The sequence below is a fragment of the Hyperolius riggenbachi genome, chromosome 1 (assembly GCF_040937935.1).
Source record: "Hyperolius riggenbachi isolate aHypRig1 chromosome 1, aHypRig1.pri, whole genome shotgun sequence".
Taxonomy (NCBI): Eukaryota; Metazoa; Chordata; class Amphibia; order Anura; family Hyperoliidae; genus Hyperolius; species Hyperolius riggenbachi.
In genome coordinates this window covers 529,438,361-529,510,449 of record NC_090646.1, presented here as the reverse complement: position 1 = coordinate 529,510,449, position 72,089 = coordinate 529,438,361, and the positions used below count along the sequence as shown (strand labels likewise).

The 72,089-nt window shown below is 45.4% G+C and overlaps 1 long non-coding RNA gene across 1 annotated transcript; it reads left to right on the top strand.

Annotated features, from left to right (window-relative positions):
• The first annotated feature begins 20,527 nt into the window (after positions 1-20,527).
• On the top strand, positions 20,528-36,170 carry LOC137556507 (uncharacterized). The gene is made up of 2 exons (XR_011029159.1): positions 20,528-21,031; positions 35,867-36,170. It is a non-coding gene; the product is annotated as an uncharacterized lncRNA (long non-coding RNA).
• The last annotated feature ends 35,919 nt before the right edge of the window (positions 36,171-72,089 follow it).

The following is a 72,089-nucleotide window of genomic DNA, read 5'->3' as shown; positions in this document are numbered from 1 at the left end:
TCAAAGAGTTCACTTCCTGAGCGCCATCAGGAAGGAGAAAAAAAAATCGCTGGACAAAAGCGCTTAGAAAAAAATCTTAGAAAAGTGCTTACCAAAGAGCAAATTACTCTGAAAGAGAAGGGAAAATCACTTTCAAATGCATCCACAAAAGCGCTTAGCAGCACTTGCGATTGCACTAGCAATTTATAATGTGAACTAGGCCTATATGAACGGGAGCTGGTGATTCTAGGAGAGGAAAGCAGATGGTCATGTGCAGAGTGGAGGCTTCAGCTGGGCTATTATTTGAAGACTAATGAGGAGATACTGTATATGGGGGAAAGCCAGCTTTGTGAGTTACAATTAAAAGTTTGAAGTCAATCCTCTGGTTAATTAGCAATATGGTAGCCTAGATATTATCATTAAACTTTATTTATAAAGCGCTAACATATTACGCAGCATGGTACACTAGATGGGGAGGCATTACAACATAAGACCATGTTACACAGGGACAATACAATGTTTAAGTATAACCAGGGAGACATGTGACATGATGAGATAAACAGTGCAAAACATATTAATAACCAGGCTGTTCGTCTTTTTTATTTTGTTGTCTGAAAGCATTCATTTTTAGGCATGGAAGTGACAGCTTCTTTCTTGATAGAGGAAGGTCAATTGTTCATGTAATTTAGCTCTGGGACACTTAATAGACTGATATTGAGCAGAGACAATAAAACATTCAATCTACTTTGTAAATGTTTAAAGGGGTTCTCTGTGTGTGTGTGTGGGGGGGGGGGGGGGGGGAAGGGGGGGGGGGAAGGGGGTTGAAGATAAAAACAGACACTTACCTCGGGCTTCTATCAGCCCCCTGTAGCAGTAATGTCCCACGCCGTCCTCCTCCGATCTGCTGTTCCCCGCCGCCGGCACCGGATAATTATTCGTCTAACAAGACGAATAATACGTGTTCCCGTCATCGGAGGCTTACTGCGCAGGCACAGTACGAAGTTTTCTTGTACTGCGCCTGCGCAGTAAGCTTCCGATGACACACACTGGAGCGAGCAGGCGCGCGGACACGGCCGAGCAGCCGCAGTTGGATGGCATGCCGCGCTAGACCGGGGCCGGCGGCGGAGAACAGCGGATTGGAGGAGGGCAGCGTGGGATCTTACTGCTACAGGGGGCTGATAGAAGCCCCAGGTGTCTGTTTTTATCTTCAACATCCCCCCTTTAAATATAAAATAAAACCGTGGAATATAAAAAAAAACATTCTTAGGAGTAGGAGGACAGATCCAGTTGTTTATCTCATCAGTTTATTTTCACCTCGGGTTTACTGGTACACAAAATAATGGTGTTACAATGAACAACAATGCGTAGATTGCAATGTAGGGATAAATATAGAAGAGGAATCACTGAGTCCATACAGTGGCGAAGAAGAGCTTACAGGGAGGTGGGCCCAGCTAAATACGCTTATAATCGCAAATTGGTATTCACTGAAACCTTCCCATCTGTCAGTTAAAAGTACATTTTATCAGCAGCTGAAACTATGTAGCCACCTATCCAACTTGGTTTTACATTTCTGAAAATAATTTACTTTTGTGTGTCAAAGTAGCAAAACCACCATGGTCACGACCCACAAAACTACATTTCAGGGATGTCTGTGAGATGATAAGGGCTTGAGACCTCTGTACCTACTGTGTAAATGGCTGCCTTCTGGCTAAGTGCTCAATTTATATTAGATTTAGATTGTTGCCTAACAGCATGTAATTATATTACAAAACAGAAATGAGCACACGAGGGCAAATAATGACAGGGGAATAGACAGCTTATGAAGGTTATGAAGAACAAATGATTGCTGTGAGCTGGTGGCATGAGGCAGACTGAAGTCCTATCTACATCTGAAAGTCATCATTAAAGACATGAGGTTATGGCAGGTATAATGGGGAACCAGGTTCCTCTGTCCTCATTGATAGTCTTTGTTCATTGCTGGAGGTAAATGCTGTGCTGCAATACTTTGCCTTCCTCTGTCGTCAACAGAGTTTTATTTCAGTGCCTACAAGACAGCTTTGTGTAGCCTATGTTTTTATAGGTACGAGGTTTACTGTTCTGGTAAAGTATCACAAGCTACATAACACAAAATAGCAATCTGAGTCAGTGGATGATTTATACATGCATAATTCCTCATTATCTTTCCGCATCACCTTAATTTATATGACTTACATTGCTATATCTCATTATCCCCTGGCACCTGTGCACTTGTTAAAGAGATATGGGAAAATTATACATAAAAACAATGAGAATTATACGCAATGTTCAAGGAAAAGTACTGCTTGCCTGAATTGTTGCCAAGAGACTAACTTTCCAACGGTAGATCTGGATGCAATTATTCCAAGATCTTGAAACTGTGGTTACAAAGCAACTGAACATTGTAAGCATGATATTATTAGTATCTTAGAGAATACATTCTTTTATTAAAGTTTGCTATAAAACATACACAGTCCTAAGTGATGATTAGAATCAAGAGCAAAAGCTCAGGTCATTGCAGATTAGTCAAACTAAATTTTACACAACTTAAATTCCCAGAATCCTCAGCCACAAGTTACAACATGGTCCACATTTTCATTTTCCACAGCTTTAAAAAGAATACTTTTTTTTCCCTTAAAGTATTAACATTTAAAAAGAAAGAATGCCATAGTTAAAATGCTAAGCAATAAACTAAAAAAAGGATATATATGGATCTGAACAGAAAAGCCAAATGAGAGACAAATCAGGAGTAGAGATGGCGCAAACCTCCGATTTTAGGTTTGCAAACCTCGAATGCGAACTTCCGCAAAAGTGTGCGAACCTGCGAACTTTGCGAACCGCAATAGACTTCAATGGGCAGGCGAACTTTCAAAACTTAAAACACTAATTCTGGCCACAAAAGTGATGGAAAGGATGTTTCAAGGAGTCTAACACCTGGAGGGGGCATGGCGGAGTGGGATACATGCCAAAAGTCCCGGGGAAAATTACAGATTTGACGCAGAGCAGGGTTTTAAGGGCAGAAATCACATTGCATTGCTAAATTGGAGGCATAAATGCTTTCTTGCATGTGTATACATCAATCAGGTAGTGTAATCAGTGTACTGCTTCACACTGACAGACCAAACTCACTGTGTAATGCACCGCAAACAGCTGTTTGTGTAGTGATGGCCATGCTGGACTGGTGTGCATCATGGCAAGAGTGCAGGCGATGACGGTTTTTAAGCCCATATGGTCTGAGGTAGCTCAATGACAGAACAACAGTGACAGTCCAGCTGATCGAATTTGGTCTGTCCACAATGAAGCAACGACCTTATTATCTTGGGTCAGGTGTGCCCCCCAACACACTCATATAGCTGGCGGTCATTGCTTCATTGTGATACACAGTCCCTTCATCGCGGGAAGGTAACGATCATGAAGGGGAATTGACACATGTACATGCCTTTTGTTTTGTTGTTGCAGCTGCAGTGCAGCCAGAAAAATTAGAGAGGCATGTACACGCACCAGAAAAAAAATATTGTTTTTGTTAGCAGCCACTGCTAACAGAGGCCTGAAAATTCAGGAATCCACCTGGCATCCTGGACCCTGTTGGTGGTGGCGGAGAAGGCAGTCAAGCGGCTTGCAGGCAGAGATGCTGTGTGGGGACCGACTTAGTCTTGGGGCAGGCAGTCACATGGCATGCAGGCAGAGATGCTGTGTGTGTGGACTGACTTAGTCTTCGGGCAGGCCTGACCATGCTTTGCAGACCAGGCATCTGTGGTCAGATGGACCGTTGACCCAACGCTGTGTGCCAGAGATGATACCACTTGTCTTTTAGCATCACGGTACAGTTTGGGTATCGCCTTTTATGAGAAATAATTGCGGCCTGGTATCTTCCACTGCGGTGTGTGGCTTTGCTTTTGTGTGCTGCTTTTCCTCAGGTGGTCATTCCATTGCAGTTTGTGCTTTTTCATCATGTGCCTTCGTAAGGAAGTTGTCCCTACGTGGGTCTTGGTCTTTCCACGGCTCAATTTTCGTTGGCAGAGAGTACAGATGGCATTGCTCTCATCTGAGGCAGACACACACAAAAATTTCCACGCCGTTGAGCTGGGATGATGGCACTTTGGTGGTGGCGGCTGACTGAGTGTTAATGGGGTGCCAGAATCAGAGCAGGAGGAGGAAGATATGTGACGGTTCCGTGTGGAAGCTGAGGAAGATGAGGTGTTCTGTGTTATCTGTGTTACATAGTCACCTACATCCTGACAATTTTGGGGGTTGATGGCACGTGCTTTCTGAATACTGTACTTTGGTCCAGGGCCGCACAAAATCACAACAGCACGACCTCGAACAGACCTGCCAGGTGGCCTGCCTCTGCCTGTTTCTCCATATTGGGGGGGGGGGGGTGAAGTGAAAGGTATGCAGTGACTTGACTAATATAATGTGCAGTCACACAGGTGCAGTGAAAGGTATGCAGTGACTGCTGATATGGTATAACAATGTGCAGTCACTCAGTTGCAGGGAAAAGGTATGCAGTGACCACCGGTATGGTATAACAATGTGCAGTCACACAGGTGCAGTGAAAAGGTATGCAGTGACTGGTATTACAATACAATGTGCAGCTGTCACACACACAGGTGTAGTTAACAGGTATGCACGGACTGGTATATAAAACTGTGTGCTGTCTAGTGTTGGGCGAACAGTGTTCGCCACTGTTCGGGTTCTGCAGAACATCACCCTGTTCGGGTGATGTTCGAGTTCGGCCGAACACCTGACGGTGCTCGGCCAAACCGTTCGGCCATATGGCCGAACTAAGAGCGCATGGCCGAACGTTCCCCGAACGTTCGGCTAGCGCTGTGATTGGCCGAACGGGTCACGTGGTTCGGACCCGAACGCGCTCTGATTGGCCGAACTGTCACGTGGTTCGGGTAAATAAATACCCGAACCACGTCATATCTCCGCCATTTGTCTGTGGGTTTAGCTTTGGGTAGGCAGGCAGGGTAGTTCGCGCTCCAGCCACGCTAGCCAGGGTCCCCCCTGTCATTGTGTCACTGCTGGGAACAGTAGTACACCGCTTGCTCAGCCACACTATATAGCATTCTGTTTACTGCCACTCTGTGTACCTCGCTCAGCCACACTATATAGCATTCTGTTTACTGCCACTCTGTGTCTGCTGGGAATAGTAGTACACCGCTTGCTCAGCCACACTATATAGCATTCTGTTTACTGCCACTCTGTGTACCTCGCTCAGCCACACTATATAGCATTCTGTTTACTGCCACTCTGTGTCTGCTGGGAATAGTGGTACACCGCTCGCTCAGCCACACTATATAGCATTCTGTTCACTGTTCTGTGTCTGCTTGGAATAGTGGTACACCGCTCGCTCAGCCACACTATATAGCATTCTGTTTACTGTTCTGTGTCTGCTGGGAATAGTGGTACACCGCTCGCTCAGCCACACTATATAGCATTCTGTTTACTGTTCTGTGTCTGCTGGGAATAGTGGTACACCGCTCGCTCAGCCACACTATATAGCATTCTGTTCACTGTTCTGTGTCTGCTGGGAATAGTGGTACACCGCTCGCTCAGCCACACTATATAGCATTCTGTTCACTGTTCTGTGTCTGCTGGGAATAGTGGTACACCGCTCGCTCAGCCACACTATATAGCATTCTGTTTACTGTTCTGTGTCTGCTGGGAATAGTGGTACACCGCTCGCTCATCCACACTATATAGCATTCTGTTCACTGTTCTGTGTCTGCTGGGAATAGTGGTACACCGCTCGCTCAGCCACACTATATAGCATTCTGTTCACTGTTCTGTGTCTGCTGGGAATAGTGGTACACCGCTCGCTCAGCCACACTATATAGCATTCTGTTCACTGTTCTGTGTCTGCTGGGAATAGTGGTACACCGCTCGCTCAGCCACACTATATAACATTCTGTTTACTGTTCTGTGTCTGCTGGGAATAGTGGTACACCGCTCGCTCAGCCACACTATATAGCATTCTGTTTACTGTTCTGTGTCTGCTGGGAATAGTGGTACACCGCTCGCTCAGCCACACTATATAGCATTCTGTTTACTGTTCTGTGTCTGCTGGGAACAGTAGTACACCGCTCGCTCAGCCAGAGTATATAGCATTGTGTTTACTGCCACTCTGTGTACACCGCTCAGCCAGACTATATACCATTGTTTACTGACACTCTGTGTACACCGCTCAGCCAGACTATATACCATTGTTTACTGACACTCTGTGTACACCGCTCAGCCAGACTATATACCATTGTTTACTGCCACTCTGATTCTGCTGGGAACAGTAGTACACCGCTCGCTCAGCCAGACTATATACCATTGTTTACTGACACTCTGTGTACACCGCTCAGCCAGACTATATACCATTGTTTACTGCCACTCTGATTCTGCTGGGAACAGTAGTACACCGCTCGCTCAGCCAGACTATATACCATTGTTTACTGACACTATATAGCAGACTATATAGCATTGTGTGTACACCGCTCAGCCAGACTATATACCATTGTTTACTGACACTCTGTGTACACCGCTCAGCCAGACTATATACCATTGTTTACTGCCACTCTGATTCTGCTGGGAACAGTAGTACACCGCTCGCTCAGCCAGACTATATACCATTGTTTACTGACACTCTGTGTACACCGCTCAGCCAGACTATATACCATTGTTTACTGCCACTCTGATTCTGCTGGGAACAGTAGTACACCGCTCGCTCAGCCAGACTATATAGCATTGTGTTTACTGCCACTCTGTGTACACCGCTCAGCCACACTATATAGCATTGCGTACTCTGCCAGTCAGTGTGTATATTGCTGGGATCAGTAATACTCCACTCACCGTCAACCACTATATGAGCTCAACATGAGTTCCCCAGAGACCTCCGCTGTGAGCAGCACTCCCAACAACAGCAACAGCCAACGCCCCACGCAAGCTATAACATCCACCCCAGCAGCCAGTGGTCAGCAGCAGCCCTCCCCGGAGGAGAACGTTGTGTCCATCAGTCCGTCGCCAGAGCGATTAATGAGGGCTGCCATTGAGGAGATGATGGGGCCTGATGTGGAGGAGGAGGTCTGGCTCAGGCCAGCATCCCAAGTTAATGTTGAGGACGATGAGGGGTCTGTGTCTGGGGATGTTGGGGTGGCAGAGGTGGTGGGTGGGTCAGACTCAGGAGAAGAGTTGTATGATGAGGATGATGATCGGGACCATCTGTATGTGCCTCAGAGTCCGACCCCGGAAAACATGTTGTATCGTGTGTTTAGGTACTAAAATCTGCGTTCCCTCCCAGTAGTGTTGGGCGAACAGTGTTTGCCACTGTTCGGGTTCTGCAGAACATCACCCTGTTCGGGGTGACTATATAGCAGACTATATAGCATTGTGTTTAATGCCACTCTGTGTACACGGCTCAGCCACACTATATAGCATTGTGTTTACTTCCACTCTGTGTCTGCTGGGAACAGTAGTACACCGCTCACCCGCCACTGTATAGCATTGTGCTCTGTGTCACTGCTGACAATAGTGGTACACCGCTCACCCACCACTGTATAGCATTTCTGTACTGCCACTGTACTGCTGCCAGTCAGCGTGTACTTTAAGGATAAGTGAAATGAGGAAGAAATCCGGTGAAAGAGGGAGGGGCAAGGGAAGAGGTGTTTCCCCTGACGGTTCACGTACAGGCCACAGGGGAGCACCCAAGAAAACCCACTCAATACTGCCCATGTTGTCCAGGACAACAACCCTCACAGATCCAAAAGAACAGGACCAGATAATTACTTGGATGACCTCTCAAGCGTCCAGCAGTGGGTTAAGCAGCACCAGCACATCACGCACGAGGTCCGAGTCCTCAGCCAGTTAAAGTCTGGGCTTTCTTTGAAGACTGCACTGAGGATGTTACCATGGCGATTTGCAAGGTGTGCAAGACCCGCCTGAGCAGGGGGAAAAGTATTAACAACCTCTCCACCACCAGCATGAGCCGCCACATTCTATCCAAACATCCCACTCTGTGGGCAAACGCGGCAGGACAGGGTACCACCAGCAACACTGCCTCCCTTGGGTTCACCAGACTCACCACCAGACCCGCCTCAGCAGCAGCAGTAGCCCAGCCATTGCGTGGTTCACAACATTCACAAACATCAGACGATGCTGACACTGTCACTTTCCGGACTAGTGCTCTTGAGGTCTCCCAGTGTTCATCAAACACAACAACCAACAGCCCTTCGGTGTGCAGCGCTACGGTTGAGTTGTCTGTCTCTGAGATGTTTGAGCACAAGAGGAAATTGCCAGCAAATGACCCCCGGGCCGTGGCAGTAACAGCCAGCCAGCATAGCCAAGCTTCTGGCCTGCGAAATGCTGCCATATCGAGTGGTGGAGACAAACAGCTTCAAGGGCATGATGTCAGTGGCCATCCCACGTTACGTGGTTCCCAGCCGCTACCACTTTGCGCGCTCTGCAGTGCCTGAGTTGCATGAGCACGTGGTCAGCTAAATAACCCGAAGCTTGAAGAATGCCGTTGCCTGCAAGGTTCACCTCACCACTGACACCTGGACGAGTGCGTTCGGCCAGGGTCGATACATCTCCCTTACCGCGCACTGGGTGAACCTTGTGGAGCCTGGCAGCGATTCCTCACCTGCTACGGCGCGGGTGTTGCCCACGCCGCAAACAGCTGGATAACAACAGCAGCACCTACCTCTCTGACTCCTTCTCCTCCAACGCATCTCAAAGCTGTACCTCATCCGGAAATGCTAACCCAGCACCAGCAGCAGTAGGATCGTGGAAGCAGTGCAGCACAGCTGTTGGCATGCGTCAGCAAGCGTTGCTGAAGCTGATCTGCCTTGGGGATAAGCAGCACACAGGGGAGGAAATTTGGAGGGGAATAAAGGAACAGACGGATTTGTGGCTGGCACCGCTGGACCTGAAACCGGGCATGAAGCTAGACACCTGGCACGAACTGGCAATGTACGCAATAGAGGTGCTGGCTTGCCCGGCAGCCAGCGTTATGTCGGAACGCTGTTTCAGTGCTGCCGGAGGCATCATCACAGATCGGCGTATCCGCCTCTCCACAGAAAATGCAGACCGTCTGACTCAAATTAAAATGAATCAATCCTGGATTGGAAACGACTACGCAACACTCCTGGACCCCAACCAAGTAACATGACCGATGAACATCTGGGATGGTTTAGCGTTTCCGGTCCCTGTTTATTGAACCTCTCATCTGTATTACATTTATGACTGCATGGCGGCAAAAAGCATTGCTGCTATATCCGCACGCTTTTTGTCCTCATGCAAGGCCTGGGTTGTTGTGTCTCACAAAGCGTGGCCTTCTCCTCCTGCGCCTCCTCCTGTTCCATCACGTGTGCTGCTGCTGCTGCTGCTGGGTTACCGTTGCCGGTCCCTGTTTATGGAACCTCTTATCTTTATTACATTTATGACTACATGGCGGTACAAAGCATGCTATCCGCACGCTTTTTGTCCTCATGCAAGGCCTGGGTTGTTGTGTCTCACAAAGCGTGGCCTTCTCCTCCTGCGCCTCCTCCTGTTCCATCATGTGTGCTGCTGCTGCTGCTGCTGCTGCTGGGTTACCGTTGCCGGTCCCTGTTTATGGAACCTCTTATCTTTATTACATTTATGACTACATGGCGGTACAAAGCATGCTATCCGCACGCTTTTTGTCCTCATGCAAGGCCTGGGTTGTTGTGTCTCACAAAGCGTGGCCTTCTCCTCCTGCGCCTCCTCCTGTTCCATCACGTGTGCTGCTGCTGGGTTAGCGTTGCCGCGTGGTCCCTGTTTATTGAACCACTTATCTTTATTACATTTATGACTGCATGGTGGTACAAAGCATGCTATCCGCACGCTTCTTGTCCTCATGCAAGGCCTGGGTTGTTGTGTCTCAAAGCGTGGCCTTCTCCTCCTGCGCCACCCTCCTCCTGTTCCATCACGTGTGCTGCTGCTGGGTTAGCATTACCGGTCCCTTTTCCTGGAACCTCTTATATGTATTACATTTATGACTGCATGCCGACAAAAAGCATGTTACCTGTGCAAAGAAAACAGACATTTCCCGCATTTAAAAGACAGTTTTCCCTTTGAAACTTTAAAATCGATTTTCTCAAAAACTATAAGCTCTTTTTGCTAAATTTTTCCTCTTGTACCCACTCCCAAGGTGCACATACCCTGTAAATTTGGGGTATGTAGCATGTAAGGAGGCTTTACAAACCACAAAAGTTCGGGTCCCCATTGACTTCCATTATGTTCGGAGTTCGGGTCGAACACCCGAACATCGCGGCCATGTTCGGCCTGTTCGGCCCGAACCCGAACATCTAGATGTTCGCCCAACACTAGTGCTGTCACACAGGTGCAGTAAAAGGTATGCAGTGAATGGTATTACAATACAATGTGCAGCTGTCACACACACAGGTGTAGTTAACAGGTATGCACGGACTGGTATATAAAACTGCGTGCTGTCACACAGGTGCAGTAAAAGGTATGCAGTGACTGGTATTACAATACAATGTGCAGCTGTCACACACACACAGGTGCAGTGAAAAGGTAGGCACTGAATGTGCTGGGCCTGGCACAGTATAGCAATTAGCAAGGGCCAGCTGTGACAGACAGGGCTGTATATGCAAGTGTCAGTGGGCCACACACAAAAAAAAAACACATTGCAAGAACATTAGCTCTCAAAAGAGCTGTTTTGGGGTGCTTTTTAGCAATAAATATCAGCAAAGAGCAAGCTAACAAGAGCCTAACAAAGCTTTCCCTACCTCTGCAGTAACCTCTCTCCCTTCTCTCACTAATAGCAGCAGCACACAGAGGGCCATATGCAATTCGAGGAGATAAGAAGCTGAAAACATGCGAGCTTCTTATCTCCTCACATCGCTCAGGATTTACCGGCAAATTCAATTGCCAGTTTCACCTGAGCGATGTCCTTGCGTAAAGGAGCATAACTCAGGCGAATACTAGGTATTCGCTGAGCGATGCTCCTGTGTGGCCAGCGATGTGGAGCGAGGCATTAGTGCTGGGGAGCTGTTCTTCAGCACCACACCACTGCAGCCTCGCTCCCCGGGAGATGCGCGCGCATCGTCGCAAGGCTGTTACCCGCCGCCCGTCGCCTCCTGCCGCTCGTCACTGTTGGGAAATTCTGAAAAAACATACCTCCATCGTTCCGGCTCGCCGCATGTCCCACGCCGCTCCTCAAAGCATCTTTGAGTCTCCCGCCGGGGCTCCCCATTCATACACTAGGTGGCCCAATGAGAATCATCCTGATTCTAATTGGACCAATGAGAATCAGGATGATTCTCATTGGGCCACCTAGTGGATGAATGGGGAGCCCCGGCGGGAGACTCAAAGATGCTTTGCCGGGCTCCAATACTCACAGAGACAGAGATGAGCGGAGGAGCGGCGTGGGACATGCGGCGAGCCGGAACGATGGAGGTATGTTTTTTGTTACATTTTAAATAGATAAGGAGTCAAAACTGACTCCTTTACCTATTTAAATCCCTGGCATCTGGGGTTTCCTTAGTAAAGGAGGCTCCCAGATGCCAAAAACAGCCCGCAGACACCGGCGATAGAGCTTTTCGCCTGCTCAGAGCAGGTGAATAGTTAGCACCTATGTTTGGCAGGAAGCATCGCTTCTCGGGAGGTGCAAAATGCAATTGCATAGGGGGAAAGGAACTTGCTGGGCGATTATATCGCCCAAGCGAGTTCTTTTCCGCCCTGGGGGGTGTTAAATGCAATTGCATTAGGCGACCTTGCTGACGCCTATTTTAAGAACTCGCCAGCACTTAGCGCTGGCGACTTTGGTAATTGCATAGGGCCCAGAGTGAGAAAATGCGCGACGATGCTGCCTTTTATAAGAGGGGGGGGGGGGCTCCAGGAGGAAGTGCAGCCTGATTGGCTGCCATGTGTCTACTGACCATGATGTAGAGGGTCAAGTTTAGCCCAATAATGTAGTATAGGGGGCAGGTCAAACTCGCATAAAGTTTGCGTTCGATCGCGAACGCGAACCCGCGATGTTCGGGCGAATAAGTTCGCGTGCAAGCCATTTGGACCATCTATAATCAGGAGCAAAAATGGATGGGTAGATATTGATCCTATTGCTCCAAAGGAAGTGAAGATTAGGCACTATGGTCCTTATTCAATTCACTTTTTCTAGTTTTCTCCTAGTAAATAATGTTTCATCTTCTGTTTAAAGAGTAACTGTCAGGCTGCAGAAGCTAATTTAAACCTCTATTCTCCTGTGTTAAACAGTTTAGAAGGAAGCCAAAAAGGCATTAGTGAAGATAAAAATCTCAGTTACCTTTGATGTGTGCTTATCAGAAAAGCTGTTAGACCTAAGAGGACGCAAGCCGCATACTATACTGTAAAGCATTCTGGGGCCCTCCCCTCGGCTGCTAATGAGACGTTACAGCAGCTTGTAATCATTCCAGCGCGTAGCACTGATAAATCTCCGGGCAGAGTACACTGCAGGAGTCAGCTATTGTTCCTAGCCACATGGCTCATTAATATTCACTGCACACTGTGTTATTCAGTACGAGCTTTTCTGTGATCAGGAAGCAGGCAGGACATGACGACACATTTGACAGAAAAACATGGAACCTGCCATGAGCTGTCAGGAGCATCAATCTCTGCATATACTATATAGAAATTCTGTGAAGTACAAACGTGGACAATGAAATGCATATGTAATGTAAGTACAGCCAATCTTTAGCTACTGATATATGTGTTTATTTTCTCTGAGACCTCATACCTAACAGCTCCTCTTTAAAATAGCTTTTCAGCATGTAGCAAATGAAAAAGTATCCAAAAGTAGATGAAAAAATACTGTCAAAATGGTATCAAGCAAATCAGGCGCATGCAGCCTCTGGACAAATCGGGGTCGCCATAGACTTTGATTGAAAATATGGACAAGCTGGCGTCAAAAGGGAAATTTGGATGCCAGGTGTTGCTAGATAATTAACATCTTTTTAATAATGAAAATTAGCACTTTAAAGGGATACTGTAGGGGGGTCGGGGGGAAATGAGTTAAACTTACCTGGGGCTTCTGATGGTCCCCCGCAGACATCCTGTGCCCATGCTGCCACTCACCGATGCTCCGGCCCCGCCTCCGGTTCACTTCTGGAATTTCAGACTTTAAAGTCTGAAAACCACTGCGCCTGTGTTCCCATGTCCTCGCTCCCGCTGAGGTCACCAGGAGCATACTGTGCAGGCCCAGTACAGTCTGTGCCTGCGCAGTACACTCCTGGTGACAACAGCGTGAGCGAGGACACGGCAATGCAGGCGCAGTGGTTTTCAGACTTTAAAGTCTGAAATTCCAGAAGTGAACCGGAGGCGGGGCCTGAGCACCGGTGAGTGGCTGCGCGGGCACAGGATGTCTGCGGGGGACCATTAGAAGCCCCGGGTAAGTTCAACTCATTTTCCCCCAACCCCCCTACAGTATTACTTTAAATAGTATATCAGTAAATTTACAGATATTCTACTATTGCCTGACTTTCCATGGTACCTGACGCATCAAAATATTCTGTATTTAGTCTTTTCTTGCTTGCTTGTGGCTTAAAGTGTAACTTTCAGGCATAAAATAAAAAATCAATTCTTTATTTTTATCTGGTAAACAAGTAATAAGGATGCTAACCAGGCAATCCAAAAGTTAAAATCACTATTACTTTTCTTGTTGATAAATGATCATTCCCCAGTTTACCTGACTCTTATTTGGTACACACAAAATTTGGTATGCAAAAAGGAAGTTGCAGGGCATGCTGGGTTGTCCTTTTTTGCTTCTCTACTTCCCCCTCAGACTTAACTAATGATTGGCTAAAGCCTCTTTACCTCCTTTCTTTCCCTCCCACACCTCTGTTCCTCTCTGACTGGCCAGTATTTCTCCTGCTGAGACCATGCACTCTCTATAGTGAAGGGCGGGCAATGCATACACAATCAGGCAGAGGAGAGTAAGGGAGGAAATGACATCAGGAGTGGCTTCAAAATAGCCACACTTAAAATGGGAAATGCTAAGAAAGATTTTTTTTTAGTGTAGAAAAATCACTAAAATCAAACCGTGGGCAGTGCAATACATATATGTAAGTAAAGCAAGTATTTATCTGCTTATATATGTGTGTGTGTGTGTGTGTGTGTGTGGGGGGGGGGGGGGTACTGAGATAGTATGGCTGACAGCTCCTCTTTAAAAGGCATTTTATTGAGGTGTGAAAACTTCACATAGGAGAAAACTTAGGAGACAAAGGGAATTGAGTGAGGGCCAATGTGCTTCCTGCAGACTATCCTGATGCACTGCTCCATTCCTCCTCATCACAATAAACAACCAGCCAGCAAATAACCTCAGGACAACATTCAGATGATAAGTGAATGCATATGAAAGTGTCCTTATGATTTTACTGTGTCCTTTATTGTTATGTGGAAAGTTACAGCTCCACTATGGCTATACATAGACTGCGGTAATGCCAACTTACATCTCTGAGGTAGAAATTTAAGCGTATGCTTTTCAACATAACCAATTTTAAAAAAGGAAACTAAAATGGCAAAGACTGATGTTTTATCGTGGTCAATAAAATCATTCTATGGGAAACAACAAGGATAAAACAATGACTGTTAACCATGGTGATACCAGACAGGTAGACTGGCAGTGTTATTTTCATAGGATTTATACAAGGATATAAAATCAAGAAAAAGTATTTCCTTATTTATGATGTACTACTCAGATTTATATTATATTGTCAAGGCCTGAAGAAGGGTTATTCAACCCGAAACAAGCTGGTGTTGTCGCCTAAAGACAATTACAAGCCTTTTACTGCTCTAAGTTTTGGTGGGCCATATTCATCTATTAGTGTTATTGGATGAATGTATTTATCACTATTAAAGACTTCTTTTATCAATTTTGTTTTTACATGTTTTGAAAATAAAAGATACAAAAAGACTATTCTTTGTTTCTGGACCCCTATCTTTCTTGTTTTTATACCCTTCTATAATTAACCACTTGCCGACCGCGCACTCATACCGTGCGTTGGCAAAGTGACAGCTGCAGGACCAGTTTTGCGTCGCCGGCTGCAGGCTAATTAATCAGGAAGCAGCCGCTCGCGCGAGCGGCTGCTGCCTGTCAATTCACGGCGGGGGACTCCGTGAATAGCCTGCGGGTCGCCGATCGCGGCTCGCAGGCTAAATGTAAACACAAGCGGAAATAATCCGCTTTGTTTACAGTCGTACAACGCTGCTACCAGATCGCTGTCATATGACAGGCAGGAGCCTGTTAGAGGCTGCACAGGACAGATCCGTTCCTGTGCAGCCTCGGATCTCCGGGGAAGGGAGGGAGGAGAGGGAGGGGGGGAATTTCGCCGCGGAGGGGGGCTTTGAGGTGCCCCCCCCCCCGCAACACCCAGGCAGGCAGGAGCGATCAGACCCCCCCCAGCACATCATCCCCCTAGTGGGGAAAAAAGGGGGGCGATCTGGTCACTCTTCCTGCACCCTGATCTGTGCTGGGGGCTGCACAGCCCACCCAGCACAGATCAGCTAAAACAGCGCTGGTCCTTAAGGGGGGGTAAAGGGTGGGTCCTCAAGTGGTTAATGTTATTGGTGTAGTGGAACACCACTAAGGATATATTGGTTGTGTTAATCTCCCAACAACTGCATCTTATGGCAGTGTTATTTGGCGAAATAGAAAGAAAAGATTATAAATAGAAGTTGAAATGATTAAAAATCAAAGTGAAACAATAAATAAATCATGTATTTTGATTTCTAATAAGGGCTAAAATCAATTGGAAGATTGTGCTAACATTTTTACATTTTTACTCGTACTCCGGATCATTTTTTAGTTTCAAACGGTCTTATTGAACATTTCAAAATTACAAACAATCTAAATAGGTTTTGCAAGAAGGTAGCAAAATACAATACAGGAATATAAATGCTAAATATTAAACATCATGCTTAACAAACAACACATACATTGGCAACATTCAATGATTAGAGATACAATCTGAAGTCACCTTCACATCAGAGGCAACAGGCACTAATAACTGTAGTCACCATCCTAAAACTTAGGTTGAAGGCTAATATAAACAGTATCTAAAGCTATTATCTCTACAAATTATAACCAGAGTAATGTAGCAACCTAGACTAGGAATATCCTAGCCGTCACCATCTCCTGCTCTACCTTTTTAGTGCCATAAAAAGAAGAAGAATTCAAAATCAGTAATGAAGTTAGTTAGTACTGGGAAAAAGACTTCCAGGTTTCAATCTTTCTGCTCTTAATGGGAAATGTAAATTAGATATTAGACAGACGGATCAGATAGGCAAGTGCAGAAGGAACCACCCAATTAACTTGCAATTCCAAGTCACCTAGCTAAAATAGGTCATATAATTCAGACCTAAATTATCAGCATACTGTATCCATGGTTCTCAAGTTTTTTGGAAGTGGTCCATTCTATCCAAGGAGATGGCCAACATTCTCTACTCAGGATCATTTTTTACAGAAAATTGTTGCCGTGTAACGTGGCTTCATGGTGAGAATTGACTTCTAAACCCAATCTTACTAAGCGAGATTGGGGCCTATTCGCAGGGAGACTGATCTTGAAAATTTCACATGCTTATCCCTAGTAATTAGTATAAACAGTTGTCACAGAACTCAGAAGCATTGGACAAATCAGAAAATGCAGTCAACTCGGAAGTGTTTGAACAATCAGAGAATGCAAAAAAACAACCCAAATAAAGACTCCTTAGAAATGGGAACTTGGAAATCCGCAAAATCGGTATTGGAGGAAATCAGAATTTCCTCAGAATCGGAAGTCGGCATTTCCAACCATCCTTAAAGGGGCAGTATGGCGAATTGACTTATTATACAATCATTCAATATAACCTTTTACTAAGTGGAGCAATGTATTGAGCTTGTATTGTTGTAGAATAAAAGTCAATTACAGTAGTGCATTAGCCACATTCAGTGAAGGAGTGGCGTCGAGAGAGAAACCTTACTGACGCACAGTTAGCATAAACCATTGTGGAGTAGGAGGCAGCCCTGTCAGCTGTTTGTAGTTTCGTTATTCTTCCCCCCTTTGATCATCCCGGCGAGGATTGCTCCTACTTGTAACGGCACACTCGTGCAGTTTTACAGCTCATCAGAGCCGCTGTATGTCCCAGGGCAGTGGTTTACGCTCTGCTGAAAAAAAATGCTGCCCACGGAATCCCCCTTCAGAGAAGCTGGCAAAACCACGGACAACTGTTGTTGTCTGTTGCTGCGCAGACCAGCTCTCTGCTATTGCGCAGACTCCCAGCGGCTAGTTTTAGCAGGCACAAGTACTATAGCTGTGTCCTGCATTATTTACATTCCTTTTAAAACGGAGGCACACAGTTTTTTTTTCTTTGTGAATTATTTACTTTCGGAGGAAGGTGGTAAGGGCCGTAAATCACTGTCCTGAGGCTGCTCTGATGAGCTGTAAAACTGCACGAGTGTGCCGTTACAAATAGGAGGAATCCTCTCCGGGATGATCAAAAGGGGGAAGAATAACTAAACTACAAACAGCTGACAGGGCTGCCTTCTACTACATGCTAACTGTGCGTCAGTAAGATTTCTCTCCCGACGTGACTCCTTCACTGATTGTGGCTAATGCACTATTGTAATTGACTTTTATTCTACAACAATACAAGCTCAATACATTGCTCCACTTAGTAAAATGTTATATTGAATGATTGTATAAAAAGTCAATTCACCATACTGCCCCTCTAATGGAAAGAAAGTGCTGCTAACCACACAATGGTCATCCACACCTCTGCTGGGCGTCATCTTTTCATGGGTACCATAGACTGAAGCTCAACCGGTCCTTATCTCTGGATTTTATAGCTTAAAAATTACAACAGGTCAGCTAGTCCTGGCGCATTTTACTTCTGGCTTCACCACAGCTGGAGAACACACATTAGCTAGATATACTGTACACTAAAGCACTCTCTTCCTGGAAAAGGGTATATTTTAAGGAGCCAGAAAGCTGAAGCCAGCACATTTTTGGACTGCTGTAGAAATGTTCATTCCCTCCGCTCTGCATTAGCTCTTTTTCCCTTTTGTTTATAATTCATCAAAGCACACAGAGCAAATATGACAGACCTCAAGGTGCCATATTATATAACATCAAGCAGTGGGCTTTTGCCAAGCAAAGCAGCTGGTGCCACCAGCCATGACATATGCAACGTTGCTCTGCCAAGTTAATTCTGAGCCCCCTAACTTGTCAGTGTTGATCACTTAGAAACACAGAGGGTGGACATGGGCACCCTGACAGAAACCAACAAAGCTTTACATGTTCTCTCAGTACTCAGATGTTATATACTGCATCAAACTCTATAGAAACGGTTCATTACTGTGTATTGTGTCCTTGTGCCTGCTCTGATTTGCGTTATCAAGCACAAAGGCTTACACAATCTAAAATTTAAATGCAAACAATGTATTTTCCTAGCATAGCTCGTTATTATTGTTTCAATTTCTATAAGGTTTCCAGATACAACACCAAAGCATCAGTATGGAATGACAAAGATTGCTTCTTCCAATTTCTGCCTGTAGCAGATTCTTGAGATATATTTAATGCATAGATATACCTACCTTATAGACGCCATACATGGTACAATAAAAACGTTTGATTATTCCGTTTATTCGATCTAAATGATCGAATCGAATGAAAGTTGAATTTTTTTTTTCGATCAAGAAATTTGAATGATTATCCCGTTTTTTTCGAGAATAATCAGATCGGACATGCTGGAAAAATCTTTATATTCGATCTAACGGAATAATCGAACTAAATTATCTAATCAAAAAAATGAAAAATTGTACCATGTATGGCCACCCTAGTCATTATAGCAGGCAACCTTTTATAGGGATTCAAGTTAGGTGTATTGGATCACTTATGTTCTCCCATGTTCTTCAGTGTTCTGCAGCTCAGGAGAACCTTAGTAAATTAGCCCAAGTGTCTCATCTTCTGCCAAGCGCTAAGTTAAAACCAAATAGTGTGGCCTCATAGAAAAGCTTTGATGGGGCCTCCAGATCTAAGCATAGTAGAGTAATGATGATGATGACTGTATTCCCTTCCTGATGGATTTGAATGGGCCTGGCACATAAACTCACAAGCATTGTACAGTGCATACAGCACATGGACACAGAGATGTAAGTTCACAGGTTGGAAGCAAAGCTGTAACAATAGCCCCCATGGGGAGGTGGGGCTTGGTGTGCCTGGCACACCCCTGTACAAACTGTAAAGCAGCAGTGCAGCTTTCTATTTTACCTGCTCCCAGTAGCTTGACACATGCTCTTCAATCCTCTTTAGTGCAGCTCATTGCTGCACTGTTCAGCCAATCATCTTGCCTTGCGGCTCCAACCTCTGCATGCCATGTGACAGGGACGGAAGCCACATGGTGACTGGCTGCATGATGTGACTCTGCTGCTGCTCTGCATTATGTGCAGGAGCTAAATACAGCTAAATACTTGGCTGACTGATTTCTGCAGGGGTGGGGGTTGGGGGGGGGGGGGTCGCTTAATGTAGTTATGGAAGAAAAATTCTTTATGTTTGAGTTGTATGCATAAAGCATCTCATTATTGCTATTTTCATTGTTATCTCCTCTACCACTCACGTGTGAGGGAAAGCTGTGTCCCATAGCAAAGGAAGTAAAGTATACTTTGTATCTTTTAACAAAATGTGACCTTTTATTGCTTGCCACAGAGAAAACTGTGATGTCATTGATCCAAAACAGAAATAAATGTGTAGCCTCAAAAAAAAGTGCAAACTCTTTCTCGCTACTTCTTTGTTAAAGGAGAACTGTAGTTAGAGGTATATGGAGGCTGCCATATTGATTTCCTTTTAAGCTATACCAGTTGCCTGGCAGCCCTGCTGGTCTATTTGGCTGCAGTAGTGTGAATCACACCAGAAACAAGCATGCAGCTAATCTTGTCAGATCTTACAAAAATGTCAAACACCAGATCTGCTACATGCTTGTTCAGGGTCTAGGGCTAAAAGTATTGGAGGCAGAGGATCTGCAGGATAGCCAGGTAACTGGTATTGCTTAAAAGGAAATCAATATGGTAGCCTCCATATACCATTCACTACAGTTCTCCTTTAATACATTTCCATCTGCAATATGTGAGTGAGTATAGTGCAAGCTTCTTCACCACATTACCACAGGATGAGGAGCTGGGAACCACCCACTAAAGTCAGACACAAATGGCAACACAGGAGATACATCACATGCAGATGCCATGATGACTGACAAACCTTCAACGTCTCTGCAGAAATGAAAGTTGCTGCTCAGACATATCAAATATTTTGGACATAGCTAGAGTGCTGGAGATGTTTGGACATATTCAGTAAATAACTGAATTTGGAAATTTGTTGACAAGGAAGATGAGAGAAACTTTTTCAGACTGCAGGTTTATTCCTGTCTGGGACAAGTGAATGCTGCTCTGTTTTCTGTAGCATTTATATGGTTGAACAGCATTGGAATGGGATTCAGACTTTATGTAACATTCAAATGCATTTTTTCTGTGTACTATCTTACTGTTGCTAGAATTGTGTTATATTTATCCCTTGTACTGTCACTCAGCATTGGCAGTTGGGACATGTCTCCAGGCAACAGGTTCCCTACCACACTAGCCACCTGCAAAGAAACTTGATACGGTTCAGCCCCTCTCTGTGAAAGACATATATATTTAATATAGCCCTGTCGCTTGTCTGCACTCAAGGGATGTGTAATAAATGAAATAACTTATTCTCTGCACATTAATGCAGATAAAAAGTTAGGATCCGATGCTTGGTGAAAGAGATTAAGTACATGGGAACATTTGAAGGAAACCTGAGACGAACAGGACAAAAAATGTATACATACTTTGGCCTTCTTCCAGCCCGTCATGCTGATCAGTTCAACTGGCCTCGCACTCCCTGCCACGGGAGTGCGACGGGGGAGCGCACATGGCCGTACTGCGCCTGCACCGATTGGAGCCGACTGGTGGAGTTCCTGGGCTGCCTAGTGGAGTATCCAGGTGGCCTGTGAAGATGGCAAGGGACTGATCATCCAGGTATGTATATATATATATATATATTTTTTCTTTACTCATCTCAGGTAAACTTTAAAGACACTCAGAGATGAGTCAAGTGGCCATTTTTTTACTTACCCGGGGCTTACTTCAGCCCCATAAGCATGAATGCATACCTCGCCGTCCTCCCACAATCCTCCCACAGTCCTCACGGAATCCTCCATTCAGCCGCAATCAACTCCTGGCACTTGGCTCAGCCGGGCTCAGTCTGACTGAGTGACGTCAGCTGGGGTCTTCTGCGCTTGTGCAGAAGGTCCGTGCATGCGCAGAAGGCCCCCCACTGACGTCACTGAGCCATATACTGGAGAAGATTGTGGCTTAACGGAGGCACTCAGGAGGATGACTAGGGATACATTCATGCTTAAGGGCTGGAGGAAGCCTCGGGTAAGTAAAAAAATGGCCACTTGACTCATCTCTAAGTCTCTTTAAGGTCTAATTCCACTTGAGTGAAAAGCTATTGCATGTAAGTAGTGCATACAGTTAAGTAATTTATTTCTTTAAAGTATCTTCCTGTGATCAATGTCTCAACTGGCAGCTCAGATCCAATGGTAAAAAGAGTGGCACTCTTTCAAAGCAGGAGAAGTGGGTGCCCAAGCCTCAATAGATCCTCACACCTCCAGACAACTGGCAGCTCAGGTGAGCTAAAAGAGAACATAGTTGGGCGTGACCGCACATGGGCTGTGAGAAGTTTTTTTAGCATTTTAATTCACTGTTAGATGTGAACAGTACAACCTGTATAAATGAAACACTCACTGCAAAGTAAAATGCAACATGAAAACTTATGCTGGGTACACACGTTGCAATTTCCCGCTCGATCTGCGGGATCGATTCGATTATTTCCAACATGTTCGATCGGGTTTCGATGGATACAGCCGTCGATTTTGCATATTAAGTATGAAAAATTGACGGCTGTATCCATCGAAACCCGATCAAACATGTTGGAAATAATTGAATCGATCCAATTGATCCCGCGGATCGAGCGGGAAATCGCAACGTGTGTACCCAGCATAAGAGCAATCAAGTTAGCCAAACTTTGAATTGTTGCCATGGCTACAAGGGACAATGTCTTTAAAGGCACAGCTGGCTGCAGATTGAACTAGATAGGTAATTTTAAAAGCATTACAAAATCTATTGTGCTTCAATGACATAGTCTGTAGATTTTTCTTCAATGCAGTTACACTTTACACCTTAGGAGAGCAGTAAAGGCGGCAGATATGTGTCTGCAATAATCATCGGTTTTTCAGATGTATAGTTCACAGCTTTCTTATCATTTTTCTGCATCTGAAGAAGCAGATAGCTGTTGCATACACACTCTCTATCAGTGGTGCTCAGCAGAGCTCGAATATTCGAGTAGCTCGAATATTCGAGCTCTTTTTTCAGCTATTCGAGCTCGAATACCGAGCTCGAATAGCTGCAGCTTCTCGAATGGGCTATTCGAGTGAACTCGAATAGCCCATTCACTATTCGAGCTATTCGAGCTAACAGCGCTATTCGAGCTCGAATACCGAGCTCGAATAGCATCATAGCACAGATTGATGTCCTTAGAGCCAATCAGAGGGCTCCCAGGCCGTCTGACGGCAGCCAATCACAGAGGGGGACCCTGGCCAGCCCCTACCCTATAAATAGCGGCCGCCATGTTCCGTTTTTCCGTCCTTGCCTGACTTTGTACAGAGAGAGATCTGCTCCTTTGTGCTTTGGCTTAGAAAGAGCTTTATTGTGGTCAACTACCTAGCGTTTTTGCTCACATACACCTCCTATACACACCTATATTGTTGTTAGTTAGATAGACATTGTATTTTAGTTAGTAGCTTGTGTGTTACATAGAGACAGACACAGCTGCTGCAGGCAAGCTCACACTGCTTTAGGCCTCAGGGCCTTGCCTGTGTGGGCAGCTGTCCTCCTGTCCTCTGTTAGTTTATTATACCAGTGTTTCTGCTGTCCTACCTTTACTACTGAGTGATTGTATTTTGTAGTAACTGTACTAGGACACTCACTGTCACTGTTTGTTCATAGCTCCTGCGTGTGTGCGTGCACAGTACACAAACTCTATTTCCTTCTGATTACTATTGATTATTGTAATTTCTAGTTGTACTTACTAACTACTTACTACTAGGGACACTCAGTCACTGTTCATAGGCTAGCTCCTGCGCTGCGTGTGTGTGTGCGTGCACTGTCAGTACACACACTCTATTTCCTTCTGATTACTACTGATTATTGTAATTTCTAGTTGTACTTACTGTTACTACTTACTACTAGGGACACTCAGTCACTGTTCATAGGCTAGCTCCTGCGTGTGTGTGTGCGTGCACTCACTGTCTGTAGTGTACACACACTCTATTTCCTTCTGATTACTACTGATTATTGTAATTTCTAGTTGTACACTTACTTACTACTTACTACTAGGGACACTCAGTCACTGTTCATAGGCTAGCTCCTGCGTGTGTGTGTGTGTGCACTCAGTACACACACACACTCTATTTCCTTCTACTTAATCTGATTACTACTGATTATTGTATTTTCTAGTTAGTGTACTAGGGGACACACTCACTGTTCACTGTTCACACTTATACTGATTACTGAATTATTGTATTTTGTATTAGTACTGTACTAGTAATCACTTAGCGATCTAATCACTTAGTGATTAGTGTCACCTCACCCACCAACCCACTCCATTAAAGTACCCCACTTTTTCACCCGCCCTTTTAAAAAACTTTTTTGTTTACGCCCAAAACATCAAAGATGTCTGGAAGTGGCAGCCAGCGCGGTTTGGGCAAGGGGAAGGGCAGCAAGGGAATCAAGAGGAGAGGGAGCAGCATTGTGGCAAGCCGCGGCCGCGCCACCATGCACAGTTCTGCAGCAGCAGCAGCTGCGTCAGTGGCTAACATTCCTCCTATAGCCACTGGCCGTGGACGCCTTGGGCGCCGCCCAGCAGGAGCAACTCACGCTGCAGAGACGCAGCAGCAGCAGCGTGTAGTACCTGCTCTTATTTTCCTCCAGCCGGGTCGGAAACGTCTCATTGAGGAAAAGGATGCAGCTACTGTGGTGCAACTGATGACGGAGGATGAGCAGCCCGCCATCAGCTCTGCATCCGAGGCCTCCACCCTCACCACCACCACCACCCCTGTTCGCAGCAGCCGCCCAGCAGGGCCTGGGGAGGAGGCCAGTTCACCGTCACAAGTTGGTGACCTGTCACTCAGCAGTATTTTTACCCCAGGCACCATCAGGGTATTGTCTGCTGTTGTTGGCGATTTGGAGGAGGAGATGCTGATGGGCACTTTGGGGGATGAGGGATTGGACAGCAAGACTGTGGCGATAGTCAAGCAGCCCATCCATGCATCAGGAGAGGAGTTTGGGGGGTAATCATCCCAGCAGGACATGTTTCAGGAGGGGGGGGATGATGATGATGATGATGTGGTGACAGACAAAGACTGGGTGCCGCCACCACCAGCACCTGGGGATGTCATCATCAGCAGCTCTGAGGAGGAGGAGGAGGATGCGCTTGTGGGCCTTGCAAGGAGGCGCATCATTGCAAGAATTGGCAGCAGTAGGCAGGTCCCACAGCCTGCTGGTGTCTCAGGCTCAGCAGCAGCAGCAGCAGCATCTGCCAGTACCACCACCAGCCGCACCCAAGCCCCCGCCCCAACCACCACAGGGAGACAGGCAGCAGCGGCTCCAGGCCGTAGGGGGTTGTTTTTGTCACCAATCTGGCGATTTTTCACCATGCCCACAGTGTACAGCAAGTACGCCACTTGCAACCACTGTCAGTGGAAGTTGAGCAGAGGTGCAGACCCCTTAAAGTTCAGCACCAGCTCGCTCATCAACCACCTTGCTGAGAAACATTTCCACCAGCATGAGGAGTTCCAGAGGCTGAAGGCATCTGGTGCTGGCAGTGGCACCACACCCATCACTGCACAGCCTTCAGCAGCAGCAGCAGCAGCAACAGCAGCCACCCGCCCTCCTGCTCCTCCAGCAGCACCAGCAGGAGTGCGGAAACGCACTGCTCCTCCCCCCTCTGCAACTCCTGCCGCCGACACTGAGGCCTGTTCTGGCAGCCAGTCCTCAGTGGCCTCCTCTGCTGTGTCAGCTGATTCCCGTGCCAGCAAAAGGCCACGCCAGAGCCTTTTGAGCGAGTCCTTCCAGGGGGTGGTTAGGGCTCTGCCTCCCAGCAGCCGTCGCGTGCGTCAGCTGAACGGCTTGCTGGCACGGGCCATGTGCTCCCAACTCCTGCCGTACACGCTCGTGCAGGAGGGGAGCGACATGCGTGCGCTGCTTGCTTGTGCAGCCCCAGACTGGCAGCTCCCCAGCAGACACTTTTTCGCCCGCAAGGCCATTCCTGCACTGCACCGCTTTGTGATGGCCAATGTGGAGCGAGGGCTGGAGCACGCAGTTGGTGAAAGGGTCCACGTCACCATGGACTCCTGGAGCAGCCGCTTCGGGACAGGCCGCTACCTGTCTTTCACTGTCCACTGGGTCAGCTTGGTGGAAGGGAGTGAGGATGGGAGAGCAGCAGCAGGCACAGCAGCAGCAGCAACACAGTGGGTAGTGCCACCCCGCAGGGTCAGGGGAACTGCAGCAGGTTCCTCCGATCCTCTGCCATCCTCTGGCACACCTGGCCAAACCCCCCGCCTCAGCAGCAGCGTGAAGGCCCGCCACTGCCAAGCGCTGCTGCAGTTGGTCAGCCTTGGGAAGTCCAAATTGACGGCAACCCATGTGTTGGCCAAACTCCAGGAGCAGGAGAGGATTTGGCTGACCCCCAGAGGCCTCAGAGTCGGAGAGGTGGTGGCCGACAATGGGGCCAATCTGGTTGCCGCAATTGACAGGGGAAACCTGACCCACATCCCCTGTCTTGCCCACGTGCTGAACCTGGTGGTGCAGAAGTTCTTGCGCACCTACCAGGGGATGGGCGAACTGCTGGAAATGGCAAGGAACGTTGTGCGTCACTTCCGGCGCTCGGCTGCAGCCTGTGCGAGCCTGGAAGACGTGCAAAAGGAGCTGGAGCTGCCATGCCATCGGCTGATCCTTGATGTTCCAACTCGCTGGAACTCCACCCTGGCGATGTTGGAGCGTCTGGTTGAACAGAAGCACGCTGTCAACCAGTACCTTGCCCAGGCCACTGTTTCCGCCGCTCAGAGAAGGGACAAGGCCAGCAACATCCCGTCCATCGTCCCCGATGATGACTGGAGGCACATGCAGCAGGTGTGCTTAGTGCTGGCTCCCTTTCTGCAGGCCACTAACATGGTGAGCAGGGACCATGCTATGGTCTGCGAGTGGGTGCCCCTGGTTTGTCTGCTGAACAAGGCCCTCGATGCTTTGCTGGAACAGGGAGCGGCAGCCTTGGACCAGCAGGAGCGGCAAGCAGCTGCACAGTCCACCTCTGAGGGGGAGGAGGAGGAGGACTTGGTGGCGGTCCCTGACCTTGCTGCTGATGAGGGGGATCAGCACAGCGCAGCTGAGTTGGTGCGGGGGTGGAGAGAGGATGAGGCGGCAGAGGAGGAGGATGAGGACAGCACTGCCGTCGATGTGCCAGCACACGTGGCCCGCCTCTTCCCAATGGCAGCGCACATGCTGACGTGCCTGCGCAAGGACCCCAGCGTGATCCAGATGAAGCAGAGGGAGGACATCTGGATCTGCATGATGTTGGACCCACACCTCAAGGGGAAGTTGAGCCAGTTCCTGCCGCCTGCAGGATGAGACCCATCGCAACAAATAAGGAGCTTGCAGCAGGCCCTTGTTGAGCGCTTGGAGGAAGCCTTCCCCCAGCCTTCCACCCCCACTGTCCAGCCAGCACAGAGGCAGCAGCAGGTGCCTGCATCCAGCAGCAAGCGCCCCACAGACCTGCTGTCTCTCAGCAACGAGCTCTACAGGACTGTAGAGGCTCCGGCAGCAGTGACTAGAGAGAAGGTGCATGCAGCAGCATCCTCCTCCGGTCACAGCCAGCGCCTGACCCGAATGGTGGCTGACTACATGGGGAGCGAGCTGGCGCAGTACGCCCTGGAAGTGCTGTCCTGCCCCCCTTCCAGCGTGCTGTCCGAGCGCTGCTTCAGTGCAGCTGGTGGCGTGGTCACCGAGAAACGCTCACGTCTGTCTCACAAGTCTGTGGACAGACTGACGTTTCTCAAGATGAACCAGGCGTGGGTGGAAGGCGAGTTCCTGGCCCCTGTTGTCGGCGAGAGGGGGACATGAACTGGCTGCCGGAAGAACCATCGTTAATGTGCCTTACCACCCTTTACCACCTCCTGGCTCCTGCTCACTAAGCCAGCCTGGTTCACTTTGACTATTACGTCGCCTGCAGCCACACATTTTACATCTACAGTGGGCTGCTGTGTACTGCCCTTCTGCTGTCTGTCTGTCTGTGTTTCCCACTGCCAGGGTACACAGATTTACCTTCTGCTGCCGCTCTGCCACCAGCTATTATGTCCAACAATAGCTATATCTGTGTAATTTGCTGTAAAAAAAAAAAAAAAGTAAACCATTAAAAAAAAAAAAAAAAAAAGGTATAAACAAACACTTGGGAGCACCCTCCAAGCTCTGAATATAAAGTGTGTGCCAAGATCCTGGCCCCTATACCACAAGGGGCAAAAACTGCAAAACTTCCTGAAAGGATCGGCACCACACAGAAGGTTGTATTTATAAGCTCTTCAAATCTTTATTCCATAAAAATCGACAAGGCAGCCATTAAAAAAAAAAAAAGGTTTAATTTTTCTGAGGTGCCCGGGTTGAAAACTGTGTTGTCCCAGTTGTGTATTGGACACGATGTGGGCTGCACGACCGCTGTCTGGGACCTCCTGTTGTGTTTATTTACAGCCCTGGTATCAACGCTAGGTACCATGGCTATTATGTCACGCTGCCTACCTACCTGCTGCCACACTCACACTACAGTCTCCTCCATTCCTCCTGCTGCTGCTGCTGCCTGTCTGTGTTTCCCACTGCCAAGGGTACACAGATTTACCTTCTGCTGCCGCTCTGCCACCAGCTATTACGTCCAACAATAGCTACTCTCATTACTCCTCCATTCCTCCTGCTGCTGCTGCTGTCTGTCTGTGTTTCCCACTGCCAGGGTACACAGAATTACCTTCTGCTGCCACTCAGCCACCAGCTATTACGTCCAACAATAGCTATATCTGTGTAATTTGCTGTAAAAAAAAAAAAAGTAAACCATTAAAAAAAAAAAGGTTTAATTTTTCTGAGGTGCCCGGGTTGAAAACTGTGTTGTCCCAGTTGTGTATTGGACACGATGTGGGCTGCACGACCACTGTCTGGGACCTCCTGTTGTGTTTATTTACAGCCCTGGTATCAACGCTAGGTACCAGGGCTATTATGTCACGCTGCCTACCTACCTGCTGCCACACTCACACTACAGTCTCCTCCATTCCTCCTGCTGCTGCTGCTGCCTGTCTGTGTTTCCCACTGCCAAGGGTACACCAATTTTACCTTCTGCTGCTGCCACTCTGCCACCAGCTATTATTACGTCCAACAATAGCTACTCTCATTACTCCTCCATTCCTCCTGCTGCTGCTGCTGTCTGTCTGTGTTTCCCACTGCCAGGGTACACAGAATTACCTTCTGCTGCCACTCTGCCACCAGCTATTATGTCCAACAATAGCTATATCTGTGTAATTTGCTGTAAAATAAAAAAAAAAGTAAACCATTAAAAAAAAAAAAAAGGTTTAATTTTTCTGAGGTGCCCGGGTTGAAAACTGTGTTGTCCCAGTTGTGTATTGGACACGATGTGGGCTGCACGACCGCTGTCTGGGACCTCCTGTTGTGTTTATTTACAGCCCTGGTATCAACGCTAGGTACCAGGGCTATTATGTCACGCTGCCTACCTACCTGACTGCCTGCTGCCACACACTCATCCTCCTCCTCCTGCTGCTGAATTTACCTCCTGCTGTCTGTGTGTTTCCACTGCCAGGGAGCACATACAATGGCGCTTCCAACATGCGTGCGCCACCAGCTATTTATTACGCTCAAAAATAGCTGCATTTCTTTAAAAAAAATATATAAAAGAGAAATAAGTGAAGAAGAAGAAGACGATATAGAAGAAGAAGAAGATATAGAAAAAGAAGAAGACGAAATAGAAAAATAATAAGAAGAGGATATAGAAAAAGAAGATATACAAAAAGAAGATGAAGAAGAAGAAGAAGATGAAGAAGATGAAGAAGATGAAGAAGATGAAGATGAAGAAGAAGAAGACGACGATGAAGAAGAAGATGATGAAAAGATGAAGATGAAGAAGATGAAGAAGAAGAAGATGAAGAAGATGAAGAAGAAGAAGATGAAGAAGAAGAAGAAGAAGAAGAAGAAGAAGAAGAAGAAGAAGAAGAAGAAGAAGAAGAAGAAGAAGAAGAAGAAGAAGAAGAAGAAGACGACGATGAAGAAGAAGATGATGAAAAGATGAAGATGAAGAAGATGAAGAAGAAGAAGATGAAGAAGAAGAAGAAGAAGAAGAAGAAGAAGAAGAAGAAGAAGAAGAAGAAGAAGAAGAAGAAGAAGAAGAAGAAGAAGAAGAAGAAGAAGAAGAAGAAGAAGAAGAAGAAGAAGAAGAAGAAGAAGAAGAAGAAGAAGAAGAAGAAGAAGAAGAAGAAGAAGAAGAAGAAGAAGAAGAAGAAGAAGAAGAAGAAGAAGAAGAAGAAGAAGAAGAAGAAGAAGAAGATGATGATGAAGAAGAAGAAGAAGAAGAAGAAGAAGAAGAAGAAGAAGAAGAAGAAGAAGAAGAAGAAGAAGAAGAAGAAGAAGAAGAAGAAGAAGAAGAAGAAGAAGAAGAAGAAGAAGAAGAAGAAGAAGAAGAAGAAGAAGAAGAAGAAGAAGAAGAAGATGATGAAGAAGAAGAAGATGAAGAAGATGAAGAAGAAGAAGAAGACGATGAAGAAGAAGATGAAGATGAAGAAGATGAAGAAGATGAAGAAGAAGAAGATGAAGATGAAGAAGATGAAGAAGAAGAAGATGAAGAAGAAGATATAGAAGAAGAAGAAGATATAGAAGAAGAAGAAGATAAAGAAGAAGAAGAAGATATAGAAGAAGAAGATATAGAAGAAGAAGAAGAAAATGAAGAAGAAGAAGATATAGAAGAAGAAGAAGAAAATGAAGAAGAAGAAGAAGAAGATATAGAAGAAGAAGAAGAAGAAGATATAGAAGAAGAAGAAGATATAGAAGATAAAGAAGAAGAAGAAGAAGAAGAAGAAGAAGAAGAAGAAGAAGAAGAAGAAGAAGAAGAAGAAGTATATACACTACTGAACAGAATTTTGGACACAACTTCTCTTCTCTTTCCACCTTTTTTTTTAAAGGAACATCCCCACATAATCACTTGCTGTTGTTACTTGGGAAAAAAGATGTTTCTTGCATCATTCACCCTCAAAACAAGTGTTGGAAGCTATTTAAGGCCAATTCGAATAGTCAGCTCGAATAATGAGCTTGAATACCGACCCGATTAGTGAGCTCGAAGTCCGAGGTCGAATCGAATAGTAAAAAATATTCTACTCGAATATTCGACCGAATTCAAATAATTTACTATTCGAATTCGACCAAACTCGAATAATAAAAAGGGGTATCCGAGCATCACTGCTCTCTATAGCAGTGAAAACAAACAGCGTGGGTGATGGAGGGAACATGTTTTGATATAAGGGTGATTTACTTGATACCGGTATATCTTAGCTTAAATGAATATTTGGCACCGTTTTATTTACTCACAAATTAGAATCTTATAAAAGTTGCAGAAAAGTAAGATTGCAGATCTTGAAAAAATCTATTTCAATCAAAATTGCAAAATTGTAGGATGGAACAAAATATTGTACCATAATCTCCACTCCTCACTGTTTTCAAATTGAAAAATGCTTTGAGTAATAGATACAGTCTCATGTCAACTCATTCTCTCACTTTTTGTAATATCTAGATTTTTTTTTTACTGTATAGGTAGTTCAGAGCAGTTCCAATGGTCTTTCTTCCTTAGCAGATTGTACTTAGTGAAAGGGTCTAGTACGAAATACCTTTGCACCCAAACCATTTTGAAAGCAAAGATTAGTACAATTGAATGCAAATCTCATGCAAATTATTATTATTTTGTATTTATATAGCGCCGCCATCTTCCGCAGCACTGCACAGAGTATAACAGCCTTGTCTTGTTAACTGTCCCTCAGAGGAGCTCAGAATCGAATCCCTACCTAGTCATATGTCTATGTATTTATCGGATCATAAGTAATCTAAATCCAATTTAGGGGGAAGCCAATAAAATAATGGCCCCAGGAAAATAATAAATTATTCAGTGCCCATCTTTTGGAGTCTTGTAAGAGAAGGAATGAGTGGTCACATGACTGCTAATTTCATATATTTAGAATATTATTATTATTCAGTATTAATTAAATACTGATATCTTCTGTAGCACTTTACACTTTTTGCATTGCAAGTGTGGGTTGTGTTACCTTTGTGGGGGTAGCCAGATCCTCCTTTAGTATATAGCCAGTGTATATAGCCATATCCCACTTGTATATAGCCAGATCCCCCTTGTATATAGCCAGATCCCCTCAACCACACCACCGCCTACCTACCTTCTCTGCCCCAACTTCCTCAGCACAGCAGAGGGAATTCAGGGCACTGGTAACACCCTGCGTACATCTGTGCTCTTCACTGTGTCCTCGCCTTTTCTGCCTCTTCAACTGCCACTAGGGCTTATTTAAAGGACACGGCAAGGAACAATAAAAATAAAAAATCCACTTACCTAGGGCTTCCTCCAGCCTTTTGCAACTGTCCTGTGCCCTCACTGCAGTTCTGCTCCCCACCGGAGGTCCCCTATGGTAAAAGAGGCCTATTTACGCTCCAATGTGCATCTCATGTGGTCGCGCTGACGTCATCCGGACTGTACTGCTCAGGCACAGTAGTTCTGCGCCTATGCAGTACAGTTTGGATGACTCCAGTGCAACTCAGTGAGCTGCACGCTAGAGCACAAGTAGATGCCGACCTGCTGAGGTTGGCATCTGCACCGGAGGAGACTGGGAGCCACCAGAGCTGCGGCGAGAGCACAGAATGGCTGTCAGGGGCTGGAGGTACAGTAAGCGTATTTTTTTATATTTTTAGGCTCCTCGGACCTTCCCTTTAAGGGGGAGGGCTTATATTTCAAACATGCTCTAAATATATGCTAGGGCTTATTTTAAGGGGTGGTCCTACTTTTGGGGAAACGGTAGGAGCTACAGGAAGGTTAGAAGATGGCTCTGATGGCTCAGTAAGTATTTTAATCCCTGCAAAAACCCTGAAGACCCCAAAACTTAGTCCCTGTTATCCCCTCAAGCATGCCAGTTAGAGACTTCCAGTTGCCTAAGGTCTGGATAACGGGGACTTTGCTGTATCATTTTTTCTGTGCAGCTGGAGAGGCCAAAGTCAAAAGAGGCCAAAACATTTGGATCTGTGCAAACCCTCCTTATATTAGGGTTGTGATCAGGGTAGTGATGAAAAGTTTGTTATTATTTAGGTGTGCAATTTTTTTGTGCAAATTTTTGAGCTAAAACAAATGATTTTTACACTTTCTGTGAATTTTCCATATTTCGAAAATATTTTTTCAAAATCGTAAATAACATTTCCAAAGCGCAAATTTGCAAGCAACACTGTACATTAGCTCTAATACTATAACCTTTTACTTATTTATGTTTAGCAAATTTAATTTTAAAGTATACATAAACAAAGTAAGACATTTAAACTAATTATAAAACAGGCCTCTGTTACACAGACATTGTTGAAATATATATGGGGCAACTATTTGACTTCCCTTACAGGGTTGCCAAGTGTCCGTAAAAAGACGGACTGTCAGTAAAAAAGCTCTTAAAAAACTGCTGTCCCTAGTGCCCGTATTTCCTGGGCACTCGTCCGTCTAAATACACATAAACTCCTTTGATCTCTGCATGTTCCCATGCACGCTCTATTTCCCCCTCTCTCAGCCTCCCTCCTCCTCCGAGTCCCGTCCAATGACTGATCGGCTTTTGATGCCGGCTCCTCTGCTGCCCAATAAGAGAGAGGCAGCTAGAAGTGATGCAGGCAACCTATCCTCACCCAGTTACGAGAAAGAGGACACTTCACGGAGAGGAGACAGTGACTGCAGTGAGTGTAGCGTCCTCTTCCCTCCGACCATGGCATGCATCTAATAAGTGAGCCTCTCATTTATCTTCTTGGCGCCTCTCTCCAGTCACTCAGAGAGAGAGAAAGAGGCATCCCTAGCACTGTTGCTGGCAGCTCCATCCGCATCAAAGCCAGACAGGAATAAGTAAGTGCTCTGGGCAGCAGCAAAACGGTGACCTGGCTCTTCCTCATAACATAAATCTCCTGTAGTGAAGTCAGGGAGTCTCCCACACATGAGAAATGCTGTGAAAAGACTGCTCTGCAGGAGGGGAGACATGCAGACTAGCACACTAGCAAGCCACAGTCAGCAGCAGCTGCAGAAGCCAGCAAGTGAGTCAGACTGTCAACGTCTGTGTTAGTGAGTGGAATATGTCACAGGGAATCTCCAGCATTTAGAATGTCTATGAAGAATGCCAAATGTGTAGCGACTTCAAAAAAGTCATATACTTTCACATAGAGAGAGCATACTCTCCTATAGAACTTTCCCTGTCCTCTCCCAGGGCTCTTTCACATTAGGGCAGATGTTGTGCATTAACGGAAATGGCTAACGTTTGCGTTAACCAAGGTAAGATGAAAGTCCATAGACTTTCATTTTACCTTTCACACCCTACGCTGCGTTTCGATGCGTTGCGGTTCAGACGCACCCGGGCGCAGTTTTTCGTCCAACGCACCCGCGAGCCGGCGTTTTCCTTCTGGTTTAATTAGCAGCTCCCGCCGCTGATTGCGTCGCACCGCAGATACCTGACGACACGCCGCAGGCAGACAACGCATGCAGGAGAAAGGCCCCTGCACACGTTGTCTAATGTGAAAGAGCCCTCAGTGGAGTTGCTTCAGCGTTGTACCTTATTCAAATTTGCCACTTCTGGAAGCCCTCCTGTCCTCAAGTGCTTCAAAACACAGGCAGTTCCGTACCATGCGATTGCACACTTGTGCATGTGCAGTACAAAGCCGCTCGTCTTTAGCAGTACTCAGGTACAGGAGAGCTTCAGGAGGTGGCAAATTTGAATTAGGTACAGCGCTGGAACAGTTCCACAGAGAGGACACGGAAGGTTCTATAGGATCCAGAGCCTTCCCTCTACATAAGGTAGTATATAACTTTTTCTAAGATACCAGAGGTAAATCTAGATAGTGTTCTTTAACTTACCTAGGGCTTCTTCCAGCCCCCATAGGTTTGTTGGTCCCTCGTTGTCCTCCTGGTCCTCTTCATTGATCCACTGTTAGACGCGATACAGCATCCAGACGGCTCGGTTGGTTTCCCCTTTCTGGCTAGCAGTCATGACTGCACTATGACTATGGTAATTAGATTGTGAGCTCCTCTGAGGACAGCCAGTGACCTGACTATGTACTCTGTAAAGTTCTGCGGAAGATGTCAGTGCTATATAAATACTTAAAAAATAATGCCCAGTGCTTAGCCCCATCCACAACTCTACTTAAAAGTGTGCTTCTGACTCCGTCCCTAACTCCACCCCCTGTTCGTCCAAAATTTGGTGTGTCCTGCTTTTTTGGGCCTTTTGACCGTAGAAAATTAGAAATTAGGTTGGCAACCCTGTTCCCTTAGAGATATGTATAAGGTGAGCTATTGCGCACACTGCACAGACAAGCACCCAGCCAACCAGGAGGTTGGCTATAATGTCCTGAGATTTTTTTTTCAGCATTCACTTGCTGCCCAGGCATGCAAAAAACAATTTCACAGCTGTGCTCCTGTGTCTTTGGGTAAATATTTGCCTTATGTTTTTGCAAAAAATGGAAAATCAAAAAAATCTATACTAGGAGCAGGAAAAAAATGAGTAAGTAAATAAAGGAAGAAAGAGGAAAACACAAGAAAGTAAAGAAAAGGAAAGCAAGAAAATGAAAAGGCAACAGAAGAAAAAGAAAAGGGAAAAAAAGAAATGAAATAACAGACAAAGAAAGGAAGTCCAAGATAGGGAATTGTCTCCCCCGAAGCCCTCTCTACTGCTTCTCTCTCCTCAACCTCAGGCCTAGTGCATCTCCTCAGTCCATGAGCAGAGTAGAACCATTACTCTCCCATCTGTGGTCAGCTAATAGTTTTTAACCTCAATATACAGTGCAGGAGAGTATAAACATGTATGAATGTCAATACTGTTCACAGCATGTTTTATACTAATGTGTATAACTGTCAATACCACTAGGGAGGTTTACTCCCATTAACTTCGATACAAGAAATTATGTTTGCTTATTCACCTTCCAGGTTTAGAGCGACCGCAATACGTTTTTGTCGGGTCACTAGACTGTGAGTTCTACAACTTGGCATTACCAATCGTTTAAGCCCTTCCTCCTGCTCTCCCCTTGGGCTTGATTCACAAAAGAGTGCTAACTGTTAGCACAGCCGTTTTCGCGGTAAAATTCGCGTTTGCGCGTGAAAACGTTATCGTTTCGCGCGAAAATTCGCAATCGCGCGCAATGCGAAAATTCGCGCGAAAACGGCCGTGCTAACAGTTAGCACTCTTTTGTGAATCAAGCCCCTTGTATAAGTCTTACCCACATATGCCCCTTACCATCTCATCTTCAGCTCCCAGCGCCTGAAACATAAAAATGATGGCACTTGCAAAGTAATAGGGCTTTGCGTCACAGCTAACCTTGTGTTGTTCTGAATGTCATCGAGTTGAATTGTCACAACAACGTTACATAAATTGCTGTTTGCTGCTGACTATTTAACGGTTAAGTCTTCCTTTTCATCACCCGTTTTCTCTCATGCAGATAATTCACCGCACACACACAGTGAAGGTGTCAATGAGTTTTCACCTTGGCAAATTAATCCCTTTCACTCCTTAAAGATCACATTCTCTGGCACAACTGCCTGTCAACATTCAGAGAAATGTTAGTGAAAGGAATGCAAGTACCCATGACAGAAGCACAGCTGATGGAATAACTGCCCTTCCTTTTGTCATCAAAGACTCTTATTGAAGCAGATCTGGACAGATACAGGACACATGCAGACTGATAGAGTTGTCATCTAGGTCAGATACCACATGAGACCAGCATATAAAAAGACTGGAAAAGACCAAGTTGTCCTTGTATCTTTTCAAGCTACTAAGAGAAAGAAACAGCAATCCTTTAGTCCTTATCCTCTCTAACCCATATATGATGTATAATAGATTTTCCAAACCTTGGCTTTGATTTCAGCAGAGTGAGAAATGTTATCATGTACTTGCGTGGTCCCCAGTGCAGTGTCTTGTGAGCAATGGTACATTTATTTTATATATAAGTTACATCAAGCAGAGTGTAACAATACATTAAAAAGGCATCACCGTAATACAACAGCTCAGTAGTATCGGCTCTACATAAAATCCAAATGTCTTTCTGAGTACTGATTGTGTCTTTTCTCTTGTAATAGCCTGAGAGGAAAGCCTTGTGACTCACTCTCTAAATAAAATAAATGCAAGGGCAGCATGCAATCTTAGGCTATGGAGGTATCGATCAGGTACCTGGTTCTACTAAAACTCACCAAGATACACCCCACACATTCACACGAATGCTTCAGAGGCTGGCTAATACCTGGCATTATGTACCACATCTGGTGGGAATGTCCAAAGGTCTCCAGAGTTTGGACCAGAATAGCTACACTGATAACCAATGTCATGCATAGTCCCTTTTCCAAAGATCCCCAAATTTTCCTCTTAGGTCACAAACCCGATTTAATGAAACATGCTGTCCATAAATTAATTCAACACATAGTATCTTTTGCTAAGCTATATATTGCTTCATAGTGAAAGCTGCAAGATTTACATTTTAAAGCAATCTTGGCCAAGTTTGACAAAAAGATGGTTTATGAACGTATTATTGCTAGCGTTCAGGATACTATGCATCATTTTGAAAATGTCTGAAGGCCTTGGACAGACTATAGAACAGTTGAAAACCTCACACATTACCTCTTTCCTCCGGCTGGGTTTACACCCAAATTAACCATCAGTTTCTTATGTAAGCTTTGCTTATGCCCACCTACTTATTACTAACTACTGTCATGCCTATGTTGCTACTGATACATGGTTTAACTGTACTGTACCCCTCAGTACCCAATACTGAAGTTTGTCAACACCTACTGTTAATTTGCTTGGCTCGGCTCGGGTAGAGACATGTACTTGTTTTGTACTGTTTCATGTTTTTACTGTCATTTAGGACTGCTTATCAATAAAGTATTTTTTGAACCCACACAAAAAAAAGAAACGTATGACTAGTGGTAGAGTGGAGGGAAACAGAGGAGGAAGAAGCCAGGAAGCCTGCACATGTGCAGAGCAGAGAAGACACGCAGGCTTCCTGTTCCGAGGTCACATTGCGACTTTCGTCAGAGTCGCCGCTGCAATGTAATTTAGAACAGGAAAACCAGGAGGCGGAGATGGTGAGTGTATCAACATTAGCAGTTATATGTGGGTATGCTTAACTGCATACCCAGTGCCTCTGCTCAGGGTACCGCTAAATTAACAGAAGCTATTTTTTAATGTCTCTCCTCTTACTACCCTTAGAAAAAGATTGCCAGAAATACCTTACAACATGCAGATAGCAAACATTTGCCATTTCAAATAAATGCCGCCCCAATCAATCCAGTTCTGAACTTAGGTTAAGTAAGAAATCCAGTAGTGTTGAAAAGTATAACAAAAAGTAAAAGAACAGTCAACATTCATAAAGAACAAGAGACTATATAATAAGCTTATCTTATACCTTTAAAAACAAAACAAATTCAGTAAAAAAAAAATAATAAAAATAAATCTTAGATAAATCCTATGATAAGAATACACCCACACTGTTTTTTGTGTATAACTCCATTTGTCACAGCAGAAATGTATTTTCAGCAAACTTTCTTGTATCCCTGATGATGCAAAAATTGTGGGCTTACGCTCTCTTGTGGCAGCTTGTGGCGTAGAGATTAGCACTCTCTCTTTGCAGTGCTGGGTTTGAATCCCAGCCAGCGCAATAGCTGCATGGAGTTTGTATGTTCTCCCCGTGTCTGCATGGGTTTCCTCTGGGCAATCTGGTTGCCTCCCATATTGCAAAAACATACTGATAAGTGAAATGGCTTCCCCCTAAATTAGCCCTAGACTATGATATATACACTACTACATGATACATACATAGACATATGACTATGATAGGGATTAGATCGTGAGCCCCTCTGAGGGACAGTTAAGTGACAAGACCATTATATATATATATATATATATATATATATATATATATATATATATATATATATATATATATATATATATATATATATATATATATATATATATACTCTGTACAGCACTGCAGAAGATGTTGGTGCTATATAAATACTAAATAATAATACCCAGAATAATTTACCCAGAATGAAAAGATATGTAAATAATTTTTAAATGCAATAACTACAATATCCTCTCTTGTACATATCACAGGAATGAAAAATCTTACATATAGAAATTGTTACCCTAGTTTAAATTAACCTGGCAGTCATTTCCTACATATGTAAAATACCTTTTACCTGTTACTCCTTGTGATACCCAGATGTGGTTGTTATGGCCATTATACTGATTAGGCAAGTTATAATATTGATTCACAACTGGTAGGTCATCATGTGCTGGCAAATTATACTGATTCCAGATTATTAAGTCATGCAAATCAAACAGATTTGAGAGTATTTTTTAAGCATTTTATGGCAGCTCACTTTTGCTGTTTCATAAAGAATGCAGGGCACTGTGTCAAGCAAATCATACAGATCTTTGGCACCATGTCAAGCATATTGCTGCCGCTCTTTCATTTGCTTCTCTGATGCTGCTGGATGCAGTGAGATTGAAGCAGTTGTTTATTGCCTCCATTAACCATCTGCCACTTTCGGCTTGTGCAATATTGTTAGGTGAAGCACTCCTAACTGTATAGCAAATTACTATATGTAATTCATAGTAAATCTTGCCTGCAATGCTTATATGGACATTATAGCCCATAATACGGCACATAACCTTGGATTATATGATGTTCATAGTGTTGCCTTACAACCTAGGATTTCATGATGGGACGTATAGCTTTATACATAGGAGCTGAGTTTTACTGTACACATTCACACATTTGCGAGTGTTCTATTGTATATAATAAAGTCTATGCCTTTTTGCATTAGTAGTTCTGGTTTCCCCTATGTTGGTATCTCTCTGGTGTTTTTATATTATCATACTATCATACCACCCACTTAATAAACAACTTTATAAACTTAAAGGGAACCAGAGACGAATGGCCAGCTAAAATAGGAAAAGGATTTATACATAACTGGGGCTTCTTCCAGCCCCATAAGCCTGGATCGCTCCCACGCCGCCATCCTCTGCTTCCTGTATCGGCGGTACCGGGTCCCGTCACTTCCGGCGGCCGCGGGCAATTGTCCGCATACACAGGGGCTCCCTCCATACCCTTACGCATGCGGCTGGGCAGTATGCAGCCGCACGCGTAGGTATATGGAGGGAGCCCCTGTGATGTGGACAATTGGCCGCGTCCAGCCGGCCGACTGGCCGACTCGCGGTAATGACGGGACCGGTACCGGCGGATCCAGGCAGCAGAGGACGGCGGCGTGGGAGCGATCCATGCGTATTGGGCTGGAGGAAGCCCCAGGTATGTATAAACCTTTCCTTCATTTCATATCTGGTTCTCTTTAAATAAACTTGAAATCATCTTTGATATTTGATCTGCAATGACTAAGCAACCTGCACACCGATTAATGTTAGTAATATGTGACTCAGAACAGCCTGCACTCTGTAATGGAAATAAATAGTACTACTGTGTAGGGCTGACTTTTAGTATTTGCATTATATTCATATTTAGTACAGACAGGATCTGTTTCAGGCATTAACAAGTGGTGTGTGACAGCTTTGTAAACCACTCTCAATGCTCATTGGTTTTTGGTACAGGACTTATACATGTACATTTGCAGCATACAGTGTTAGAGCATAGAGTTACAGGAAACTCTACATCCTACGGGGAGGTCAGAGGAAACAACCGGGCAAATAGCGTCCCGATATGTTGTTACCTACCACCAACTGCGAGGAACATGATACTCAATGGACTGTATACCCCTTATACTGCCCCCTATCCCTTCCTCACCCCTATGGACTATGTATCCTAGCCCCCTATATTGTCCCTTATATCCCATATGGATTGTATACGCTAACCCCCTATACCCTGCCCACAACAATCCCCTTCCATGCTAATGCAAATGTTTTGCTTTGGCAATGCTAAATGTTTTTGGTCCTGCCAATAAAGCTTTTTTGTATTTGGTATGGAATTTGGTAGCAGTGCTGTTTGGTCAGCAGCAGTATAGCCATTTTGTAAGCTAATGTAACTGTCCCAAGCTGTGTGTCTGCAGTCTATTCTACAACATATAAAATATATTAGTTGATATTATAAAAAAAAAGACATTTAAAAGCGTACAACTTAATGTGTATCCAATATGTATGGTCCATTTGGTACCAAGGTCATTTTGTATGTGTCTTGCTGGCAGGTTAGAGTAGCCATTGTCAAGGGAAAAAATACTACAATTAAAATGTAAATTCCAATCACTGTAAGGTATGCTGAGGACTTAAATTAAGGAAGTCTGGGGCTCAGTAAGCATGCTGAAAGATATTAGCTTTGGTCACCAACATAACAAATATAATAAAGTTTAAAAAACACACTTTAAAAAAAATAAATCAAAAAATGCAACTTTTTGTAGCACATTCCACAGCAATAAGTCTTTACTGTGCAAATTGAAAAAAGGCTGTGGCACTGGCAGTAAGCATGGGGATAGTAGAGGAGAGTAGAGGACCAAGAAGACTTACCAAATGCCACCAGTTACCTCTTACAGTGCCATTGAGTGCAATGACAAGCAAAGGAAGAGGTAGATGAAAAAGTGTGTAACCCAGCCTGAGGTGAAGGCACGGATCAGTACATCAACTAGCAAGGTGAGAAAGAAGAGGATTTTTGTTCTTTGAAGAGGGAGCAGTATACCTAACAGCAAAATATCTCAGATTTTTGGATGTTCTTTTGAATCTTGGAATCACACCAACTCACAGTCAGCTACCACATCTGTGCTCTGCACTTAAAATGAGGCAGGTATGTGAACAAACTAGGCACCTCTTCTTGCTTATTTAATCACATGATTGTCCACTGCACAGATGATTGCAGGAACCTCTTAGCCCACATAAACACTGGCTCATCTCACTCACCCACCACTGAAACCACATGTCTTCCTCTACCTCCTATGCCAACAGGGAAAGGTGGCCTGTAGCAAGAGTTGCCAAATTACAGCACTTATTGTGAGGTTGGGTTCAATGATGAGATGGGGGGTTGGGGTAGTCTTTGACCCTGGCATGACCCAGCAACAGTTGAAGCTGTGAACCAACAGACTATTGGACAAGGGAAGGTGGATGTTGTACTGCTGTAACAAACAATGGACATAATATATTTGGAATTTGCAAAATCTTCTGACATTTTTTCTGACAAAAGCCTGGAGTAAAAGTTGAGGATGCAGAAACAAAGGGGGGATGTGTGTATATGGATAGAGAACTGGCTTAGGGACATACGGCAAAGAGAAGAAACATATCAATTATAGTCAAAATGGCTAGCAACTGGGTCCCATAAGAGTCAGTAATGGGTCAAGTTTTCTTAATATATTTATTAATGGCAATGAACTAATAGATGGAATAGAATGTAATGTTACCATCTTTGCAGATGGTACACAATTAAGTAGAATTATTAACACTCAGCAGGATAGTGACATACAACAAAAGGATCTTGGCGATATGGCCAGACAAAAGGTAGATTAAATTTATTATTGGTAAATGTGAGTGTATGCATCTTGGCTATGACAATAGCATAGATCCATTTAAACTAAATGGTATAAAACTGGGACCATTGGACTTCAAGAAGGACTTGGGACTCCTAACAGGTAATACGTTAAGAAACAGCATTCAATGCCAAGTGGTCGCAGCTAAAGCAAGTATAATTCTGGGATGCAAAAAAAATGAAATCAGTTGCGTGTGGTCTGGTATTAGTCATGGAGAGAATCCAAAGACATAACAATAAAAGTTATTTAGGGAATACCTTTAATGACTTACTGTGCAATATTTTTATACAGTTAGTACAAAAGTTTGTACAGTTAGTAAATAATAAAATCTTGTATAGGTAGTCATTAAAGGTATTACCTAAACAATTTTTGTTATTATGTCTTCGTAAAATGTGAAATAAAACCATTAGATGCTAGTAAACCACTCCCCATAAATTACTTGTGAGATCACATCTAGAGTACAAAATACAGTTTTGAGCACCACATAACAGGAAGGACTTTAAAGTTTCAGAAAAAGCAACTAAATGAATCAAGAGGGGGGCAAGTAGCGTACCAGTGCTCTTGTTACCAAAGTAGTGTGCATGTTACCTTGTCAACATAATTAACAGTATAACTGGTGTGTACTTCCTGCACACAGTGACGTTACCGGACTTTTGTGCATAAACCTCATAGTAGGCAGTAACTGGCTAAAGTACCAAAAATACTTCAATATGAAAACTTTGCTTTTGTTAAATTGAGCCTATGTATGCTTTTTTTTAAATATATAAATATCTCTTTAAATTGTAAAGATAGCTTTTATCTATAGACAGCCTTCCATCTTTGTAAATTGAACGTCTGGGAAAACAGGTAGCATGTATCAGCACTGTGTTGTCTTGTTAACCTTATCTGATGTATGATGAAATGTACAGCTGTATTTGTGGAAAATTTAAAAAGATTTGCTTGCAGGCATTTCAAATCCTTGGTGAATTCAGCATCAAAAGCAATGATTGTGTTCTCAAAATCCCCCAAGTAACAAAACACATTCTGCTCTTGAGTACATGACACGTTTTCTGATTCCCAAAATATATTCATCAACAATTTTATTTATAATGTAATCACTGAGGAAATGAAATCAACATTATCCTCTATAAAAGGTGACACATTTTAACACAGGGCTGAAAGCATGCTTTGATGTGGGGGGAATTTCATCTTATTTAGATTATGCTACGTGCCTAGGGTTACAAACAACGCTAACAAACTGAAGTTTTTTTCTTAAATTTACCTCTGCTGTTACAGTGCTCCAGGGTTTCATCACTTGGCTTGAAGATTTACAGCAATGCCATGGTAATCTGGGGATAAGCAAACATCACAAACATGAGGTTAAAGAGTTGAAATACTCATTGGATGTTAATCTTGTGTTATTATCCTACTCTTTTCACAGTATGGTCTGTTTTGACACCAGGTGCCCCGATTATTTTGATTCACATTTACTGAATGGACTGAACTGCTGTAGTGAATGAGACATTCCAAATGACTTACTACATTGCCAACTTTTTGAATAAAATTAGTCACGTCACACCAGGTCTAGCAATTCTGATACCCATCTCTGACCTCGTGTATAAGTTCCAGAAGACTGACCTGTATTCATGGACTTAGTGTTTCCTGAATCTGCTAAAAGCAGAAACGTGTATTACAGTAGGCATCTACCATGGGAATGAAAAGATATATATAATTTCAGCACTCTGTGCTTGCAGGTTAAAAAGTAGCACATAGTATCATAGGACATAACTGCAAATTAAGGGGGCCGCCAACAACAATCTTTGATTAGGCTTCACATGTTAGATCCAAACAGGGTCCTGCTCCCATGCGGCTCTTCGTTTGAATCCTCTTGTGGTGGTCTATCCTGGCTTTGTACTTGTCCAGATTAGATTCTATTGTGTAATTCAATTGTGCAAATGCTCATTGTATATATTAAGGCCTGAAGAAGGGTCATCAACCTGAAAAAAATCAATGTTGTTGCCTTTGTCAACCAGTTATATGCACTTTTTTACGTGATTAAAGTTTTTGTATACAAAATTCTGCACTTTTTTGAAAATTAAAAAGAAAAAGTATTTTTGCAAATTTTTGGTTTCCTGTGTCTTCAGTATATCCCTGATTATTATCTAGATATTTTTGTGGTGTCTGTGGTGCACCTACAGGGATTTATTTAGTTTTTTGGCTTCTACCAAATACAAACGAAACGGCAAACGACATTGGCAGAAATCAGAATTTCCAAGGAATCAGAAATCGGCATTTCTGGCCATCCCTAGCAGCCACCTTTTCCTCTCAGATATACACCCACAAATTTCACCTCAAAATGTGAGGCTGTTCACGCCCTTCCTTTGTACAAATTCAATCACCACTAGATTTGCTCCCCGCTGCCCTTGCAGCCTAGCAGGGCCGGATTTGTACTTTCTGGTGCCCAAGGTCGGCCGTCACCCAACGCCGCCCACCTCCAAAACCCCCACCCCACCCCAAAACAACCCCTGACCCAACACTATTCTGTCCTACACCCTCACTAGCGATCACTGGTATGAATTGACTCATTTCAGTTGTGGTGCTTTGGCCCCCATTCAACAAAGAAACAGTGGAGGCTCTCTGCTCCCTGCAATTTGTGCTCCTGCCCAAATGTGCACAGCAGCCAATAGTGTTCTGGGCATGCATACTTGAGAAATGACGCTCATGTGTGACCAGTACTTGTCAAAAATGCTTAACATTGTCCTGGCCTCCCATTAAGTAAAGGCAACAGAAACTACTTGTGTGGCAAGAACAAGGAAAGATGTAGAGGAGAAATATTCAGCTAAAGTGGTAGGTGTTGTAGCCGTATTTCACTCACTGATTGCAGATATAGCAGAATGTAATTTTTAGTCATAAGCCAAGGTATAAAATTACCCAGAGAACACCCAAACAGTAGAGATGCCATGACAACGTGATCATGTGTTTAGTTAAGAAAATGATCCAATAACGTGTATGTGGCAAATGTAAGTGAATCCTTAGGATTATCATATGATTTGAAAGTTAAATTAGAGTAAGGTGTTTTCAATCAAAGGGATGGCAATCAGGTGTGAGTGAAAGGCCCTGTTTTATTTAACCACTTTACCCCTGCCCGTACAGATTTCTCCGTCCCTTTTTCCATCCTTTAACCCCCAGGGACGGAGAAATCCGTACTTTGCGCACTCCCGCCGCTGCCCGCGCTCCCGCTCGTAAACACGCCGCCCGCTGCTAGTAAACACGCCGCCGCCCGCTCGCCCAGAGATCAACGAACGGGAAAATCCATTCCCGTTTGTTGATCTAAGCCCCGCAATGATCCGCTGCCGCTCGGCTGAGCAGCACGATCATTGTGAGCAATAACAAAGTCCCAGCCTCTTTCTACTTCCTGCAAGCGTCCGGAAGGACGCTTGCAGGTCGCATGAAACAAAAAGTTACTGTTGCCATCTTGTGGCCAAATAGTAAAACTACACCCTAACCATTTTTTACACACAAATAAACTAGTTTTACACAAAAAAATAACTCCTTACCTCCCACACTCCCCAATTTTTATTTTTTTTTTTGTAATTAAAAAAAAAATAAAAAATTTACAATTTAAAAAAAATACATAAATAGTTACCTTAGGGACTGAACTTTTTAAATATTTAGGTCAAGAGGGTATAACACTGTTACTTTATAAACTATGGGCTTGTAATTAGGGATGGACGCAAAACTGAAATAAATGCACCTTTATTTCCAATTAAAATATTGGCGGCAAACATTGTGATAGGGACATCATTTAAACGGTTTTATAACCGGGATAAATAGGCATATACATTTAATGGGTTTTAATCACAGTAGCATGCATTATTTAAAAACTATAAAGGCCGAAAACTGAAAAATAATAATTTTTTTCCCACATTTTTTCCTATTTTCCCATTAAAACACATTTAGAATAAAATTATTCTTGGCATAATGTCCCACCTAAAGAAAGCCTAATTGGTGGCGAAAAAAACAAGATATAGTTCATTTCATTGCGATAAGTAATGATAAAATTATAGACGAATGAATGGAAGGAGCGCTGAAAGGTGAAAATTGCTCAGGTGGTCAGGGGGTAAAACCCCTCAGTTGGGAAGTGGTTAAAGATAATCTGTATTGTTAAAATCGCACAAAAGTAAACATACCAATGTGTTAGGAGACATCTCTTATTTCCCTCTGTCAAACTTTTGCCAATCCCTGCTGCATTAAAAGTAGTCAAAAACAGTTTTAAAAAGTTTGTTTATAAACAAACAAAATGGTCACCAAAACCGGAAGTAGGTTGATGTACAGTATGTCCACACATAGAAAATACATCCATACACAAGCAGGCTGTATACAGCCTTCCTTTTGAATCTCAAGAGATCATTTGTGTGTTTACCTTCTCCCCCCTGCAGCTCTCATCCACTGAAGAGTGACAGGCTGATTGTTTCTTCCTGCAGACAGCTCTGCCGTGTCTGTAATTGCTCAGCATGTGACAGCCCAGCTCCGTTCACAGCCTAACAGAGGACAATTTATCCAGTTTGTAAAGCTCTCTTCTCTCACTGACAAGAGAGCAGAGAGGCTGCCTAATCTAAATAACACACACGGGAGTGTGCATAGAGGGGGCCTGGAGGGGGCCGTGCATAACAGATCAACAACACTGAAGAGTTGGCAGCCTTACAGAAACAGGGCGACAAATCTGACAGGAGAGAGATAAGTTGATTTATTAGGCCCCGTTCACACTTGCGGTTTTGTCAAAACCGCACCGGATGTCCGGACCGCACCGGAGCCGGACCGGACCTGAACCGTACGGTTCCTGTCCGGATCCGGTCCGGATCCGGTCCGGTTGCATACGGTTTCCGTGCGGTATGAACACGGTTGCGGTCCGGATCCGGATTCTTAAAGAGATAACAACCTGTATAAATACCTGGGGTTCTGGGAGGTCAGCAGAAGCTCTGGGGTCATTGTTGGAGACAGCTGGACGTGTGGAAACCATCCTTGGATACAGAGACAGCAGTTGGGACCATGGATCCAGTCATTTTTTACGCTTATTACCTGGGAATTCTCTCCTTCCTGTTGTTTACCTACTACTATGTGGGGAGAAGGCGTGCTCCTCGCAGGAGATGGTGGGTGCACCCTCTACTAGCCAGGAGGCAGAGGAAGGGAGAGTTCCAGGCCCTCTACCGGGACCTCAGACGACACCCACAGAAGTTCTACAGCTACACTCGGATGTCTATTCCCCTGTAAGTATCTAGGCCTAAATACACCAACCCCCACCATCCCTAAACACCCCACCCTCACCCCCACAACACCTCATCCCTGTATACCTAGCTAAACACACCACCCTGACCCCCACACCCCTGTATACCTAGCTATACACTACACCCCCACCCTCCACAACACTCCCAAACCTCTGTAAACACACCTCCCCCATCCTCCACCCAACACCTTGTCCCACAACATACTTTACAGCTTCTTCCTTTACATCTCCTGACAGGTTTGATACCCTTTTGGAGATGGTGAAGGATGACCTTAGGAAGAAGGATACCACGTTCAGGAGAGCAGTCACACCACAAGAACAACTACTCATCACACTGAGGTATGTAAAAACAAATTTTTTTATTGCAAAAACAACCACTTTCCAACATGGAAACATTCTTCCAACATGGAAGACAAAAAAATAACATATCAATGGTATAGCCCGGTCAGTTTTAAGGAACACCAACCACCAACTTTGTGCTGGAAGAGTTGCAGGGCATAGCTGCCCAAGTGTCTTTCGGGGACACCAGTACCTAATATTAAAGTGCTTCAAAAACCTAACCACTGGCACAGGACCCTCTGAGCCATGGATGAAGGACACAGGGCAGTGAAAAGGCTAGGCCTCTCACCGACCAGTCAAGGTGTCCTTCATCCATGGCTCCTAGGGTCTTGTGCAAGTGATTAGGAACAAGAACAAAGTGAGGAGCAAGAGGAACCGATGGCACAGGTGCATGACTACAGGTGCAGTGCAACAGGCACAAGGTTGTGACCCAGGTAGTGTCTTTCGGGGACACCAGGCCCTAATAAATTGAAGTGCTTTAAAAACCTAACCACTGGCACATGACCCTCTGAGCCATGGATGAAGGACACAGGGCAGTGAAAAGGCTAGGCCTCTCACCGACCAGTCAAGGTGTCCTTCATCCATGGCTCCAAGGGTCTTGTGCAAGTGGTTAGGAACAAGAACAAAGTGAGGAGCAAGAGGAACCGATGGCACAGGTGCATGACTACAGGTGCAGTGCAACAGGCACAAGGTTGTGACCCAGGTAGTGTCTTTCGGGGACACCAGGCCCTAATAAATTGAAGTGCTTTAAAAACCTAACCACTGGCACATGACCCTCTGAGCCATGGATGAAGGACACAGGGCAGTGAAAAGGCTAGGCCTCTCACCGACCAGTCAAGGTGTCCTTCATCCATGGCTCCAAGGGTCTTGTGCAAGTGGTTAGGAACAAGAACAAAGTGAGGAGCAAGAGGAACCGATGGCACAGGTGCATGACTACAGGTGCAGTGCAACAGGCACAAGGTTGTGACCCAGGTAGTGTCTTTCGGGGACACCAGGCCCTAAATTATTAGTGCTTCTAAAACCTAACGACTGGCACAGGACCCTCTGAGCCATGGATGAAGGACACAGGTCAGTGAAAAGGCTAGGCCTCTCACCGACCAGTGAAGGTGTCCTTCACCCATGGCTCCAAGGGTCTTGTGCAAGTGATTAGGATCAACAAAGTAAGGAACAAGAGGAATCAAAGGCACAGGTGCAGGACTACAGGTGCAGTGCAACAGGCACAAGGTTGTGACCCAGGTAGTGTCTTTTGGGGACACCAGGCCCTAAATTATTAGTGCTTCTAAAACCTAACGACTGGCACAGGACCCTCTGAGCCATGGATGAAGGACACAGGTCAGTGAAAAGGCTAGGCCTCTCACCGACCAGTGAAGGTGTCCTTCACCCATGGCTCCAAGGGTCTTGTGCAAGTGATTAGGATCAACAAAGTAAGGAACAAGAGGAATCAAAGGCACAGGTGCAGGACTACAGGTGCAGTGCAACAGGCACAAGGTTGTGACCCAGGTAGTGTCTTTTGGGGACACCAGGCCCTAAATTATTAGTGCTTCTAAAACCTAACGACTGGCACAGGACCCTCTGAGCCATGGATGAAGGACACAGGTCAGTGAAAAGGCTAGGCCTCTCACCGACCAGTGAAGGTGTCCTTCACCCATGGCTCCAAGGGTCTTGTGCAAGTGATTAGGATCAACAAAGTAAGGAACAAGAGGAATCAAAGGCACAGGTGCAGGACTACAGGTGCAGTGCAACAGGCACAAGGTTGTGACCCAGGTAGTGTCTTTTGGGGACACCAGGCCCTAAATTATTAGTGCTTCTAAAACCTAACGACTGGCACAGGACCCTCTGAGCCATGGATGAAGGACACAGGTCAGTGAAAAGGCTAGGCCTCTCACCGACCAGTGAAGGTGTCCTTCACCCATGGCTCCAAGGGTCTTGTGCAAGTGATTAGGATCAACAAAGTAAGGAACAAGAGGAATCAAAGGCACAGGTGCAGGACTACAGGTGCAGTGCAACAGGCACAAGGTTGTGACCCAGGTAGTGTCTTTTGGGGACACCAGGCCCTAAAGTTCAAGTCCAGCAAAACCAAAAGTTAAAAAGCCCTGTGATGGTATCCTTCCTCCGAGGATCGGAGGTATTCAGAGGAGCATGTCCAGGAACAATTTGACTTTTTTTTTCAAATTGTATCGGCACCACTACTAGAAAAGGTGGGAGTTACTGCCTGGAAATCTGGACTCTCTTGGGTGCTGGTCGTGGATGAGCTGGACCCTGACAGCGGTGGCCCATATTGACTGCCTCTGTAGCCGGTGTACATCTGTGATGATTGCCAGGTGGGCACCGCTGTTGGTTGTGGGGGTCTAAAAATTGGTGGTTGCAATAATGGCGTGTCCATGTGCTGTTTAATCACCTCCAGCAAATTGGAATGGCACGCCATCAGGTTTTGTGAAGGCACCTTTTCAAGATATGGTATTAGAGACATCACAGTGTGAAAACACGGGTGTGCCTGCAATTTCAGTAGTTCCTTGCTTTGTTGATGCATTTGCTGCATCATGTTCTGCAGCTGGCCCACCGACTGATGATGCTGCGCACGCAGTTGGTCGATTTCTCCTCTGTGCATCTCATGCATCATTTTAAGCTCGTCCCTGTAGTGCCCATGTACAGCGTCGAGCTCACATTGCAGTGAAGTGATGTGGGACTTGTACTGCTCCATGATATGGCCCCTGTCCTCATCTTGCAACTGCCGGGTTATGAGAGTTTGGTGGCTCTGAAGAATCCCGAGAAGTCCGGAGACAGCCCCGGACATCTCGGACTCTGTCTCTCTCCTTGTTGGGGGGAGGGTACCTCGACGCCTCACTGGTGTGGTGGTCCTCACTGGTGGTGTGGCAGCATCTTCCCGTCCTCTGGCCTGTGTCGGGGTTGCCCTGCGCGCTGGTTGTGCTGCAGTCTCTCGGTGCTCCTCACTTTGTTCTTGTTCCCCTGGAGCTTCCATAGCGGTCGATTGTGGAGGTTCAGCTTCTTCCACACTCGGTCCTGCAACCTCAACATCCAAGCTCTCTTCTGCCAAGTCATCATCAAAGGACGGAGTTGTGATGAAGGACTCCCTCCTCCTACTCCTCGCCTCGGGGAAATAGGTTACATCGGCGACGTCATCATCCACCAAGCTCTCCTCACTGCTGAACCGTGCCTCCTGGGTCGGTTCCTCTTGCTCCAAATTGTCTTCAGTCCTGTAGATAAAAAAAATATTTATTGGTGTGCCAAACAGCATGTGGCGTCAATTCACAGAGCTAGCAAACACTAGCAATCACTTTATCACCCGTTTCTACCCAACATTTGATAAAGCTTGTGAGAAAAGTTCGCTAGCCATGGGAATTGAGGCCATAGCAATACATGGCCGAAGTCATGGTAAATGAGCTCTCAGTTCCTGCCCACAGTAGTGGTACTTACAGTCTAGGTTCCAGGCTTGCATTGATGAAAGACAATTGCTTGGCAAATTGGTAGTCTTTTTGTCGCCTTCCCCCGCCACTGCCACTTCGTTCGGCAAGTTTTTTCTTCCGTAGCCATTTCACATATGCATCCCGTATATTGCGCCACCTTGTCTTGTACCTTTCTCCTGTAACGACATGAAAAATTGATTTCGATTATTTCTCTTGTAGGTACATTGCAACTGGACAAACATATACATCGCTACATGTCACATTTCGTATTGGGAAGAGCACGGTGGCAGGCATCGTCGTGAGGACTTCGAGGATCCTTTGGACGCGACTGAGGGCCAGATACATGCCTGTGCCGGACACCACGAAATGGGAGGAGATCGCCCAGGGCTTCTGGACCGAGTGCAAGTTTCCTAATTGTGTTGGCGCACTGGATGGGAAACACATCCGGATTCAGAAACCCGTGGGGAGTGGCAGCCATTATTTCAACTATAAAAAATACTTCAGCATTGTTCTAATGGCAGTGGCAGATGCGGACTACAAGTTTGTGTACGTGGATGTGGGGTCGTACGGTAGTTCCAATGACTCTGGAATTTTCCAGCGTACGACCCTTTGCCGGCTGATGGAGGAAGGCAGACTGCGTCTCCCCCGTGACAGACCCTGGCCTGGGACAAGGGCACCGGCCTACCCCTATGTGTTTGTGGGGGACGAGGCCTTCGCCCTGTCCGACCATGTAATGCGTCCGTACCCAGACAGGGGACTTGATGCCAGCCAGCTACACTTCAATGCTCGGTTGAGCCGTGCAAGGAGAATGGTGGAGTGCACATTTGGGATCCTGGTGTCAAAGTGGAGGGTGTTCCACACGCCCATGCTGCTGAAACCGGGCAACGCAGTTGTCGTGGTGAAGGCAGCATGCATCCTCCACAACTTTGTGCGGCAGGAGGAAAGAGAGACTCCGGAACCCCCGAATGTGCTTCCACTAATGCCCCTGCGGAGGTATGCAACCAGGCCAAGGGTAGTGTCACTGCGGAACAGGGACCAACTGAGACTTTATTTTACCACACCACCTGGACGAGGGTGAATGTTTGGTTTTTAATATGTTTTGTTGAAATGTGTTTATTTTGGAGTTTCAAGTTTGAGTGATTTTAAATGTATTAATTTTTTACAATAAATTGATGTATAATAATTGGTCATTGTGTATGTTTTATGTGCACAGGTGGGGTACATCGCAGGTGGGTGGGATACAACACAGGTGGGGTACAGGTGGGTGGGATACATCACAGGTGGGGTACAGGTGGGTGGGATACAACACAGGTGGGTGGGATACATCACAGGTGGGGTAGAGGTGGGTGGGATACAACACAGGTGGGGTACAGGTGGGTGGGATACATCACAGGTGGGGTACAGGTGGGTGGGATACATCACAGGTGGGGTACAGGTGGGTGGGATACATCACAGGTGGGGTACAGGTGGGTGGGATACAACACAGGTGGGTGGGATACATCACAGGTGGGGTAGAGGTGGGTGGGATACAACACAGGTGGGGTACAGCGCAGGTGGGTGGGATACATCACAGGTGGGTGGGATACATCACAGGTGGGTGGGATACAACACAGGTGGGGTACAGGTGGGTGGGATACATCACAGGTGGGGTACAGGTGGGTGGGATACAACACAGGTGGGTGGGATACATCACAGGTGGGGTAGAGGTGGGTGGGATACAACACAGGTGGGGTACAGGTGGGTGGGATACATCACAGGTGGGGTACAGGTGGGTGGGATACATCACAGGTGGGGTACAGGTGGGTGGGATACATCACAGGTGGGGTACAGGTGGGTGGGATACAACACAGGTGGGTGGGATACATCACAGGTGGGGTAGAGGTGGGTGGGATACAACACAGGTGGGGTACATCGCAGGTGGGTGGGATACATCACAGGTGGGTGGGATACAACACAGGTGGGGTACAGGTGGGTGGGATACATCACAGGTGGGGTACAGGTGGGTGGGATACAACACAGGTGGGTGGGATACATCACAGGTGGGGTAGAGGTGGGTGGGATACAACACAGGTGGGGTACAGGTGGGTGGGATACATCACAGGTGGGGTACAGGTGGGTGGGATACATCACAGGTGGGGTACAGGTGGGTGGGATACATCACAGGTGGGGTACAGGTGGGTGGGATACATCACAGGTGGGGTACAGGTGGGTGGGATACATCACAGGTGGGGTACAGGTGGGTGGGATACATCACAGGTGGGGTACAGGTGGGTGGGGAACAGGTGGGTGGGCCACGGGTGGGTGGGCAACACGTGGGTGACACAAATCCATAGCAAAAGTTGAATACATCACAAGCTTAAACCACAAGCCCCCCCCCAAAAAAACTTCTAGTCAACATACCCTCTGTGCCTTGCTGTCTCTTGCTCAAGTTCTCAAAGTCCTCCACATACAGCTTGGCAATTTTTTTCCACAGGCCTCTGCATTTTTTGATGTTGCTGTGGTCCGCATCCCCCTTGTCCCACAGGGCTGGTACCTGCTGCACCTGTAGGATGAGGTCTTCTGATGTGTAGGGCCTCACCCCCTCGCTATCAGACTGATCCTGCTCCATATTGCTGCCAAAGAGCTCCAGCATGAAGTCACTGCTGCTCCACTCTGTGAACGCTGGTGCCATGTGGTCCCCATCCAAAATGGCCACCATACCATAGAGTCTGCATAGGAAGTGTGGTACAACATCCGGTTTTTATAGCCAGTGTGTTGTGCGCTCTCCGGTTCTCATTGGTTTCCATTGGCCGGATGCAACATTCCGGCTCCGGTCCGGATACGTCAGCCGGACCAGCCGGACCAAAAAATAGCGCATGTTGGAACGGACGCCGGAGTCCGGATCCGGTCCGGCTCCGGTCCGGACGAAACGGACGCATGTGAACGGTCGCATAGACTTTCATTGCTATGCCGTGCGTCCGTTTCGTCCGGTCCGCATGCGGTCCGGCTCCGGCACGGCTCCGGCACGGCGATTCCGGATAGCAACCGCTAATGTGAACCGGGCCTTACAGAGACGGTGATAGTAGAAAGTGCTGCAGTAAGCCAGAGCACATTAGAATAGGTTTAGGAACTTGTAGGATAGTAGAAAAAAGGATGACATTTTTTGTTACAGAGTCTCTTTAAGGAATGGGGAATTCAGCAAAGCCTAAGCCTCGAGCAACAGTGTGTAGAGGCTGTACAGAGCTGTTGCTAGCCTGCATTCTGTTGCTATGGAGGGCAGAGGGACAGTACATTGCACATGACAGAGAATGGAGAACAATGGAGTAAGCCAGGGATTTTGCAAGAAGTGGGGAACTCTCACCAATGCCTTGGGGGATCGGAAGCTACTGTACACAGTCTAGATTCTCAGCATACATGGACCCCAGCCAAGAACCATCTTGTGTGTGTAAGGAGCTTAACAATAACCCTGTTAAACTGATACCTAATCAATAAACGCTTCTGGTGGTTCACTCCTGATGCCAAATCAAGCACCTGTAGCCAAAATCCTAATAGCAGCAACCTCAGCATAACTGATCTCAGGAGTCCAAATGAAGTATCCAGCAGCTGAAAAATCACCTCCAGCTATTTAATGTACAAGAATCAGTGCTCAGATGAACACTCCTGTTTCATAGGCATTCAGAGGACGCAACAAACCATCATAATTATCTTTGACTTCAGTAGTATTCAGATTCAGTGTCTTCAGGATTCCAAACATTTTGGTCTGTTTGGACAAAAACCCTGCTGACCAAACAATATATGCATTAGTGGTACAAATGTCCTGTTTTATTCCCCAACACTGTGCATTCTACTACACTCTGCCAGAGAGCTGGATTAAGATGTAATAGAGCCCTAACAAGGTAGTAGATTTGGGGCCTTCTTGTGGTCTTTTTGGTAAGCTGAAGTGAAGAGAGGTCAAAGAAGGTGGCTGGTGGGTTCTTGACACCAATTAGGCCCCAAGCACCTGCCTAGGTTGCCTGGTGGATGATCCTGCTCTGTCTGCCTCAGAGGAAACAGTGCAGAGTTAGAATCCAGGACACTGGAAACTTCCTTTTGTCCATCGTACAGAGGAAAAGCTTTTGGAATATTATGTTTTCCTTCTACATGCATCTAACAGCAGACAATAATATTCACACTGCATATTTGTCACATGATTACCAGTTCCCATTCCATTATTAATATTGTTTAAACAACTTCTTCTTCTTTTCTTTTTTCTTTTTAGCATTGACCAGTTTGAGATGACAAGTGGGCAATGCACAGCCAATAAATACACACATCCCATTTATAGCACTATTTCCCCATATATAAATCTTCCCCACAGTTTTACATGGATTGACTTTCAAGGCTGAAGTGAGCATCTTACGTGTAGTCATTCCCCGGAGAGCTGATGGATTTTATTGAACATTGAATTTTAATTTAAATTTCAGCTTTCCACTATTGTCTGCAAAGTTTGACTCCCTCCGGTGCTGTTTTGCCTCCTCCACACACAAAGTAGGCAGTGAGCTGTTTATTTTCCGCTGGATAATGTACTTGAGAACATCTACACAAAAGCACAGAAGAATATTTTCCAATTGCACTTTATAAGCAGGGATGTCTTACGCTTTCCTTCCTTCTTACCTCGTAGGGGGAGATCTCTCTCTCGAGAGAAGAAGAAGCAAGCTCCTGAACTGAGCATTGCTGTGACATGGTATTTTCCTGTTTATCTAAATCCAACACTATTCATCAATCCACATTATTACCTGGCCTTTTGAGTTTACAACAATCTAAAGGGTTCATGGATAGAAACAATAGGGTAAGGAAGTATAGTAAATGGTGATAGTGTGGCATTTGGTGACCTAGTTAAAGAGGGACTTAAGTGAAAAGGGGGGAAAAGTAAATCAATACTTTACAAAGTGAGAAGAAAAATAGAAGAGAGATCAAGAAATTATTGATATCTGCCATGAAATTTGCTCATATTGTTTCATCTACAATCAGCCTGCACATTATCTTTACTACTGGCAGACATGAAAAAAAGCAGACAGCACCAACACTCATTATCTATAACCACGTCCCCTGACAGTTGTATGGGCTAAAAGGTTGTTTCTTAATAGATATACATATGCCCAGAGGGACTGGTTGCTTGGCAGTTGGAAACAGCCATTATTTCCCACAATGTAACAAGGCTCCTAGGTCCTGACATCACACTGTGGGAGGGGTTTTACCACAATATCAGCCATACAGACGTCCCTGATGATCTATTTGAGAAAAGGTAAAGATTTCTCATGGGAAAGTGGGTATAGGCTACTGATTGGGATGAAATTAAATCCTTGGTTAGAGGTCCTCTTTAAGACTGTGCAAACCCACCAATTTGCGTGCTGGAGGCACCAGGGAAATTTAGCCACTGCCATAGGCACCCATGTTCATTCAAGCAAATACTGGCTATAGGAAAAAATAGCAGTGAGAGAGTTCCCCTACTGTGTGATGGTAAGCGGCTATTTAACCTTTCAATGGTAGCAGTAGTGCACTGGAGTTCAGTTACACTGCAAGGTTTTTTTTGCCTTCCCCTGGATCAGCTGGGATATGTGAGAGTGCAGGAGAGTATGATACCTTAAGCTTCCCTATTTATTTAATGTATTATTTTCTATTTATTTAATTGATTCTTTTCTGGTTGGACATGATGGATGAATATCTTTTTTTCAAACAAAGTAACTATGCAATTATTTAACTCCAGTATCTTTAATTACTGGGCTGCTGCAGAGGGTTGAGCAGGTTGTATAGCCGGTTCCTGTGAGCACTGGGGTTTTGCTAAAATGTAGCTGAACTCTGGGCTTTTCAGTTACCAGCCTGGCTTACTGTAGCCAGCTAATTAGCAGGATACGATTAGCAGGATTAGGAATAATTGGGGGTTGCTTAGTGTTAAGAGTAGATCGTGGGAGGATAGTGTTGGGAGTAGGTGGGAGGTGGTTAACATTATAGCTAGGGGAGGATTAGTGTGAGAAGAATACACTTAGTAGAATATTAGTGCAATTACTGATATTTTGCTATTGGGGACAATATTGGTATAATTACTGATAGTTTACTATGGGGATAGTAGAGTATCGGTAAACTTACAGATATTCTACTATCCTAATTTTGTTTGCACCTTTTTTACATAGATGCAAATCTAAGGTCTTTCTTTAATCTTTAGGTTGCACTAAGAGATGTTTAGAATGTGGGTGAGTGCCAAAGATTCAGTGGAAGGAGTTCCAGAGGAAGAGATAAACCCAAGGAAAATCCTGTATGCAAGAATGAGACTAGGTGATTAGAGAGAATGACAACAAAAAATCAGTGGGGGTTGTGTGTAGAATGGGATCTGGACAATGACAAATGCTATTGTAACAGATAATATTGGAGGGACAAACAATGTCTCTCTGAGGAAAAGATCTCCTAAATTAAAGATGGCCATATGTCAAGCAAGCCTTATTACCTTTTTTGTAGTATGAGGCCAATTTCACATGTGAGCCAGTGCAGTATGTGGTGGTGCCCATTGGTTTGAACCACTCCCTTGCTGCTCTCGCCTAAGCTTCCCCTTTAAAATAATTGAGAGTGAGACTACTGATGATCCTAATGTGCTAATTTCGTTTGCGTGAAATTATGCAAACTTTTGCATTTACGATAATTATGATTTCAAAGTTGAATGTATTTTGTGTAAGCCATTCATGCATTTTGAATTTAATGCAAAATTAGGAATTGGGCAGTTTTAAACTATTTTTGTGCAAACAGCGAAAAAACATTTCCACAAGCTGGATTGGTTAAAGGGAATAGGGGAATAGTGGGAGGGAAAAAAATAATTTTTGAGAAAACTGATATAAAAAATCCAAAGAAGACAACTTTTTGAACTCAGTAAAATGATGGGAGAGGGGTGTTCATTGCGGAAGCTGGGGGTCCCTTCAACAAGTAAACCTTTTACCAAGTGAAATGTGTATAGGGTTACTAATGTACCCCTTCCCTTCCTTTTTAGGGCTCTTTTAAACTACATGCTATTCCAATGCAATTCCGATTCTGATATTGCTGCAATTTTAGAAAGTCGGCACCACAAACGCACCCCCCCCCACCACCACCACCACCACCATTTGGAGTTTGATGTAATTTTAAAAAGCCATTGCCTCAGCCACCCTTTAATGCCTAACCTTAACTCCTCCCACCCCACGCCTAACCTAAGTCCATTTTTGGAGCTCCGCCGTAGGGGCCCATTGTATTCATCATGAAGAGAGGAAATTTGGGCACCCGCTGTGCCAAATAAATATCAGGAGTTGGGGCCCCTATGCCAGCACCCACATTACAGCCACTAGTGGGGCGGCCAAATTTCCTGCTTCTGCTTCCTGATGTACGTCTCCAACTTGTAAATCTTTTTGGATTTTCTGTTAGCCTCCTGTAAGTATACAGTGTCCTGGCAGGGAGCTTGTAGTAGCGTGGCGTCAGCTGAGTCTGATCCCTCCCCGCTGTGTTCTCATTACAGATTACTGGTGCATGGCAGGTAAGAGGGCTGTGAACCAGGACAGTGAACAGAAAGGAAAGGGGAGGAGGTGTGAGCCAGGAGGTTTTTATCATATTAAACATGTGGCATGCTTAATTTAGCAGGAATTTGTTTACTGAGCTGTGTTACCCATACTAAGAGAAGATGCTTCAGTGCAATTCATTTGTACTGTAATATAGCAGTATCAGATGACATAGCTCTTAGGAATGTAAACACCATTTTCTGCTTCAAACAGGATAATGCATTTGTCCTCTCCACCGCTGAGCTGTTCTAGAAAATAAATAGTTATTATGAAGGAGCTTATTAAGCTCCATGCATCATTACCATTTGATGATGATATTTCTACTTATGCAATAAGAAATAATAGAAGAAAAATAAAAAAAAATCTTCTCTTGCTCAGGATCACTGGAAGAATAGACAGTACCTCGACAAAATGCGTAATTACATTACATTAGCAAGTATGGAATGTTATTATTTTTCTTAGAAATGCGTTGCTAGTTTGCAAGAATGAAAAATAAAAAATAAAAATCTTTGCAAAAATTCCAGTGATTGAAGAACTGAATTGTAATAAAGTGCAAGCAATGTATTCAGGAAAAATGCTCTTAATAGGTTTTTTAAACCCAGGTTAACCTTAAAACTCTGTGTTAGAGCATAGAATTCCTCCTCTGCAGTTAGATAGCACATAACAATGATATTGTAATGAAACAAGCACTTAAGCATGTTACATAACTGAGTGCACTAACAAGAGATAAAAGAGAAGCCCCAATGGGTGGTAGGAGGTGAAGGTGAGCTTTCATTCTCATGAATAGGACACAAAATATGTTGGTTTAAATACATTTTTATGTAACATATTGGGGTGAATAAAGGGTACCTGTGAGGTTAAAAGAAACCAGAGCTGGGAGAAATTAGAAGTTTTATACATGCCTGGGGCTTCCTCCAGCCCCATGCACACGGATCGCTCCCACGCCGCCGTCCTCAGTCTTCTCCCTCTTCGGTACCGGGTCCCGTAACTTCAGCCAGTCGCAGCCAGTCTGCGCAAAAGCAGTGCACCCTCTATGTACCTCTCTGGCGGCTGCTGGAAAGATACATAAAAGGCGCACTTCTTTTGTGCAGACTGGCCACGACTGGCTGAAGTTATGGGACCCGGTACCGAAAAGGGAGAAGGCTGTGGGTGGAGGCGTGGGAGCGATCCGTGCGCATGGGGCTGGAGGAAGCCCCAGGGATGTATAAAGCTTTTAATTTCTCTCAGCTCTGGTACACTGTAAAAAGTAAAAAGTAAGATACTCACCTTAGAAGAGGTGAGCTTCTGGATACACCAAATGCTTCATCAATCCCCCTTGATCTTGCTGTTCTAGCGCTGGGACCCTCTGATGAATCAGAGCTTGTTATCGCATGGCTATAGCAGCAATGCTATAGTCTGCACCCGCATGTCTGTAATGCAGGTTCGGCAGTAACTGGACCCTGGATTGTGTGTCAACATCCCCCCACCCCCGTTGCTACGACTCGGAGGGGGAATAGCATTATGCCACCCCGAATTACAGCAGCTGTAGGGCAAGCTGTCATCTGGCCAAACTGACCAGCAGCATACTCATACATACGCCCTTCTGAACTTATTCGACAAGAGCTTGTCGGAGAGAATCGAGCAGCTGTGTTCCCATCCATGTACAAGTATAGTTGCACTGCACAGGCACAAGACAACTCACACCTGTGCTTTTTCCTCTGTGTATAAGCAGCTCCTTGCTACTGAGCAAATTAATTATCTTGCACACCGTAGGTTGTCTTTAAAGTGGAATATAACTCAGTATTTCTTCTTTGCTCTAAAAGATTATTTAAAGCATATAATATACTAACACAATGTTTGTTTTTTTTTCCGGTAAAACAGCATTTAAAGGGTTACATCACAGGACTGACTTTTTCTTCTGCAGGGGCTGCCGCATCCAAACTGGTGATTAGCTTATCTTCTGTATACATTCTTTACTTGATACAATTGAGTAAACATTATCTGGCTGTGCAGAAACGTATGCTAATGAGTCCTGGAGTGAAACACAGGTCAGAAATCACTGATGGCTGCATTTTAAAACAGAATTAAAACAGTTATGAATAAAATGCACCAGCTTTCAAAGTAAATAAATAAAACTTTGGGAAGTTATAATTTATAAATGAATTACAATTCTTGTGCACAAAAGCAAATATGATAATTGTATGGGTTACAAAAAGTAGGAAAACACATTTTTGTTGAATATTTTGTCAGAGTTTTAGACCGCTTTAAAGTGAACCTCCGAACTAAAAATTGACTCAGCAGCAATGAAAAGGCTTGGTGTTTCTTTAACAGTTTCACAGCATCAGAACTTTGTTTCTCTTATACAAGCCTCATTTTTAGCTGCACAGAAGAAAACTGCCCGGGCTTTTTTCCCCTGATGCTGTGCAAAGCATGATGGGATTTCTAATTTTGTTGTTCTCATTCTGCTGTTTTGGTGCAATTTTTTTTTTGTACATTTTGAATTTGACATTTGAAGCGTATTGTGTGCAGCTGGGAGGGGTAATCAGGAGTAATGTTGGGCGAACAGTGTTCGCCACTGTTCGGGTTCTGCAGAACATCACCCTGTTCGGGTGATGTTCGGGTTCGGCCGAACACCTGATGGTGTTCGGCCAAACTGTTCGGCCATACGGCCGAACTAAGAGCGCATGGCCGAACGTTACCCGAACGTTCGGCTAGCGCTGTGATTGGCCGAACGGGTCACGTGTAGTGTTGGGCGAACATCTAGATGTTCGGGTTCGGGCCGAACATGGCCGCGATGTTCGGGTGTTCGACCCGAACTCCGAACATAATGGAAGTCAATGGGGACCCGAACTTTCGTGCTTTGTAAAGCTTCCTTACATGCTACATACCCCAAATTTGCAGGGTATGTGCACCTTGGGAGTGGGTACAAGAGGAAAAAAAATTTAGCAAAAAGAGCTTATAGTTTTTGAGAAAATCGATTTTAAAGTTTCAAAGGGAAAACTGTCTTTTAAATGCGGGAAATGTCTGTTTTCTTTGCACAGGTAACATGCTTTTTGTCGGCATGCAGTCATACATGTTATACATATAAGAGGTTCCAGGAAAAGGGACCGGTAACGCTAACCCAGCAGCAGCACACGTGATCGAACAGGAGGAGGGTGGCGCAGGAGGGGAAGGCCACGCTTTGAGACACAACAACCCAGGCCTTGCATGAGGACAAGAAGCGTGCGGATAGCAATTTGCGTTTTGTCGCCATGCAGTCATAAATTTAATACAGATGAGAGGTTCAATAAACAGGGACCGGAAACGCTAACCCATCACAGATGTTCATTGTTCATGTTACTTGGTTGGGGTCCGGGAGTGTTGCATAGTCGTTTCCAATCCAGGATTGTTTTATTTTAATTTGAGTCAGACGGTCTGCATTTTCTGTGGAGAGGTGGATACGCCGATCTGTGACGATGCCTCCGGCAGCACTAAAACAGCGTTCCGACATAACGCTGGCTGCCGGGCAAGCCAGCACCTCTATTGCGTACATTGCCAGTTTGTGCCAGGTGTCTAGCTTCGATACCCAATAGTTGAAGGGTGCAGATGGATTGTTCAACACAGCTATGCCATCTGACATGTAGTCCTTGACCATCTTCTCCAGGCGATCGGTGTTGGAGGTGGATCTGCACGCTTGCTGTTCTGTGTGCTGCTGCATGGGTGTCAGAAAATTTTCCCACTCCAAGGACACTGCCGATACCATTCCCTTTTGGGCACTAGCTGCGGCTTGTGTTGTTTGCTGCCCTCCTGGTCGTCCTGGGTTTGCGGAAGTCAGTCTGTCGGCGTACAACTGGCTAGAGGAGGGGGAGGATGTCAATCTCCTCTTTAAAGTCTCCACAAGGGCCTGCTGGTATTCTTCCATTTTGACCTGTTGGACTCTTTCTTCAAGCAGTTTTGGAACATTGTGTTTGTACCGTGGATCCAGAAGGGTATAAACCCAGTAATTGGTGTTGTCCAGAATGCGCACAATGCGTGGGTCGCGTTCAATGCAGTCCTAGGCCGAAGAGGTCATAGCCTAGGGTCACAAAAACCTGTTTATTTGGGCTATTTCAATAGTAGTGATGGTGACGTACATAAATCTCAGCCATGGCCGTTAGCAACGTCTGAATTTCACGAAATGTCTCATGCAGGTAGAAGACATATTGTTAGACTTGGATTCCAAAGATGGGGTCCCTACATCTCTGCAAACCAGAGTTACAGGGGTCCAAAATTGGTAAAATCCCCCATAGACTTTCATTGCCTCCCTATTTCACTTTCCAAAATCTCACATCTTTTCAAAGGGCAATGGCTCAGCAGTACCAAATTTTCTAGCATTGTAGGGACCCTTAGGGGGAACATGACTGGTGAGTTTCGGGCCCCTAGGCCAAAGAGGTCATAGCCTAGGGTCACAAAAACCTGTTTATTTGGGCTATTTCAATAGTAGTGATGGTGACGTACATAAATCTCAGCTATGGCCGTTAGCAACGTCTGAATTTCACGAAATGTCTCATGCAGGTAGAAGACATATTGTTAGACTTGGATTCCAAAGATGGGGTCCCTACATCTCTGCAAACCAGAGTTACAGGGGTTCAAAATTGGTAAAATCCCCCATAGACTTTCATTGGGCCTACTATTTACCGTTCCAAAATCTCTCACCATTTCAAAGGGCAATTGCTCAGCAGTGGCAAAACTCATCAGTCATGATCCCCCTAAGGGTCCCTACAATGCTAGAAAATTTGGTACTGCTGAGCCATTGCCCTTTGAAAAGATGTGAGATTTTGGAAAGTGAAATAGGGAGGCAATGAAAGTCTATGGGGGATTTTACCAATTTTGGACCCCTGTAACTCTAGTTTGCAGAGATGTAGGGACCCCATCTTTGGAATCCAAGTCTAACAATATGTCTTCTACCTGCATGAGACATTTCGTGAAATTCAGACGTTGCTAACGGCCATAGCTGAGATTTATGTACGTCACCATCACTACCATTGAAATAGCCCAAATAAACAGGTTTTTGTGACCCTAGGCTATGACCTCTTCGGCCTAGGGGCCCGAAACTCACCAGTCATGTTCCCCCTAAGGGTCCCTACAATGCTAGAAAATTTGGTACTGCCTAGCCATTGCCCTTTAAAAAGATGTGAGATTTTGGAAAGTGAAATAGGGAGGCAATGATAGTCTATGGGGGATTTTACCAATTTTGGACCCCTGTAACTCTGGTTTGCAGAGATGTAGGGACCCCATCTTTGGAATCCAAGTCTAACAATATGTCTTCTACCTGCATGAGACATTTCGTGAAATTCAGACGTTGCTAACGGCCATAGCTGAGATTTATGTACGTCACCATCACTACCATTGAAATAGCCCAAATAAACAGGTTTTTGTGACCCTAGGCTATGACCTCTTTGGCCTAGGGGCCCGAAACTCACCAGTCATGTTCTCCCTAAGGGTCCCTACAATGCTAGAAAATTTGGTACTGATGAGCAATTGCCCTTTGAAAAGATGTGAGATTTTGGAAAGTGAAATAGGGAGGCAATGAAAGTTTATGGGGGATTTTACCAATTTTGGACCCCTGTAACTCTGGTTTGCAGAGATGTAGGGACCCCATCTTTGGAATCCAAGTCTAACAATATGTCTTCTACCTGCATGAGACATTTCGTGAAATTCAGACGTTGCTAACGGCCATAGCTGAGATTTATGTACGTCACCATCACTACCATTGAAATAGCCCAAATAAACAGGTTTTTGTGACCCTAGGCTATGACCTCTTTGGCCTAGGGGCCCGAAACTCACCAGTCATGTTCCCCCTAAGGGTCCCTACAATGCTAGAAAATTTGGTACTGCTGAGCCATTGCCCTTTGAAAAGATGTGAGATTTTGGAAAGTGAAATAGGGAGGCAATGAAAGTCTATGGGGGATTTTACCAATTTTGGACCCCTGTAACTCTGGTTTGCAGAGATGTAGGGACCCCATCTTTGGAATCCAAGTCTAACAATATGTCTTCTACCTGCATGAGACATTTCGTGAAATTCAGACGTTGCTAACGGCCATGGCTGAGATTTATGTACGTCACCATCACTACCATTGAAATAGCCCAAATAAACAGGTTTTTGTGACCCTAGGCTATGACCTCTTCGGCCTAGGACTGCATTGAACGCGACCCACGCATTGTGCGCATTCTGGACAACACCAATTACTGGGTTTATACCCTTCTGGATCCACGGTACAAACACAATGTTCCAAAACTGCTTGAAGAAAGAGTCCGACAGGTCAAAATGGAAGAATACCAGCAGGCCCTTGTGGAGACTTTAAAGAGGAGATTGACATCCTCCCCCTCCTCTAGCCAGTTGTACGCCGACAGACTGACTTCCGCAAACCCAGGACGACCAGGAGGGCAGCAAACAACACAAGCCGCAGCTAGTGCCCAAAAGGGAATGGTATCGGCAGTGTCCTTGGAGTGGGAAAATTTTCTGACACCCATGCAGCAGCACACAGAACAGCAAGCGTGCAGATCCACCTCCAACACCGATCGCCTGGAGAAGATGGTCAAGGACTACATGTCAGATGGCATAGCTGTGTTGAACAATCCATCTGCACCCTTCAACTATTGGGTATCGAAGCTAGACACCTGGCACAAACTGGCAATGTACGCAATAGAGGTGCTGGCTTGCCCGGCAGCCAGCGTTATGTCGGAACGCTGTTTTAGTGCTGCCGGAGGCATCGTCACAGATCGGCGTATCCGCCTCTCCGCAGAAAATGCAGACCGTCTGACTCAAATTAAAATGAATCAATCCTGGATTGGAAACGACTACGCAACACTCCCGGACCCCAACCAAGTAACATGAACAATGAACATCTGTGATGGGTTAGCGTTTCCAGTCCCTGTTTATTGAACCTCTCATCTGTATTAAATTTATGACTGCATGGCGACAAAACGCAAATTGCTATCCGCACGCTTCTTGTCCTCATGCAAGGCCTGGGTTGTTGTGTCTCAAAGCGTGGCCTTCTCCTCCTGCGCCACCCTCCTCCTGTTCCATCACGTGTGCTGCTGCTGGGTTAGCGTTACCGGTCCCTTTTCCTGGAACCTCTTATATGTATTACATTTATGACTGCATGCTGACAAAAAGCATGTTACCTGTGCAAAGAAAACAGACATTATCCGCATTTAAAAGACAGTTTTCCCTTTGAAACTTTAAAATCGATTTTCTCAAAAACTATAAGCTCTTTTTGCTAAAAAATTTTTCCTCTTGTACCCACTCCCAAGGTGCACATACCCTGTAAATTTGGGGTATGTAGCATGTAAGGAGGCTTTACAAAGCACAAAAGTTCGGGTCCCCATTGACTTCCATTATGTTCGGAGTTCGGGTCGAACACCCGAACATCGCGGCCATGTTCGGCCTGTTCGGCCCGAACCCGAACATCTAGGTGTTCGCCCAACACTAATCAGGAGTCAGGACACAGGACAGTTGGAACTGTGTCTCCTGTTCCTTGTCACCTCATTTCAACCAAAAAGATGGCTGCCTCCATGACAAAGATGGCAGCCCCCATGAATCACATACATTTGCCTGTTCTTTTAAAACAGGGTGGGTAAGAGATTATATTACCTATCTATTCTAATTAACATAACTAATGTAACTTGATGACAGTATGTTTGTTTAGGCTGAAGTTCCCCTTTAAGTATGTAGGCTGCCATTGCTAACCATTCAGAAAAAAAAATTGTTACTGGCTGTCATGCTAATCCAGTGTTTTTAATGTGTTCTGAGTCGCTGGTTTGGAGCAAGTAACCAGTGTTGAGTTTTCACTAATTGTATAATGGTTATTGAGTAAGTTCAGCACTACAATGAAGCGCTCCGCAGGTGCTGTGTGTTTCAGGAAGCGCAATACCCTCTGCACTGCAGCACAACGCAAAAGTGTGCATGAGCCCTTAGTGTAAGTTTCCTTTAAAACAAAATAATGTTGAGTAGTTTTGGAATGTCACATTTCTCTCCAAAAATGAAGTTCCCACTTCCCACCAAACAGTAAAGCATCAACTGTTTTAAATGGCTCAAACAGAAACATTTATGTTTATGGATACAACCACAGAATTTTAAATGCCCATTTTATTAATTGCTAATTGGAAAAAAGCGTTTACACTCTTAAGAAGAAATAAAAGTTAATAACCAATCAACAGATCATTATACAAGGCTTTGGTTGTGTGCGCCGCATAGCAATCCAGTCCAAGATTGTGCTGCTAATAACCATCTAGAGAGTGCTCGCTCTTCTGCAGGGCTGATGTTCTATTGGAAGAAAGATAAAACGGCGATTGGGGGTTCCATGAAAAGATTCACAGTTATTCTTATGGTGGGTATAGAATTATTGTATGACTCAAAATAAGATGCAATAACAAACTACAAGGCTGACATTATTTTGACTTAAGAGTGTGAAGGAAAACCTTTGAGGAGTCACATGCTGTATGTTTTCCCCTCAACAGATGACTGCAAGTCAGCTTCTGTGTCTACTGCTATCAATAAATCATGGAACAAAACCAATGTCACTTACTGAAACAATTACGGCAGTTGCATTTCCTTTGATGTGAAATGTGGTAGCGAGCCTACGTGCTCTGTGATGGGTAGGCTTTCACGTATCTGCCAGGAAGTCCCAACCTTGGAAATTTGTATAGCTAATGCAGTTTTATTTTATTTTACCATTTAACCACTTGAGGACTGCGGTGTTAAACCCCCCTAAAGATCAGGCAATTTTTCTGAAATTGGGCCACTGCAACTTTAAGGCCTCGCTGCAGGGCCGCACAACTCAGCACACAAGTGATTTTCCCCCACTTTTCTCCCCACCAACAGAGCTCTCTGTTGGATGGGTCTGATCGCTCCCCCAATGTTTTCTTTTGTTTGTTTTTTTATAAAAATGTATTTGTTTTATTTTTTATTATTTTTACATTTTTTTTTTCATCTCCCTCCCCCCGCGCAGCTCTCAGCTAAACTAAGTTAACTGAGAGCAAAAGCATCTTGATATTTCCCTCCAAGTGTCCTCATTGGTAGAGATGGGCCGAACGGTTCGCCGGCGAATGGTTCCAGGCAAACTTCGGGTGGTTCGCCGTCGCCGGCGAAGGCGAACTTTCCCGGAAGTTCGATTCGCCCCATAATGCTCTATGAGGGTCAACTTTGACCCTCTGCATCACAGTCAGCAGGCACATTGTAGCCAATCCGGCTATACTAAGCCCTGGAGCCCCACCCCCCTTATATAAGGCAGGCTCTGGCGGCCATTAGCCTCACTCGTGAGCCTGCTAGAGACAGAATAGGGACAGCTGCTGCAGACTTGTTCTCCTAGGGACAGATTAGTCAATCTCTTGCCTTCTTAGCTTGCTCCTAGCTGAATCTTATTGCTATAATAGCACCCCAGAACAGCTCTGTTCAGAGCTCATCCTGCTCGTGTGATCAATTTTTTTTTCCTGTGTTTGAAACTGACACTTGTGTTGTTTAGACAGCATTGCTAATTCATACTGTGTGTCCCACTGCCAGCAGCAGCAGCAGCAGCAGCACATTCAGTGACTACCTGTGTGTGAGAGACACTTTTGTTGCTTAGACAGCATTGCTAATTCATAATGTGTGTGTCCCACTGCCAGCAGCCCACCAGCATTCAGCAGCACATTTAGTGACTACCTGTGTGTGTGACAGGGAGCTGCACATTGTACTACCCACCCAGTACTGCATTTACCTACTACTAGTACCTGTTGTGTTTAGTTAACCCACCTCATCACTGCATACACCTACGTTTGTGTTGAGTGAACCCACCTCGCTGCACATAACTACCTTTTGGTTCTCACTGCATATCTACCTTTTCTGTTGAGTGAACTCACCTCAATGCATATAACTACCTTTGTGTTGAGTGAACTCAGCTGACTGCATCTAACTACCTGTTGTGTTCAGTGAACTCACCTCACTGCATATATAACTACCTTTGGGTTGAGTGAACTCACCTCACTGCACATAGCTACCTTTTGTGTTCAGTGAACTCACCTCACTGCATATATAACTACCTTTGGGTTGAGTGAACTCACCTCACTGCATATCTACCTTTTCTGTTGAGTGAACTCACCTCACTGCATATAACTACCTTTGTGTTGAGTGAACTCAGCTGACTGCATCTAACTACATGTTGTGTTCAGTGAACTCACCTCACTGCAAATATAACTACCTTTGGGTTGAGTGAACTCACCTCACTGCATATCTACCTTTTCTGTTGAGTGAACTCACCTCACTGCATATATAAATACCTTTGGGTTGAGTGAACGCTTCTCACTGCACATAGCTACCTGTTGTGTTCAGTGAACTCACCTCACTTCATATATAACTACCTTTGGGTTGAGTGAACTCACCTCACTGCATATAACTACCTTTGTGTTGAGTGAACTCAGCTGACTGCATCTAACTACCTTTTGTGTTCAGTGAACTCACCTCACTGCATATCTACCTTTTCTGTTGAGTGAACTCACCTCACTGCATATACCTAGCTTCCCCCCGAGATGGACAAAATGGACAAACCAGGTAGAGGAAGAGGTAGAGGCAGACCCAGAGGAAGGCCACCTGGCACTGGCAGGTCTGTGCAAGGTGGTGTTGCTGTGATTTCGTGCGGACCTGGCCCAAAGTACAGTGCTCAGAAGAAGGCACGTGCCATCACTTTCCAAAATTGTGAGGACGTGTTTGAGTATTTAACACAGATCACCTCATCTCCCGCAGCCACCAGCGCTACAACAAGCACCACATCCACTGCATTTGACACTTCACAGGAGTTATTTGGTGGTGGTGGTGAATGGTGGTGAAATCACTGATTCACAGCCACTACTGCAACAACAAGAAGAAGACGCAGGTACACCACCTCATACGTCTGAGTTAGGTGGCGATAGTATGGACGTAACGTGTGAGGAGGGGCATGATGAACCACCTGAAGTTGGTGCAGTTGTGGAGTTGTCTGAGGAAAGCGAAGCTGGGCAGGAGGATTATGATGACGATTATACAGATGTCACGTATGTTCCCAATAGAGGAGATGACCAGGGGGACAGTGCAGAGGGGGAGCCAGAGAGGAATAGGAGGAGACGACTCCATGATAGAAGCAGAGGGAGCTCGTCCTCAGAAAGAGCTGGGGGCAGTGTCCGGCGCCATGTATCGCCAGCTATGGCCAGCCAGCCAACATGCCCTTCAAGGTCAGCTGTTGATGTCACCGTAGTGCCATCACCCCAGGGGGGCTCAGTGGTTTGGAAATATTTTACGGTGTGTGCCTCAGATAGGAGCAAAGCTATCTGTTCTCTCTGCCTCCAAAAATTGAGCTGTGGAAAGGCCAACACTCACGTAGGGACAAGTGCCTTACGAAGGCACCTGGAGAAAAGGCACAAACAGCTATGTGAAGAACACCTGAGGAAAAGCAGCACCCCTCAAAAGACAAGCCACCCTCCTTCTCCTCTTCCTCCTTCAGGTGCATCGTCTTCATCCGCTTTCTTCCTTGAGCCTTCACAGCCACCCTCCTTCACACCGCCTCTGCCCTTGAGTGGTTCCTGCTCCTCTGCCCACAGCAGTAGCCAGGTGTCTGTGAAGGAAGTCTTTGAGCGGAAGAAGCCAATTTTGGCCAGTCACCCTCTTGCCCGGTGTCTGACAGCTGGTGTGGCGGAACTATTAGCTCGCCAGCTATTACCATACAAGCTGGTGGAGTCAGAGGCTTTCAGTAAATTTGTGGCCATTGGGACACAGCAGGGGAAGATACCAGGCCGCACTTATTTTTCACGAAAGGCCATACCCAAACTGTACCGTGCAGTTCAGAGGCAAGTGGTGTCATCTATTGCGAAGAGCGTTGGGTTAAGGGTCCACCTGACCACGGATGCCTGGTCTACCAAGCACGGGCAGGGCCGCTACATTACGTACACAGCCCATTGGGTCAACCTGGTGACCGATGGCAGCAAGCAGGGAGTACAAGGCTGCGCAGCGGACCGACTTGTCACACCTCCACGGCTTGCAGGCAGGCCTCCTGCCACCTCCTCTCCTTCTCCTCCAGCTACATCCTCTTCGCTGTCAACCTCCTCCTCCTACTTGGCTGAGTGTCAGTTGAACTCTAGCGGTGCTGCCATCTCCTCTTCCTCTCCAGCTACACAGCCCCATCTCCCCAGAGCCTACGCTGCATGCCAGGTACGACGGTGTCACGCAATTCTAGGCATGTCTTGCCTCAAAGCGGAGAGTCACACTGGAGCAGCTCTCCTGGCTGCTCTAAACAGGTGGAGCAATGGCTGACCCCGCACCAGCTGGAGATCGGCAACGTGGTGTGTGACAATGGCAGCAATCTCCTTTCCGCTTTGAATTTAGGAAAGCTGACACATGTACCCTGCATGGCACATGTGCTGAATCTGGTCGTGCAAAGATTTGTCCCAAAGTACCCAGGCTTAGAGGACGTCCTGAAGCAGACCAGGAAGTTGTGTGGGCATTTCAGGCAGTCCTATACGGCCATGGCACGCTTTGCGGACATTGAGTGGAAAAACAACTTGCTGGTGAGATGCTTGATATGCGATAGCCCAACTCGCTGGGATTCCATCCTGCTCATGTTCTCTCGCCTGCTAGACCAGGAGAAAGCCGTCACTCAGTACCTGTACAACTACAGTAGAAGGACACAATCTGGGAAGATCAGGATGTTGTGACCCAACAGCTGGACACTGATGTGAAATGCATGCAGGACCATGCGGCCATTTGAGGAGGTGACCAACCTGGTGAGTCGCGCTGAAGGCACCATCAGCGACTTGATCCCCTACGCTTACTTCCTGGAGCGTGCCGTGCGTAGAGTGGTGGATGAAGCTGTGGAGGAGCGGGAACAGGAACAGCTACGGCAGGAGGATTCGTGGGAGCGATTTACATCCGAACCACATGTTTCCTCGACACCTGCGGCACCACAGAGGGGGGAGGAGGAAGAAAAGGAGTCGTGTGGGGAAGGAGAGGAGTCAGACTCGGATGACGATTATGAGGAAGGTGTTTCTGTGGAGGAGGAAGAGGCAGCGGCGGCGGCAGAAGAACAACCGCAGCAGCCATCACAGGGGGCTTCTGCTGCTCCACGTTCCCGTGGTATTGTTCGTGGCTGGGGGGAGGAAGAGGAGTTGCGTGACGTCACTGTGGAAGAACAAGAGGAGATGGAGAGTATGTCTGGATCCGACTTTGTGCAGATGGCCTCTTTCATGTTGTCCAGCCTGTTGAGGGATCCCCGTATCAAAAAACTCAAGGGGAATGACCTGTACTGGGTGGCCACGCTACTAGACCCTCGGTACAGGCACAAAGTGGCAGACCTGTTACCAACTCAACACAAGGCAGAAAGGATGCAGCACTTGCAGAACAAGCTGTCAATCATGCTTTACAATGCATTTAAGGGTGATGTGACAGTACAACGCAATAAAGGTACCACTGGCAGTAATCCTCCTCCTCCTCACCAGTCCACGCAGTCAAGGACAGGACGCTCCAGCGATCTAGGGGTGATGTCGGACATGCGGACATTCTTTAGCCCAACGCCTCGCAGTAGCCCTTCGGGATCCACCCTCCACCAACGCCTGGACCGGCAGGTAGCCGACTACCTGGCCT